Below are 71,223 nucleotides of genomic sequence, written 5' to 3'. Positions count from 1 at the left end.
TGGCACCAGTGCCAAGTTTTGCTGGTTTGATACTACCAAGTGCGTCCTGCAATCTGCCATCCAGAAGCGGGGCAGCTTAATTTTGCTTGCCAGGGAAACGGGCCGTGGGTTTTGTTTGGGGGCATATAGCTGAGAGTGGCCGGCTGGCTCCTGAAAATCCACGCTAGGCAGCATGGTTCCCAGATGCAATGTGGCACCAGTGCCAAGTCGGGCTGGTTTGATGGTGCAAAGTGGCTCCTGCAATCTGCCATCCAGAAGCGAGGCAGCTGATTTTTGTTTGCCAGAGGAAAATTCCGTGGATTGATTTTGGGGGCATATTGCTGGGAGTGGCCGGCTGGCTCCTTAAAATGCTCGATACGCATGATGGTTCCCAGGCCCAAGGTGTCACCACTACCAAGTCGGCCTGCGGTTTTAGTATCAAGTTCATCCTGCAATTTGCCATCCAGAAGAGGGGCAGTTGAGTTTTGTTTGCCAGAGAAACGGGCCGAGGTTTCTGTTTGGGGACATATGGCTGAGAGTGGCCGGCTGGCCCCTGAATATCCACGATACAGAGCATGGTTCCCAGATCCAAGGTGGCACCAGTGCCAAGTCGGGCTGGTTTGATAGTACCAAGTGTCTCCTGCAATCTGCCATCCAGAAGCAGGGCAGCTTACTTTTGTTTGCCAGAGAAATAGGCCTAGGTTTTTGTTTGGGGGCCTGTGGCTAGGAGTGGCCGGCTGGCTCCTTAGAATCCACGATACGCAGCATGGTTCCCAGACCCAAGGTGGCACCAGTGCCAAGTCGGGCTGGTTTGATTACACCAAGTGCCTCCTGCAATCTCCCATCCAGAAGCGGGGCAGCTGAGTTTTGTTTCCCTGTGAAACGGGCCGTTGTTTTTAATTGGGGTCTGTGGCCGAGAGTGTTCGGCTGGCTCCTGACAACCCACAATACGCAGGATGGTTCCCAGACCCAAGGTGGCACCAGTGCCAAGTCGGGCTGGTTTGATAGTACCAAGTGGCTCCTGCAATCTGCCATCCAGAAGCGGTGCAGTTGAGTTTTGTTTGCCAGAGAAAAGGGCCGTGGGTTGTGTTTGGGGGCATATGGCTGGGAGTGGCCGGCTGTCTCATTAAAAAGATCGATACGCAGGATGGTTCCCAGACCCAAGGGGGCACCAGTGCCAAGTCGGGCTGTTTTTATAGTACCAAGTGCGTCCTGCAATTTGCCATCCAGAAGAGGGGCAGTTGAGTTTTGTTTGCCAGAGAATAGCGCCGTTGTTTGTGTTTGGGGGCTTGTGGCTCGTAGTGGCTGACTGGCGCCTTAGAATCTGTGTTACGCAGCATGGTTCCCAGACCCAAGGTGGCACCAGTGCCAAGTTGGGCTGGTTTGATAGTACCAAGTGTCTCCTGCAATCTGCCATCCAGAAGCGGGGTAGCTTACTTTTGTTTGCCAGGGAAACGGGCCGAGGTTTGTGACTGGGGACCTATGGCTGGGAGTGACCGGCTGGCTCCTGGAAAGCTACAATAGGCAGGATGGTTACCAGACCCATGGTGGCACCAGTGCCAAGTTGGGCTGGTTTGATAGTACCAAGTGGCTCCTGCAATCTGCCATCAAAAAGTTGGCAGGCGAGTTTTGTTTTCCAGGGAAAAGCGACATTGTTTGTATTTGGGGGCCTGTGGCTGGGAGTGACCGGCTGGCTCCTTTGAACCCACGATACGCAGGATGGTTCCCAGACCCAAGGTGGCACCAGTGCCAAGTTTTGCTGGTTTGATACTACCAAGTGCGTCCTGCAATCTGCCATCCAGAAGCGGGGCAGCTTAATTTTGTTTGCCAGGGAAACAGGCCGTGGGTTTTGTTTGGGGGCATATAGCTGAGAGTGGCCGGCTGGCTCCTGAAAATCCACGCTAGGCAGCATGGTTCCCAGATGCAATGTGGCACCAGTGCCAAGTCGGGCTGGTTTGATGGTGCAAAGTGGCTCCTGCAATCTGCCATCCAGAAGCGAGGCAGCTGATTTTTGTTTGCCAGAGGAAAATTCCGTGGATTGTTTTTGGGGGCATATTGCTGGGAGTGGCCGGCTGGCTCCTTAAAATGCTCGATACGCATGATGGTTCCCAGGCCCAAGGTGTCACCACTACCAAGTCGGCCTGCGGTTTTAGTATCAAGTTCATCCTGCAATTTGCCATCCAGAAGAGGGGCAGTTGAGTTTTGTTTGCCAGAGAAACGGGCCGAGGTTTCTGTTTGGGGACATATGGCTGAGAGTGGCCGGCTGGCCCCTGAATATCCACGATACAGAGCATGGTTCCCAGATCCAAGGTGGCACCAGTGCCAAGTTGGGCTGGTTTGATAGTACCAAGTGTCTCCTGCAATCTGCCATCCAGAAGCAGGGCAGCTTACTTTTGTTTGCCAGAGAAATAGGCCTAGGTTTTTGTTTGGGGGCCTGTGGCAAGGAGTGGCCGGCTGGCTCCTTAGAATCCACGATACGCAGGATGGTTCCCAGACCCAAGGTGGCACCAGTGCCAAGTTGTGCTGGTTTGATAGTACCAAGTGGCTCCTGCAAACTCCATCAAAAAGTTGGCAGGCGTGTTTTGTTTTCCAGGGAACAGCGCCGTTGATTTTGTTTGGGGGCCTGTGGCTGGGAGTGGCCGGCTGGCTCCTTAGAATCCACGATACGCAGGATGGTTCCCAGACCCAAGGTGGCACCAGTGCCAAGTCGGGCTGGTTTGATTACACCAAGTGGCTCCTGCAATCTGCCATCCAGAAGTGAGGCAGCTAAGTTTTGTTTGCGAGAAAAAAGGGCCGTGGTTTTTGTTGGGGGCCTGTGGCTGGGAGTAGCCGGCTGGCTCCTTAAAATCCACGATAGGCAGGATGGTTCCCAGACCCAAGGTGGCACCAGTGCCAAGTCGGGCTGGTTTGATAGTACCAAGTGGCTCCTGCAATCTGCCATCCAGAAGCGGGGCAGCTGAGTTTTGTTTGCCAGAGAAAAAGGCTGTGGTTTGTGTTTGGGGGCCTGTGGCTGGCAGTGGCCGGCTGGCTCCTGAAAATCCACGATACGCAGCATGGTTCCCAGACCCAAGGTGGCACCAGTGCCAAGTGGGGCTCGTTTGACAGTGTCAAGTGCCTCCTGCAATCTCCCATCCAGAAGCGGGGCAGCTGAGTTTTTTTTGCCAGGGAAACGGACCTTTGTTTTTGATTGGGCTCTGTGGCCGAGAGTGGTTGGCTGTCTCCTGACAATCCACAATACGCAGGATGGTTCCCAGACCCAAGGTGGCACCAGTGCCAAGTCGGGCTGGTTTGATAGTACCAAGTGTCTCCTGCAATCTGCCATCCAGAAGCGGGGCAGCTGAGTTTTGTTTGCCAGAGAAAAGGGCCGTGGGTTGTGTTTGGGGGCATATGGCTGGGAGTGGCCACCTGGCTCCTTAAAATGCACGATACGCCGCATGGTAACCAGACGCAAGGTGGCACCAGTGCCAAGTCAGGCTGTTTTTGTAGTACCCAGTGGCTCCTGCAATTTGCCATCCAGAAGCGGGGCAGTTGAATTTTTTTTGCTAGAGAAAAGGGCTGTGGTTTGTGTTTGGGGGCCTATGGCTGAGAGTGGCCGGCTGGCCCCTGAAAATCAACGATAGGCAGGATGGTGCCCAGATCCAAGGTGGCACCAGTGCCAAGTAAGGCTGGTTGTATGGTTCAAAGTAACTCCTGCAATCTGCCATCCAGAAGCGGGACAGCTGAGTTTTTTTTGCCAGAGAAAAGGTCCATGGTTTCTTTTTGGGGCATACGGCTGGGAATTGCCGGCTGGCTCCTTAAAATGCTCGATACGCAGGATGGTTCCCAGAGCCAAGGTGGCACCACTGCCAAGTCGGGCTCTTTTTGTAGTACCAAGTGCGTCCTGCAATTTGCCATCCAGAAGAGGGGCAGTTGAGTTTTGTTTGCCAGAGAAAAGGGCCGTTGTTTGTGTTTGGGGGCCTGTGGCTGGGAGTGTTCGGCTGGTTCCTGAATATGTACGATACGCAGGATTGTTCCCAGATCCAAGGTGGCAGCAGTGCCATGTTGTGCTGGTGTGATAGTACCAAGTGGCTCCTGCAATCTGCCATCCAGAAGTGGGGCAGCTGATTTTTGTTTGCCAGAGAAAAGGTCCGTGGTTTGTTTTTGGGGGCATATGGCTGAGAGTGGCCGGCTGGCCCCTGAATATCCACGATACAGAGCATGGTTCCCAGATCCAAGGTGGCACCAGTGCCAAGTTGGGCTGGTTTGATAGTACCAAGTGTCTCCTGCAATCTGCCATCCAGAAGCAGGGCAGCTTACTTTTGTTTGCCAGAGAAATAGGCCTAGGTTTTTGTTTGGGGGCCTGTGGCTAGGAGTGGCCGGCTGGCTCCTTAGAATCCACGATACGCAGGATGGTTCCCAGACCCAAGGTGGCACCAGTGCCAAGTCGGGCTGGTTTGATAGTACCAAGTGGCTCCTGCAAACTCCATCAAAAAGTTGGCAGGCGTGTTTTGTTTTCCAGGGAACAGCGCCGTTGATTTTGTTTGGGGGCCTGTGGCTGGGAGTGGCCGGCTGGCTCCTTAGAATCCACGATACGCAGGATGGTTCCCAGACCCAAGGTGGCACCAGTGCCAAGTCGGGCTGGTTTGATTACACCAAGTGGCTCCTGCAATCTGCCATCCAGAAGTGAGGCAGCTAAGTTTTGTTTGCGAGAAAAAAGGGCCGTGGTTTTTGTTGGGGGCCTGTGGCTGGGAGTAGCCGGCTGGCTCCTTAAAATCCACGATAGGCAGGATGGTTCCCAGACCCAAGGTGGCACCAGTGCCAAGTCGGGCTGGTTTGATAGTACCAAGTGGCTCCTGCAATCTGCCATCCAGAAGCGGGGCAGCTGAGTTTTGTTTGCCAGAGAAAAAGGCTGTGGTTTGTGTTTGGGGGCCTGTGGCTGGCAGTGGCCGGCTGGCTCCTGAAAATCCACGATACGCAGCATGGTTCCCAGACCCAAGGTGGCACCAGTGCCAAGTGGGGCTCGTTTGACAGTGTCAAGTGCCTCCTGCAATCTCCCATCCAGAAGCGGGGCAGCTGAGTTTTTTTTGCCAGGGAAACGGACCTTTGTTTTTGATTGGGCTCTGTGGCCGAGAGTGGTTGGCTGTCTCCTGACAATCCACAATACGCAGGATGGTTCCCAGACCCAAGGTGGCACCAGTGCCAAGTCGGGCTGGTTTGATAGTACCAAGTGTCTCCTGCAATCTGCCATCCAGAAGCGGGGCAGCTGAGTTTTGTTTGCCAGAGAAAAGGGCCGTGGGTTGTGTTTGGGGGCATATGGCTGGGAGTGGCCACCTGGCTCCTTAAAATGCACGATACGCCGCATGGTAACCAGACGCAAGGTGGCACCAGTGCCAAGTCAGGCTGTTTTTGTAGTACCCAGTGGCTCCTGCAATTTGCCATCCAGAAGCGGGGCAGTTGAATTTTGTTTGCTAGAGAAAAGGGCTGTGGTTTGTGTTTGGGGGCCTATGGCTGAGAGTGGCCGGCTGGCCCCTGAAAATCAACGATAGGCAGGATGGTTCCCAGATCCAAGGTGGCACCAGTGCCAAGTAAGGCTGGTTGTATGGTTCAAAGTAACTCCTGCAATCTGCCATCCAGAAGCGGGACAGCTGAGTTTTTTTTGCCAGAGAAAAGGTCCATGGTTTCTTTTTGGGGCATACGGCTGGGAATTGCCGGCTGGCTCCTTAAAATGCTCGATACGCAGGATGGTTCCCAGAGCCAAGGTGGCACCACTGCCAAGTCGGGCTCTTTTTGTAGTACCAAGTGCGTCCTGCAATTTGCCATCCAGAAGAGGGGCAGTTGAGTTTTGTTTGCCAGAGAAAAGGGCCGTTGTTTGTGTTTGGGGGCCTGTGGCTGGGAGTGTTCGGCTGGTTCCTGAATATGTACGATACGCAGGATTGTTCCCAGATCCAAGGTGGCAGCAGTGCCATGTTGTGCTGGTGTGATAGTCCCAAGTGGCTCCTGCAATCTGCCATCCAGAAGTGGGGCAGCTGATTTTTGTTTGCCAGAGAAAAGGTCCGTGGTTTGTTTTTGGGGGCATATGGCTGAGAGTGGCCGGCTGGCCCCTGAAAATCCACGATACACAGGATGGTTCCCAGATCCAAGGTGGCACCTGTGCCAAGTCGGGCTGATTTGATAGTACTAAGTAGCTCCTGCAATCTGCCATGCAGAAGCGGGGCAGCTTACTTTTGTTTGCCAGGGAAACGGGCCGAGGTTTGTGTTTGGGGGCCTATGGCTGAGAGTGACCGGCTGGCTCCTGAAAAGCTACAATAGGCAGGATGGTGACCAGACCCATGGTGGCACCAGTGCCAAGTTGGGCTGGTTTGATAGTACCAAGTGGTTCCTGCAATCTGCCATCCAGAAGCAGGGCAGCTGAGTTTTGTTTGCCAGAGAAAAGGGCCTTGGTTTGTGTTTGGGGGCATATGGCTGGGTGTGGCCAGCTGGCTCCTTAAAATGCACGATATGCAACATGGCTCCCAGACCCAAGGTGGCACAAGTGCCAAGTTGGGCTGGTTTGATAGTACCAAGTGGCTCCTGCAATCTTCCATGATCACGTGGAGAAATACTTTCTGGTTTCAGCCTCATGCTCTTTCTTCTCTCCCTCAACTTCTCTATCACCTCTCATCTGGTTCACATGCGCTGTCTTCAAGGTCCACAGGCTACTTTTCACAGAATCTTCTGGCCTGATGAAGTAAGGATGATGAATAGAACAGAGCTGGGATCTATTTTCCAGTTTGGATAAAATGCATTCTGCACACAAATCCAAGGAGAACGGGCTGCCCCGATGCCCAGAAAATCTTTCACTCCTGCTAGTGTTCTACGTCAACCGCAACTTAGTCTGAAAGAAAAGCTTTTTCTCTGAGAGCATCTGAGAGGTTTGCATGAAGCACTGATATCTGACATATGCAATTTTGAATAGGAGAGGAAAAAGAAAATGGCAAGGAGTTTTTAATTTTAGTGGTTTCAATTTTAATTTCCGTGCACTTTTTCAAAACTTGTCAGCTCAAATGCCCATCAACATCTTTTAGTCATCTGTAAGTCAGTATTCATATAAAATGTGCTTCAAATCCAAAGAATTTCAAATTTGCACTCCAAGCTTCTATGCCTAGATTTATGATTTCCTACACATATTAGATGAAAGGAAGGCCTTTTTTACTGTGGGAGTGCTGGAACACTGGAACAGGTTGCCCAGAGAAGTTGTGGGTGTCCCATCCCTGAAAGTATTCAAGGTCACCTTGGACGGGGCTTGGAGCAGCAACAAAGGAGAAGCTTGATGGTAGAGAAACAAAGTTGGACTATAGAAGAAACTCGGATTGAAGTATAGGATCAAGTTTTCTCTCAGCTCTTGGGGTAAATTCAAAGTTGTACAAAATGACATTTATCTGTGCTATTCACTACTGTAACAGAAAGTTTCATGAAAACTGTACAGAAGATAGTAAATTTTAAAAGAGATAAGAATTACAGCATAAAATCCATGGGATAGGTTACAACATGAGACACTCTCTAAGAGAAAATCTCTGTGTTTCAGCACTTCATCGGGGTAAGATTTCATGAAGTGCCAAAGAAGGCGGCAAAATATCATTCGGGACATTATTTACTGGGATTCAGCCTGGCCATTAGTAGGAACTGCCTTTGAACATATCATGTAGATATACCACACACACTTTCCCTTCACTGAAAAATTACTGTTTACAACAAATAAGCAATTGACGATCAAAATTGATTGAAAGCATCTTAAACATGTCAAGTATTTCATTGTAGATGATCTGTGATCCAAATGCTTCTTCCACCTTCGAGAGGGACAGAAGAATTCTTCCATATCATGATGGTTTAAAATTGTATCAACCAATGTTTTCTGCTGAAAAGATATCATCTATTTTTTTCTATTTTTGGAAGAAAATATTCCTAGACATACAACAGGTGAGAACTAAGTAATTTTAAAGAAACAAATGAAATGAAAATATTCTGTAAATAGAATGAAATGAAAAGCTGTGTTTTAAATAGGAGCTAAATATTAAACAGAATTTTTGTACCAGGCATTTGAATTACTGCACCAGCTCTTTTGCCCATCAAGAGAGGCATTTAGCATTTCAGTCTTTTCCAAGGTGTTCATGATCTGCTATGCTGATCTCTGTGTGTGCCTAGGTGTGTGTGGAGGGGGGGGCATATGAAGGGGAGTGTGTATGTTTGCTTTACAATTGTTGTGGCAGATTCATGCCTCAGCTCCACATTTTGTTTTAAAAAGGTCACACCGAGTGGATATGAAGTTTACTATCAACAAGAGATCGATTCCCAAATCATCCATTTGACTCTCCCTTATAAATCATGTGCTTTGTTGCATATTTTATCAAATATACTTTCAAGCCAGATGGAGGAAGGAGGATGTGGGAATCCCTCCACCATCTTGCAACTTTTATGTAAGTAGGTTTTCAAGAAAATCATCATTTCTCTTTTAAATATGTCTGGAACAGGCATGATGGTAGTGTCAACCTGTTGGAGTTTTTGTTGCTGGAAGAAGTTGTACAAAAGGATTGGTTTTTACATTGACCAGTTACTGAATCAAGCGCAGGAATACATTGGAAATTTAGCTGGGGGTTCCTTTTCCCAGCAGACTACTTCTAGAACGAGCTTGTACACTGAAGCTGACTCTTTTGCTCTCTTTTTGTTTCTTTCCTATTTTCTTGGCTTCTTTGCCACTATCTAGACAATTTTGGAACTTTGTTCCCAACTAAAATGGTTTCAATAGTCTGATTGTGATCATACATTTTTACAAGGAATTTTTAAAATCTTTCCTCGAGTCCAGAAAGTCAAGGACTTAGATCTTTTTCTTCCCTTATCAATATTGCCATGAAATTGATAAATAAAGACCAACTCTTTATTTTTGTTTTTAACCCACGTAGATAATTCCCATCCATTAATCCATTTTGTGGACCAATAGCTGCCATTCTGATGGAAGCTGTCACTTCTTAACAATAGGCATTCTGTGACTATGTTGACAGCACTTTGGGTGAAGATCCTAACTGGTCTTAGATATACATAGGGAGAAATTTGCTCAGCCAGTGTCAGTCTTAAGCATGCGTATCAGAAGATCTTTCTAGAGCTGGGAATTTTCCCATGAAAGGGATTCAGTTAGGGAAGAGACACTTGTGCCAGAGTTTTACATTCTTCTTGAACACTGCTTAAGGAACTTAGATGCCATGTCCATTTGGATCTCTGTCTGCACAGAACTTTGTCATGCCAGTGCTTTGAAATGCATCTTGAAGAGAATTCACTAGCACAGAATGAAAGAGAGTGGAAGGGGTTGGTGGGGCTAACCAGGCCCAACCCCCCTGCCTAAACCAGGATACCTAGAGCCTCTTGCCCAGGATTCTATCTGGGTGTACTTTTAATGTCTTCAAAGATCCAGGCTCCACAATCTTTCTGGGCAGTCTGTGCCGTGGTTCAGTCACCCTGACAGTAAAGAAACATTTACTGATGTTCAAAGGCAATCTCCTGTATTTCAGTGTGTGCCCACTGCCTCTTGTCTTTTCCCTCAGCATCACTGAAAAGACACTGATTCCCTCCCCTTTGCACTATTGCTTCCATATGTATGTGTGATGCCATGTAGAGGTATGTCAAAAACCTCCCTGAAGCCCAGGCAGATAATATTCCCTTCATCTACCAGTCAAGTTGATTCATCAGAGGAGTTTAAAGTGATGTTCAGCATGAAATTCCCCTGAAAAATCATGCTAACTACATTATTTGGTCATCTGTCATGTGCCTGGCAAGGATTTCCAGGAAGAGCTGCTTCATCAACTTCCTGGGGATAAAAAAGAGGCTGGCTGGTTTGTACTATGGCGAGTCCTCTTAATTGCCTTTTTTGAAGATGGGTGTCATTTGCTAACATCCACTCTTTAGCCTCTCTTGTCGTCTACATCTTAGCAAAACGCTTTTCCACTATGTCTGGCTAGGAAAAACTGTGCCAGCACAGAAAACATCTCCCATCGTGTTCTAGAAGTTGCACGGATGTCTGCCAAGTGTTTGGCAGGAAGAAAAGAAAAGTTGTCCAAAACAGCTTCCAATCGAATGTTCCTGTGATTGGAAAAGTCAGGAGAGTGCAAAGGTACTGTTTTCTATCAGTTGGCAAGGTGCGCACACAATCCCAGTGTTGTACAGCTTGCTTCTTCACCTTCCCGAAGCTGCCGCTCTCGCCGGCTGCCGGAGCCCAAGAAGCGGCTTCTTCGCGCAAAGACGATTGTGCCGCTCACAGTGCTCTCCTTAGCGCGGCTTCTGCCGAAAGACGCCCGGCAGCGGCTCTTACCTCCGGAGAGCATCCTACCTTCGTCTTTCGCGTCTTTTGTAGTCTACATCTTAGCAAAACGCTTTTCCACTATGTCTGGCTAGGAAAAACTGTGCCAGCACAGAAAACATCTCCCATCGTGTTCTAGAAGTTGCACGGATGTCTGCCAAGTGTTTGGCAGGAAGAAAAGAAAAGTTGTCCAAAACAGCTTCCAATCGAATGTTCCTGTGATTGGAAAAGTCAGGAGAGTGCAAAGGTACTGTTTTCTATCAGTTGGCAAGGTGCGCACACAATCCCAGTGTTGTACAGCTTGCTTCTTCACCTTCCCGAAGCTGCCGCTCTCGCCGGCTGCCGGAGCCCAAGAAGCGGCTTCTTCGCGCAAAGACGATTGTGCCGCTCACAGTGCTCTCCTTAGCGCGGCTTCTGCCGAAAGACGCCCGGCAGCGGCTCTTACCTCCGGAGAGCATCCTACCTTCGTCTTTCTCGTCTTTTGTAGTCTACATCTTAGCAAAACGCTTTTCCACTATGTCTGGCTAGGAAAAACTGTGCCAGCACAGAAAACATCTCCCATCGTGTTCTAGAAGTTGCACGGATGTCTGCCAAGTGTTTGGCAGGAAGAAAAGAAAAGTTGTCCAAAACAGCTTCCAATCGAATGTTCCTGTGATTGGAAAAGTCAGGAGAGTGCAAAGGTACTGTTTTCTATCAGTTGGCAAGGTGCGCACACAATCCCAGTGTTGTACAGCTTGCTTCTTCACCTTCCCGAAGCTGCCGCTCTCGCCGGCTGCCGGAGCCCAAGAAGCGGCTTCTTCGCGCAAAGACGATTGTGCCGCTCACAGTGCTCTCCTTAGCGCGGCTTCTGCCGAAAGACGCCCGGCAGCGGCTCTTACCTCCGGAGAGCATCCTACCTTCGTCTTTCGCGTCTTTTGTAGTCTACATCTTAGCAAAACGCTTTTCCACTATGTCTGGCTAGGAAAAACTGTGCCAGCACAGAAAACATCTCCCATCGTGTTCTAGAAGTTGCACGGATGTCTGCCAAGTGTTTGGCAGGAAGAAAAGAAAAGTTGTCCAAAACAGCTTCCAATCGAATGTTCCTGTGATTGGAAAAGTCAGGAGAGTGCAAAGGTACTGTTTTCTATCAGTTGGCAAGGTGCGCACACAATCCCAGTGTTGTACAGCTTGCTTCTTCACCTTCCCGAAGCTGCCGCTCTCGCCGGCTGCCGGAGCCCAAGAAGCGGCTTCTTCGCGCAAAGACGATTGTGCCGCTCACAGTGCTCTCCTTAGCGCGGCTTCTGCCGAAAGACGCCCGGCAGCGGCTCTTACCTCCGGAGAGCATCCTACCTTCGTCTTTCGCGTCTTTTGTAGTCTACATCTTAGCAAAACGCTTTTCCACTATGTCTGGCTAGGAAAAACTGTGCCAGCACAGAAAACATCTCCCATCGTGTTCTAGAAGTTGCACGGATTCTGCCAAGTGTTTGGCAGGAAGAAAAGAAAAGTTGTCCAAAACAGCTTCCAATCGAATGTTCCTGTGATTGGAAAAGTCAGGAGAGTGCAAAGGTACTGTTTTCTATCAGTTGGCAAGGTGCGCACACAATCCCAGTGTTGTACAGCTTGCTTCTTCACCTTCCCGAAGCTGCCGCTCTCGCCGGCTGCCGGAGCCCAAGAAGCGGCTTCTTCGCGCAAAGACGATTGTGCCGCTCACAGTGCTCTCCTTAGCGCGGCTTCTGCCGAAAGACGCCCGGCAGCGGCTCTTACCTCCGGAGAGCATCCTACCTTCGTCTTTCGCGTCTTTTGTAGTCTACATCTTAGCAAAACGCTTTTCCACTATGTCTGGCTAGGAAAAACTGTGCCAGCACAGAAAACATCTCCCATCGTGTTCTAGAAGTTGCACGGATGTCTGCCAAGTGTTTGGCAGGAAGAAAAGAAAAGTTGTCCAAAACAGCTTCCAATCGAATGTTCCTGTGATTGGAAAAGTCAGGAGAGTGCAAAGGTACTGTTTTCTATCAGTTGGCAAGGTGCGCACACAATCCCAGTGTTGTACAGCTTGCTTCTTCACCTTCCCGAAGCTGCCGCTCTCGCCGGCTGCCGGAGCCCAAGAAGCGGCTTCTTCGCGCAAAGACGATTGTGCCGCTCACAGTGCTCTCCTTAGCGCGGCTTCTGCCGAAAGACGCCCGGCAGCGGCTCTTACCTCCGGAGAGCATCCTACCTTCGTCTTTCTCGTCTTTTGTAGTCTACATCTTAGCAAAACGCTTTTCCACTATGTCTGGCTAGGAAAAACTGTGCCAGCACAGAAAACATCTCCCATCGTGTTCTAGAAGTTGCACGGATGTCTGCCAAGTGTTTGGCAGGAAGAAAAGAAAAGTTGTCCAAAACAGCTTCCAATCGAATGTTCCTGTGATTGGAAAAGTCAGGAGAGTGCAAAGGTACTGTTTTCTATCAGTTGGCAAGGTGCGCACACAATCCCAGTGTTGTACAGCTTGCTTCTTCACCTTCCCGAAGCTGCCGCTCTCGCCGGCTGCCGGAGCCCAAGAAGCGGCTTCTTCGCGCAAAGACGATTGTGCCGCTCACAGTGCTCTCCTTAGCGCGGCTTCTGCCGAAAGACGCCCGGCAGCGGCTCTTACCTCCGGAGAGCATCCTACCTTCGTCTTTCTCGTCTTTTGTAGTCTACATCTTAGCAAAACGCTTTTCCACTATGTCTGGCTAGGAAAAACTGTGCCAGCACAGAAAACATCTCCCATCGTGTTCTAGAAGTTGCACGGATGTCTGCCAAGTGTTTGGCAGGAAGAAAAGAAAAGTTGTCCAAAACAGCTTCCAATCGAATGTTCCTGTGATTGGAAAAGTCAGGAGAGTGCAAAGGTACTGTTTTCTATCAGTTGGCAAGGTGCGCACACAATCCCAGTGTTGTACAGCTTGCTTCTTCACCTTCCCGAAGCTGCCGCTCTCGCCGGCTGCCGGAGCCCAAGAAGCGGCTTCTTCGCGCAAAGACGATTGTGCCGCTCACAGTGCTCTCCTTAGCGCGGCTTCTGCCGAAAGACGCCCGGCAGCGGCTCTTACCTCCGGAGAGCATCCTACCTTCGTCTTTCGCGTCTTTTGTAGTCTACATCTTAGCAAAACGCTTTTCCACTATGTCTGGCTAGGAAAAACTGTGCCAGCACAGAAAACATCTCCCATCGTGTTCTAGAAGTTGCACGGATGTCTGCCAAGTGTTTGGCAGGAAGAAAAGAAAAGTTGTCCAAAACAGCTTCCAATCGAATGTTCCTGTGATTGGAAAAGTCAGGAGAGTGCAAAGGTACTGTTTTCTATCAGTTGGCAAGGTGCGCACACAATCCCAGTGTTGTACAGCTTGCTTCTTCACCTTCCCGAAGCTGCCGCTCTCGCCGGCTGCCGGAGCCCAAGAAGCGGCTTCTTCGCGCAAAGACGATTGTGCCGCTCACAGTGCTCTCCTTAGCGCGGCTTCTGCCGAAAGACGCCCGGCAGCGGCTCTTACCTCCGGAGAGCATCCTACCTTCGTCTTTCGCGTCTTTTGTAGTCTACATCTTAGCAAAACGCTTTTCCACTATGTCTGGCTAGGAAAAACTGTGCCAGCACAGAAAACATCTCCCATCGTGTTCTAGAAGTTGCACGGATGTCTGCCAAGTGTTTGGCAGGAAGAAAAGAAAAGTTGTCCAAAAAAGCTTCCAATCGAATGTTCCTGTGATTGGAAAAGTCAGGAGAGTGCAAAGGTACTGTTTTCTATCAATTGGCAAGGTGCGCACACAATCCCAGTGTTGTACAGCTTGCTTCTTCACCTTCCCGAAGCTGCCGCTCTCGCCGGCTGCCGGAGCCCAAGAAGCGGCTTCTTCGCGCAAAGACGATTGTGCCGCTCACAGTGCTCTCCTTAGCGCGGCTTCTGCCGAAAGACGCCCGGCAGCGGCTCTTACCTCCTGAGAGTGGCAGCTTCGGGAAGGTGAAGAAGCAAGCTGTACAACACTGGGATTGTGTGCGCACCTTGCCAACTGATAGAAAACAGTACCTTTGCACTCTCCTGACTTTTCCAATCACAGGAACATTCGATTGGAAGCTGTTTTGGACAACTTTTCTTTTCTTCCTGCCAAACACTTGGCAGACATCCGTGCAACTTCTAGAACACGATGGGAGATGTTTTCTGTGCTGGCACGGGTTTTCCTAGCCAGACATAGTGGAAAAGCGTTTTGCTAAGATGTAGACTACAAAAGACGCGAAAGACGAAGGTAGGATGCTCTCCGGAGGTAAGAGCCGCTGCCGGGCGTCTTTCGGCAGAAGCCGCGCTAAGGAGAGCACTGTGAGCGGCACAATCGTCTTTGCGCGAAGAAGCCGCTTCTTGGGCTCCGGCAGCCGGCGAGAGCGGCAGCTTCGGGAAGGTGAAGAAGCAAGCTGTACAACACTGGGATTGTGTGCGCACCTTGCCAACTGATAGAAAACAGTACCTTTGCACTCTCCTGACTTTTCCAATCACAGGAACATTCGATTGGAAGCTGTTTTGGACAACTTTTCTTTTCTTCCTGCCAAACACTTGGCAGACATCCGTGCAACTTCTAGAACACGATGGGAGATGTTTTCTGTGCTGGCACAGTTTTTCCTAGCCAGACATAGTGGAAAAGCGTTTTGCTAAGATGTAGACTACAAAAGACGCGAAAGACGAAGGTAGGATGCTCTCCGGAGGTAAGAGCCGCTGCCGGGCGTCTTTCGGCAGAAGCCGCGCTAAGGAGAGCACTGTGAGCGGCACAATCGTCTTTGCGCGAAGAAGCCGCTTCTTGGGCTCCGGCAGCCGGCGAGAGCGGCAGCTTCGGGAAGGTGAAGAAGCAAGCTGTACAACACTGGGATTGTGTGCGCACCTTGCCAACTGATAGAAAACAGTACCTTTGCACTCTCCTGACTTTTCCAATCACAGGAACATTCGATTGGAAGCTGTTTTGGACAACTTTTCTTTTCTTCCTGCCAAACACTTGGCAGACATCCGTGCAACTTCTAGAACACGATGGGAGATGTTTTCTGTGCTGGCACAGTTTTTCCTAGCCAGACATAGTGGAAAAGCGTTTTGCTAAGATGTAGACTACAAAAGACGCGAAAGACGAAGGTAGGATGCTCTCCGGAGGTAAGAGCCGCTGCCGGGCGTCTTTCGGCAGAAGCCGCGCTAAGGAGAGCACTGTGAGCGGCACAATCGTCTTTGCGCGAAGAAGCCGCTTCTTGGGCTCCGGCAGCCGGCGAGAGCGGCAGCTTCGGGAAGGTGAAGAAGCAAGCTGTACAACACTGGGATTGTGTGCGCACCTTGCCAACTGATAGAAAACAGTACCTTTGCACTCTCCTGACTTTTCCAATCACAGGAACATTCGATTGGAAGCTGTTTTGGACAACTTTTCTTTTCTTCCTGCCAAACACTTGGCAGACATCCGTGCAACTTCTAGAACACGATGGGAGATGTTTTCTGTGCTGGCACAGTTTTTCCTAGCCAGACATAGTGGAAAAGCGTTTTGCTAAGATGTAGACTACAAAAGACGAGAAAGACGAAGGTAGGATGCTCTCCGGAGGTAAGAGCCGCTGCCGGGCGTCTTTCGGCAGAAGCCGCGCTAAGGAGAGCCCTGTGAGCGGCACAATCGTCTTTGCGCGAAGAAGCCGCTTCTTGGGCTCCGGCAGCCGGCGAGAGCGGCAGCTTCGGGAAGGTGAAGAAGCAAGCTGTACAACACTGGGATTGTGTGCGCACCTTGCCAACTGATAGAAAACAGTACCTTTGCACTCTCCTGACTTTTCCAATCACAGGAACATTCGATTGGAAGCTGTTTTGGACAACTTTTCTTTTCTTCCTGCCAAACACTTGGCAGACATCCGTGCAACTTCTAGAACACGATGGGAGATGTTTTCTGTGCTGGCACAGTTTTTCCTAGCCAGACATAGTGGAAAAGCGTTTTGCTAAGATGTAGACGACAAGAGAGGCTAAAGAGTGGATGTTAGCAAATGACACCCATCTTCAAAAAAGGCAATTAAGAGGACTCGCCATAGTACAAACCAGCCAGCCTCTTTTTTATCCCCAGGAAGTTGATGAAGCAGCTCTTCCTGGAAATCCTTGCCAGGCACATGACAGATGACCAAATAATGTAGTTAGCATGATTTTTCAGGGGAATTTCATGCTGAACATCACTTTAAACTCCTCTGATGAATCAACTTGACTGGTAGATGAAGGGAATATTATCTGCCTGGGCTTCAGGGAGGTTTTTGACATACCTCTACATGGCATCACACATACATATGGAAGCAATAGTGCAAAGGGGAGGGAATCAGTGTCTTTTCAGTGATGCTGAGGGAAAAGACAAGAGGCAGTGGGCACACACTGAAATACAGGAGATTGCCTTTGAACATCAGTAAATGTTTCTTTACTGTCAGGGTGACTGAACCACGGCACAGACTGCCCAGAAAGATTGTGGAGCCTGGATCTTTGAAGACATTAAAAGTACACCCAGATAGAATCCTGGGCAAGAGGCTCTAGGTATCCTGGTTTAGGCAGGGGGGTTGGGCCTGGTTAGCCCCACCAACCCCTTCCACTCTCTTTCATTCTGTGCTAGTGAATTCTCTTCAAGATGCATTTCAAAGCACTGGCATGACAAAGTTCTGTGCATACAGAGATCCAAATGGACATGGCATCTAAGTTCCTTAAGCAGTGTTCAAGAAGAATGTAAAACTCTGGCACAAGTGTCTCTTCCCTAACTGAATCCCTTTCATGGGAAAATTCCCAGCTCTAGAAAGATCTTCTGATACGCATGCTTAAGACTGACACTGGCTGAGCAAATTTCTCCCTATGTATATCTAAGACCAGTTAGGATCTTCACCCAAAGTGCTGTCAACATAGTCACAGAATGCCTATTGTTAAGAAGTGACAGCTTCCATCAGAATGGCAGCTATTGGTCCACAAAATGGATTAATGGATGGGAATTATCTACGTGGGTTAAAAACAAAAATAAAGAGTTGGTCTTTATTTATCAATTTCATGGCAATATTGATAAGGGAAGAAAAAGATCTAAGTCCTTGACTTTCTGGACTCGAGGAAAGATTTTAAAAATTCCTTGTAAAAATGTATGATCACAATCAGACTATTGAAACCATTTTAGTTGGGAACAAAGTTCCAAAATTGTCTAGATAGTGGCAAAGAAGCCAAGAAAATAGGAAAGAAACAAAAAGAGAGCAAAAGAGTCAGCTTCAGTGTACAAGCTCGTTCTAGAAGTAGTCTGCTGGGAAAAGGAACCCCCAGCTAAATTTCCAATGTATTCCTGCGCTTGATTCAGTAACTGGTCAATGTAAAAACCAATCCTTTTGTACAACTTCTTCCAGCAACAAAAACTCCAACAGGTTGACACTACCATCATGCCTGTTCCAGACATATTTAAAAGAGAAATGATGATTTTCTTGAAAACCTACTTACATAAAAGTTGCAAGATGGTGGAGGGATTCCCACATCCTCCTTCCTCCATCTGGCTTGAAAGTATATTTGATAAAATATGCAACAAAGCACATGATTTATAAGGGAGAGTCAAATGGATGATTTGGGAATCGATCTCTTGTTGATAGTAAACTTCATATCCACTCGGTGTGACCTTTTTAAAACAAAATGTGGAGCTGAGGCATGAATCTGCCACAACAATTGTAAAGCAAACATACACACTCCCCTTCATATGCCCCCCCCTCCACACACACCTAGGCACACACAGAGATCAGCATAGCAGATCATGAACACCTTGGAAAAGACTGAAATGCTAAATGCCTCTCTTGATGGGCAAAAGAGCTGGTGCAGTAATTCAAATGCCTGGTACAAAAATTCTGTTTAATATTTAGCTCCTATTTAAAACACAGCTTTTCATTTCATTCTATTTACAGAATATTTTCATTTCATTTGTTTCTTTAAAATTACTTAGTTCTCACCTGTTGTATGTCTAGGAATATTTTCTTCCAAAAATAGAAAAAAATAGATGATATCTTTTCAGCAGAAAACATTGGTTGATACAATTTTAAACCATCATGATATGGAAGAATTCTTCTGTCCCTCTCGAAGGTGGAAGAAGCATTTGGATCACAGATCATCTACAATGAAATACTTGACATGTTTAAGATGCTTTCAATCAATTTTGATCGTCAATTGCTTATTTGTTGTAAACAGTAATTTTTCAGTGAAGGGAAAGTGTGTGTGGTATATCTACATGATATGTTCAAAGGCAGTTCCTACTAATGGCCAGGCTGAATTCCAGTAAATAATGTCCCGAATGATATTTTGCCGCCTTCTTTGGCACTTCATGAAATCTTACCCCGATGAAGTGCTGAAACACAGAGATTTTCTCTTAGAGAGTGTCTCATGTTGTAACCTATCCCATGGATTTTATGCTGTAATTCTTATCTCTTTTAAAATTTACTATCTTCTGTACAGTTTTCATGAAACTTTCTGTTACAGTAGTGAATAGCACAGATAAATGTCATTTTGTACAACTTTGAATTTACCCCAAGAGCTGAGAGAAAACTTGATCCTATACTTCAATCCGAGTTTCTTCTATAGTCCAACTTTGTTTCTCTACCATCAAGCTTCTCCTTTGTTGCTGCTCCAAGCCCCGTCCAGGGTGACCTTGAATACTTTCAGGGATGGGACACCCACAACTTCTCTGGGCAACCTGTTCCAGTGTTCCAGCACTCCCACAGTAAAAAAGGCCTTCCTTTCATCTAATATGTGTAGGAAATCATAAATCTAGGCATAGAAGCTTGGAGTGCAAATTTGAAATTCTTTGGATTTGAAGCACATTTTATATGAATACTGACTTACAGATGACTAAAAGATGTTGATGGGCATTTGAGCTGACAAGTTTTGAAAAAGTGCACGGAAATTAAAATTGAAACCACTAAAATTAAAAACTCCTTGCCATTTTCTTTTTCCTCTCCTATTCAAAATTGCATATGTCAGATATCAGTGCTTCATGCAAACCTCTCAGATGCTCTCAGAGAAAAAGCTTTTCTTTCAGACTAAGTTGCGGTTGACGTAGAACACTAGCAGGAGTGAAAGATTTTCTGGGCATCGGGGCAGCCCGTTCTCCTTGGATTTGTGTGCAGAATGCATTTTATCCAAACTGGAAAATAGATCCCAGCTCTGTTCTATTCATCATCCTTACTTCATCAGGCCAGAAGATTCTGTGAAAAGTAGCCTGTGGACCTTGAAGACAGCGCATGTGAACCAGATGAGAGGTGATAGAGAAGTTGAGGGAGAGAAGAAAGAGCATGAGGCTGAAACCAGAAAGTATTTCTCCACGTGATCATGGAAGATTGCAGGAGCCACTTGGTACTATCAAACCAGCCCAACTTGGCACTTGTGCCACCTTGGGTCTGGGAGCCATGTTGCATATCGTGCATTTTAAGGAGCCAGCTGGCCACACCCAGCCATATGCCCCCAAACACAAACCAAGGCCCTTTTCTCTGGCAAACAAAACTCAGCTGCCCTGCTTCTGGATGGCAGATTGCAGGAACCACTTGGTACTATCAAACCAGCCCAACTTGGCACTGGTGCCACCATGGGTCTGGTCACCATCCTGCCTATTGTAGCTTTTCAGGAGCCAGCCGGTCACTCTCAGCCATAGGCCCCCAAACACAAACCTCGGCCCGTTTCCCTGGCAAACAAAAGTAAGCTGCCCCGCTTCTGCATGGCAGATTGCAGGAGCTACTTAGTACTATCAAATCAGCCCGACTTGGCACAGGTGCCACCTTGGATCTGGGAACCATCCTGTGTATCGTGGATTTTCAGGGGCCAGCCGGCCACTCTCAGCCATATGCCCCCAAAAACAAACCACGGACCTTTTCTCTGGCAAACAAAAATCAGCTGCCCCACTTCTGGATGGCAGATTGCAGGAGCCACTTGGGACTATCACACCAGCACAACATGGCACTGCTGCCACCTTGGATCTGGGAACAATCCTGCGTATCGTACATATTCAGGAACCAGCCGAACACTCCCAGCCACAGGCCCCCAAACACAAACAACGGCCCTTTTCTCTGGCAAACAAAACTCAACTGCCCCTCTTCTGGATGGCAAATTGCAGGACGCACTTGGTACTACAAAAAGAGCCCGACTTGGCAGTGGTGCCACCTTGGCTCTGGGAACCATCCTGTGTATCGAGCATTTTAAGGAGCCAGCCGGCAATTCCCAGCCGTATGCCCCAAAAAGAAACCATGGACCTTTTCTCTGGCAAAAAAAACTCAGCTGTCCCGCTTCTGGATGGCAGATTGCAGGAGTTACTTTGAACCATACAACCAGCCTTACTTGGCACTGGTGCCACCTTGGATCTGGGAACCATCCTGCCTATCGTTGATTTTCAGGGGCCAGCCGGCCACTCTCAGCCATAGGCCCCCAAACACAAACCACAGCCCTTTTCTCTAGCAAACAAAATTCAACTGCCCCGCTTCTGGATGGCAAATTGCAGGAGCCACTGGGTACTACAAAAACAGCCTGACTTGGCACTGGTGCCACCTTGCGCCTGGTTACCATGCGGCGTATCGTGCATTTTAAGGAGCCAGGTGGCCACTCCCAGCCATATGCCCCCAAACACAACCCACGGCCCTTTTCTCTGGCAAACAAAACTCAGCTGCCCCGCTTCTGGATGGCAGATTGCAGGAGACACTTGGTACTATCAAACCAGCCCGACTTGGCACTGGTGCCACCTTGGGTCTGGGAACCATCCTGCGTATTGTGGATTGTCAGGAGACAGCCGACCACTCTCGGCCACAGAGCCCAATCAAAAACAAAGGTCCGTTTCCCTGGCAAAAAAAACTCAGCTGCCCCGCTTCTGGATGGGAGATTGCAGGAGGCACTTGACACTGTCAAACGAGCCCCACTTGGCACTGGTGCCACCTTGGGTCTGGGAACCATGCTGCGTATCGTGGATTTTCAGGAGCCAGCCGGCCACTGCCAGCCACAGGCCCCCAAACACAAACCACAGCCTTTTTCTCTGGCAAACAAAACTCAGCTGCCCCGCTTCTGGATGGCAGATTGCAGGAGCCACTTGGTACTATCAAACCAGCCCGACTTGGCACTGGTGCCACCTTGGGTCTGGGAACCATCCTGCCTATCGTGGATTTTAAGGAGCCAGCCGGCTACTCCCAGCCACAGGCCCCCAACAAAAACCACGGCCCTTTTTTCTCGCAAACAAAACTTAGCTGCCTCACTTCTGGATGGCAGATTGCAGGAGCCACTTGGTGTAATCAAACCAGCCCGACTTGGCACTGGTGCCACCTTGGGTCTGGGAACCATCCTGCGTATCGTGGATTCTAAGGAGCCACCCGGCCACTCTGAGCCACAGGCCCCCAAACAACATCAACGGCGCTGTTCCCTGGAAAACAAAACACGCCTGCCAACTTTTTGATGGAGTTTGCAGGAGCCACTTGGTACTATCAAACCAGCCCGACTTGGCACTGGTGCCACCTTGGGTCTGGGAAACATCCTGCGTATCGTGGATTCTTAGGAGCCAGCCGGCCACTCCTAGCCACAGGCCCCCAAACAAAAACCTAGGCCTATTTCTCTGGCAAACAAAAGTAAGCTGCCCTGCTTCTGGATGGCAGATTGCAGGAGACACTTGGTACTATCAAACCAGCCCAACTTGGCACTGGTGCCACCTTGGGTCTGGGAACCATCCTGCGTATCGTGGATTCTAAGGAGCCAGCTGGCCACTCCCAGCCACAGGCCCCCAAACACAAACAACGGCGCTTTTCCCTGGAAAACAAAACTCGCCTGCCAACATTTTGATGGCAGATTGCAGGAGCCACTTGGTACTATCAAATCAGCCCAACTTGGCACTGGTGCCACCATGGGTCTGGTCACCATCCTGCCTATCGTAGCTTTTCAGGAGCCAGCCGGTCACTCCCAGCCATAGGCCCCCAGACACAAACCTCGGCCCGTTTCCCTGGCAAACAAAAGTAAGCTGCCCCGCTTCTGGATGGCAGATTACAGTACGCACTTGGTACTATCAAACCAGCCCAACTTGGAAATGGTGCCACCTCTGGTCTGGGAACCATCCTGCGTATCGTGGATTCTAAGGAGCCAGCGGGCCACTCCCAGCCACAGGCCCCCAAATACAAACAACGGCGCTTTTCCCTGGAAAACAAAACTCGCCTGCCAAATTTTTGATGGCAGATTGCAGGAGCCACTTGGTACTATCAAATCAGCCCAACTTGGCACTGGTGCCACCATGGATCTGGTCACCATCCTGCCTATCGTAGCTTTTCAGGTGCCAGCCGGTCACTCCCAGCCATAGGAACCCAGACATAAACCTCGGCCCGTTTCCCTGGCAAACAAAAGTAAGCTGCCCCGCTTCTGGATGGCAGATTGCAGGAGCCACTTTGCACCATCAAACTGGCCCGACTTGTCACTGGTGCCACCTCAGGTCTGGGAACCCTCCTGCGTATCGTGGATTCCAATTAGCAAGACGGCCACTCCCAGCCACAGGCCCCCAAACACAAACAACGGCGCTTTTCCCTGGAAAACAAAACTCGCCTGCCAAATTTTGATGGCAGATTGCAGGAGCCACTTGGTACTATCAAACCAGCCCAACTTGGCACTGCTGACACCATGGGTCTGGTCACCATCCTGCCTATCGTAGCTTTTCAGGAGCCAGCCGGTCACTCCCAGCCATAGGCCCCCAGACACAAAGCTCGGCCCGTTTCCCTGGCAAACAAAAGTAAGCTGCCCCGCTTCTGGATGGCAGATTTCAGGATCCACTTGTTATTATCAAACCAGCCCGACTTGGTACTGGTGCCACCTCTGGTCTGGGAACCATCCTGCGTATCTTGGATTCTAAGGAGCCAGCCGGCCACTCCCAGCCACAGGCCCCCAAAAAAAAACATCGGCGCTTTTCCCTGGAAAACAAAACTCGCCTGCCAACATTTTGATTGCAGATTGCAGGAACCACTTGGTACTATCAAACCAGCCCAACTTGGCACTGGTGCCACCTTGGGTCTGGGAACCATCCGGCGTATCGTGTGTTTAAAGGAGCCAGCCGGCCACTCCAGCCACAGGCCCGCAGACACAAACAACGGCGCTTTTCCCTGGAAAACAAAGCTTGCCTGCTGACTTTTGATGGCAGATTGCAGGAGCCACTTTGTACTTTGAAATCAGCCGAACATGGCTCTGGTGCCACCATGGGTCTGGTCACCATCCTGCCTATCGTAGCTTTTCAGGAGCCAGCCGGTCACTCCCAGCCATAGGCCCCCAGACACAAAGCTCGGCCTGTTTCCCTGGCAAACAAAAGTAAGCTACCCCGCTTCTGGATGGCAGATTGCAGGACGCACTTGGTACTATCAAACCAGCCCAACTTATCACTGGTGCCACCTCAGGTCAGGGAACCATCCTGCGTATTGTGGATTCTAAGGAGCCAGCCGGCCACTCCCAGCCACAGGCCCCCAAACACAAACAACGGCGCTTTTCCCTGGAAAACAAAACTCGCCTGCCAACTTTTGATGGCAGATTGCAGGAGCCACTTGGTACTATCAAACCAGCCCAACTTGGCACTGGTGCCACCATGGGTCTGGTCACCATCCTGCCTATCGTAGCTTTTCAGGAGCCAGCCGGTCACTCCCTGCCATAGGCCCCCAGACACAAACCTCGGCCCGTTACCCTGGCAAACAAAAGTAAGCTGCCCCGCTTCTGGATGGCAGATTGCAGGACGCACTTGGTACTATCAAACCAGCCCGACTTGGCACTGGTGCTACCTCAGGTCTGGGAACCATCCTGCGTATCGTGGATTCTAAGGAGCCAGCCGGCCACTCCCAGCCACAGGCCCCCAAACACAAACATCGGCGCTTTTCCCTGGAAAACAAAACTCGCCTGCCAACTTTTTGATGGCAGATTGCCGGAGCCACTTGGTACTATCAAACCAGCCCAACTTGGCACTGGTGCCACCATGGGTCTGGTCACCATCCTGCCTATCGTAGCTTTTCAGGAGCCAGCCGGTCACTCCCAGCCATAGACCCCAGACACAAACCTCGGCCCGTTTCCCTGGCAAAAAAAAGTAAGCTGCCCCGCTTCTGGATGGCAGATTGCAGGAGCCACTTTGCACCATCAAACTAGCCCGACTTGGCACTGGTGCCACCTCAGGTCTGGGAACCATCCTGCGTATCGTGGATTCTAAGGAGCCAGCCGGACACTCCCAGCCACAGGCCCTCAAACACAAACAGCGGCGCTTTTCCCTGGAAAACAAAACTCGCCTGCCAAATTTTGATGGCAGATTGCCGGAGCAACTTGGTACTATCAAACCAGCCCAACTTGGCACTGGTGCCACCATGGGTCTGGTCACCATCCTGCCTATCGTAGATTTTCAGGACCTAGCCGGTCACTCCCAGCCATAGGCCCCCAGACACAAACCTCGGCCCGTTTCCGTGGCAAACAAAACTAAGCGGCGCCGCTTGTGGATGGCAGATTGCAGGACGCACTTGGTACTATCAAACCAGCCCGACTTGGCACTGGTGCCACCTCTGGTCTGGGAACCATCCTGCGTATCGTGGATTCCAATTAGCAAGCTGGCCACTCCCAGCCACAGGCCCCCAAACACAAACAACGGCGCTTTTCCCTGGAAAACAAAACTCGCCTGCCAACATTTTGATGGCAGATTGCAGGAGCCACTTGGTACTATCAAATCAGCCGAACATGGCACTGGTGCCACCATGGGTCTTGGAACCATCCTGCCTATCGTAGCTGTTCAGGCGCCAGCCGGTCACTCCCAGCCATAGGCCCCCAGAGAAAAACCTCGGCCCTTTTCCCTGGAAAACAAAAGTAAGCTGCCCCGCTTCTGGATGGCAGATTGCAGGAATAACTTGGTACTATCAAACCAGCCCAACTTGGCACTGGTGCCACCTTGGGTCTGGGAACCATCCGGCGTATCGTGGATTCTAAGGAGCCAGCCGGTCACTCCCAGCCACAGGCCCCCAAACACAAACAACGGCGCTTTTCCCTGGAAAACAAAACTCGCCTGCCAACATTTTGATGGCAGATTGCAGGAGCCACTTGCTACTATCAAATCAGCCCAACTTGGCACTGGTGCCACCATGGGTCTGGTCACCATCCTGCCTATCGTAGCTTTTCAGGAGCCAGCCGGTCACTCCCAGCCATAGGCCCCCAGACACAAAGCTCGGCCCGTTTCCCTGGCAAACAAAAGTAAGCTGCCCCGCTTCTGGATGGCAGATTGCAGGACGCGCTTGGTAGTATCAAACCAGCCCGACTTGGCACTGGTGCCAACTCTGGTCTGGGAACCATCCTGCGTATCGTTGATTCTAATTAGCCAGCCGGCCACTCCCAGCCACAGGCCCCCAAACACAAACAAGGGCGCTTTTCCCGGGAAAACAAAACTCGCCTGCCAAATTTTTGATGGCAGATTGCAGGAGCCACTTGGTACTATCAAACCAGCCCAACTTGGCACTGGTGCCACCATGGGTCTGGTCACCATCCTGCCTATCGTAGCTTTTCAGGAGCCAGCAGGTCACCCCCAGCCACAGGCCCCGAGACAAAAACCTCGGCCCGTTTCCCTGGCAAAAAAAAGTAAGCTACCCCGCTTCTGGATGGCAGATTGCAGGACGCACTTGGTAGTATCAAACCAGCCCGACTTGTCACTGGGGTCACCTCTGGTCTGGGAACCATCCTGCGTATCGTGGATTCTAATTAGCCAGCCGGCCACTCCCAGCCACAGGCCCCCAAACACAAACAACGGCGCTTTTCCCTGGAAAACAAAACTCGCCTGCCAAATTTTTGATGGCAGATTGCAGGAGCCACTTGGTACTATCAAACCAGCCCAACTTGGCACTGGTGCCACCATGGGTCTGGTCACCATCCTGCCTATCGTAGCTTTTCAGGAGCCAGCCGGTCACCCCCAGCCTTATACCCCGAGACAAAAACCTCGGCCCGTTTCCCTGGCAAAAAAAAGTAAGCTACCCCGCTTCTGGATGGCAGATTGCAGGACGCACTTGGTAGTATCAAACCAGCCCAACTTGGCACTGGTGCCACCTTGGGTCTGGGAACCATCCTGCGTATCGTGGATTCTAAGGAGCCAGCCGGCCACTCCCTGCCACAGGCACCCAAACACAAACAACGGCGCTTTTCCCTGGAAAACAAAACTCGCCTGCCAACTTTTTCATGGCGGATTGCAGGAGCCACTTGGTACTATCAAACCAGCCCAACTTGGCACTGGTGCCACCATGGATGTGGTCACCATCCTGCCTATCGTAGCTTTTCAGTACCTAGCAGGTCACTCCCAGCCATAGGCGCCCAGACACAAAGCTCGGCCCGTTTCCCTGGCAAACAAAATTAAGCTGCCCCGCTTCTGGATGGCAGATTGCATGAAACACTTGGTACTATAAAACCAGCCCGACTTGGCACTGGTGCCACCTCTGGTCTGGGAACCATCCTGCGTATCGTGGATTCTAAGGAGCCAGCCGGTCACTCCCAGCCACAGGCCCCCAAACACAAACAACAGCGCTTTTCCCTGGAAAACAAAACTCGCCTGCCAACATTTTGATGGCAGATTGCAGGAGCCACTTGGTACTATCAAACCAGCCCAACTTGGCACTGGTGCCACCATGGGTCTGGTCACCATCCTGCCTATCGTAGCTGTTCAGGCGCCACCCGGTCACTCCCAGCCATAGGCCCCCAGAGAAAAACCTCGGCCCGTTTCCCTGGCAAAGAAAAGTAAGCTACCCCGCTTCTGGATGGCAGATTGCAGGAGCCACTTTGCACCATCAAACTGGCCCGACTTGTCACTGGTGCCACCTCAAGTCTGGGAACCATCCTGCGTATCGTGGATTCTAAGGAGCCAGCCGGTCACTCCCACCCACAGGCCCCCAGTCACAAACAACGGCGCTTTTCCCTGGAAAACAAAACTCGCCTGCCGACTATTTGATGGCAGATTGCAGGAGCCACTTGGTACTATCAAATCAGCCCAACTTGGCTCTGGTGCCACCATGGGTCTGGTCACCATCCTGCCTATCGTAGCTTTTCAGGAGCCAGCCGGTCACTCCCAGCCATAGGCCCCCAGACACAAACCTCGGCCAGTTTCCCTGGAAAACAAAAGTAAGCTGCCCCGCTTCTGGATGGCAGATTGCAGGAGCCACTTTTCACCATCCAACTAGCCCGACTTGGCACTGGTGCCACCTCAGGTCTGGGAACCATGCTGCGTATCGTGGATTCTAATTAGCCATCCGGCCACTCCCACCCACAGGCCCCTAAACACAAACAACGGCGCATTTCCCTGGAAAACAAAACTCGCCTGCCAATTTTTGATGGCAGATTGCAGGAGCCACTTGGTACTATCAAACCAGCCCAACTTGGCACTGGTGCCACCATGGGTCTGGTCACCATCCTGCCTATCGTAGCTTTTCAGGAGCCAGCCGGTCACTCCCAGCCATAGGCGCCCAGACCCAAAGCTCGGCCCGTTTCCCTGGCAAGCAAAAGTAAGCTGTCCCGCTTCTGGATGGCAGAATGCAGGACGCACTTGGTAGTATCAAACCAGCCCGACTTGGCACTGGCGCCGCCTCACGTCTGGGAACCATCCTGCGTATCGTGGATTCTGAGCAACCAGCCGGCCACTCCCAGCCACAGGCCCCCAAACACAAACAACGGCGCTTTTCCCTGGAAAACAAAACTCGCCTGCCAAGTTTTTGATGGCAGATTGCAGGAGCCACTTGGTACTATCAAACCAGCCCAACTTGGCACTGGTGCCACCTTGGGTCTGGTCACCATCCTGCCTATCATAGCTTTTCAGGAGCCAGCCGGTCACTCCCAGCCATAGGCCCCCAGACACAAACCTCGGCCCGTTTCCCTGGCAAACAAAAGCAAGCTGCCCCGCTTCTGGATGGCAGATTGCAGGAGCCACTTTGCACCATCAAACTAGCCCGACTTGGCACTGGTGCCACCTCAGGTCTGGGAACCATGCTGCGTATCGTGGATTCTAATTAGCCATCCGGCCACTCCCACCCACAGGCCCCCAAACAAAAACAACGGCGCTTTTCCCTGGAAAACAAAACTCGCCTGCCAAATTTTGATGGCAGACTGCCGGAGCCACTTGGTACTATCAAACCAGCCCACCTTGACACTGGTGCCGCCATGGGTCTGGTCACCATCCTGCCTATCGTAGCTTTTCAGGAGCCAGCCGGTCACTCCCAGCCATAAACCCCCAGACACAAACCTCGGCCCGTTTCCCTGGCAAACAAAAGTAAGCTGCCCCGCTTCTGGATGGCAGATTGCAGGAGCCACTTTTCACCATCAAACCAGCCCGACTTGGCACTGGTGCCACCTCTGGTCTGGGAACCATCCTGCGTATCATGGATTCTAAGGAGCCAGCCGGCCACTCCCAGCCACAGGCCCCCAAACACAAACAACGGCGCTTTTCCCTGGATAACAAACTCGCCTGCCAAGTTTTTGATGGCAGATTGCAGGAGCCACTTGGTACTATCAAACCAGCCCAACTTGGCACTGGTGCCACCATGGGTCTGGTCACCATCCTGCCTATCGTAGCTTTTCAGGAGCCAGCCGGTCACTCCCAGCCATAGGCCCCGAGACACAAAGCTCGGCCCGTTTCCCTGGCAAACAAAAGTAAGCTACCCCGCTTCTGGATGGCAGATTGCAGGACGCACTTGGTACTATCAAACCAGCCCAACTTGGCACTGGTGCCAGCTCAGGTCTGGGAACCATCCTGCGTATCGTGGATTCTAAGGAGCCAGCCGGCCACTCCCAGCCATAGGCCCCCAAACAAAACAACGGCACTTTTCCCTGGAAAACAAAACTTGCCTGCCAAATTTTTGATGGCAGATTGCAGGAGCCACTTGGTACTATCAAACCAGCCCAACTTGGCACTGGTTCCACCATGGGTCTGGTCACCATCCTGCCTATCGTAGCTTTTCAGGAGCCAGCCGGTCACTCCCAGCCGTAGGCCCACAGACACAAAGCTCGGCCCGTTTCCCTGACAAACAAAAGTAAGCTGTCCCGCTTCTGGATGGCAGATTGCAGGACGCACTTGGTACTATCAAACCAGCCCGACTTGGCACTGGTGCCACCTCTGGTCTGGGAACCATCCTGCGTATGGTAGATTCTAAGCAGCCAGCCGGCCACTCCCAGCCACAGGCCCCCAAACACAAACAACGGCGCTTTTCCCTTGAAAACAAAACTCGTCTGCCAACTTTTGGATGGCAGATTGCCGGAGCCACTTGGTACTATCAAACCAACCCAACTTGGCACTGGTGCCACCATGGGTCTCGTCACCATCCTGCCTATCGTAGCTTTTCAGGAGCCAGCCGGCCACTCCCTGCCACAGGCCCCCAAACACAAACAACGGCGCTTTTCCCTGGAAAACAAAATTCGCCTGCCAACTTTTTGATGGCAGATTGCAGGAGCCACTTGGTACAATCAAATCAGCCCAACTTGCCACTGGTGCCACCATGGGTCTGGTCACCATCCTGCCTATCGTAGCTTTTCAGGAGCCAGCCGGTCACTCCCAGCCATAGGCCCCCAGACACAAACCTCGGCCCGTTTCCCTGGCCAACAAAAGTAAGCTGCCCCGCTTCTGGATGGCAGATTGCAGGAACCACTTGGTACTATCCAACCAGCCCAACTTGGCACTGGTGCCACCTTTGGTCTGGGAACCATGCTGAGTATCGTGGATTCTAAGGAGCCAGCCGGCCACTCCCAGCCACAGGCCCCCAAACACAAACAACGGCGCTTTTCCCTGGAAAACAAAACTCGCCTGCCAACTTTTTGATGGCAGATTGCAGGAGCCACTTGGTACTATCAAACCAGCCCAACTTGGCACTGGTGCCACCATGGGTCTGGTCACCATCCTGCCTATCGTAGCTTTTCAGGAGCCAGCCGGTCACTGCCTGCCATAAACCCCCAGACACAAACCTCGGCCCGTTTCCCTGGCAAACAAAAGTAAGCTGCCCCGCTTCTGGATGGCAGATTGCAGGAGCCACTTTTCACCATCAAACCAGCCCGACTTGGCACTGGTGCCACCTCTGGTCTGGGAACCATCCTGCGTATCATGGATTCTAAGGAGCCAGCCGGCCACTCCCAGCCACAGGCCCCCAAACAAAAACAACGGCGCTTTTCCCTGGATAACAAACTCGCCTGCCAAGTTTTTGATGGCAGATTGCAGGAGCCACTTGGTACTATCAAACCAGCCCAACTTGGCACTGGTGCCACCATGGGTCTGGTCACCATCCTGCCTATCGTAGCTTTTCAGGAGCCAGCCGGTCACTCCCAGCCATAGGCCCCGAGACACAAAGCTCGGCCCGTTTCCCTGGCAAACAAAAGTAAGCTACCCCGCTTCTGGATGGCAGATTGCAGGACGCACTTGGTACTATCAAACCAGCCCAACTTGGCACTGGTGCCAGCTCAGGTCTGGGAACCATCCTGCGTATCGTGGATTCTAAGGAGCCAGCCGGCCACTCCCAGCCATAGGCCCCCAAACAAAACAACGGCACTTTTCTCTGGAAAACAAAACTTGCCTGCCAAATTTTTGATGGCAGATTGCAGGAGCCACTTGGTACTATCAAACCAGCCCAACTTGGCACTGGTGCCACCATGGGTCTGGTCACCATCCTGCCTATCGTAGCTTTTCAGGAGCCAGCCGGTCACTCCCAGCCGTAGGCCCACAGACACAAAGCTCGGCCCGTTTCCCTGACAAACAAAAGTAAGCTGTCCCGCTTCTGGATGGCAGATTGCAGGACGCACTTGGTACTATCAAACCAGCCCGACTTGGCACTGGTGCCACCTCTGGTCTGGGAACCATCCTGCGTATGGTAGATTCTAAGCAGCCAGCCGGCCACTCCCAGCCACAGGCCCCCAAACACAAACAACGGCGCTTTTCCCTTGAAAACAAAACTCGTCTGCCAACTTTTGGATGGCAGATTGCCGGAGCCACTTGGTACTATCAAACCAACCCAACTTGGCACTGGTGCCACCATGGGTCTCGTCACCATCCTGCCTATCGTAGCTTTTCAGGAGCCAGCCGGCCACTCCCTGCCACAGGCCCCCAAACACAAACAACGGCGCTTTTCCCTGGAAAACAAAATTCGCCTGCCAACATTTTGATGGCAGATTGCAGGAGCCACTTGGTACAATCAAATCAGCCCAACTTGCCACTGGTGCCACCATGGGTCTGGTCACCATCCTGCCTATCGTAGCTTTTCAGGAGCCAGCCGGTCACTCCCAGCCATAGGCCCCCAGACACAAACCTCGGCCCGTTTCCCTGGCCAACAAAAGTAAGCTGCCCCGCTTCTGGATGGCAGATTGCAGGAACCACTTGGTACTATCCAACCAGCCCAACTTGGCACTGGTGCCACCTTTGGTCTGGGAACCATGCTGAGTATCGTGGATTCTAAGGAGCCAGCCGGCCACTCCCAGCCACAGGCCCCCAAACACAAACAACGGCGCTTTTCCCTGGAAAACAAAACTCGCCTGCCAACTTCTTGATGGCAGATTGCAGGAGCCACTTGGTACTATCAAACCAGCCCAACTTGGCACTGGTGCCGTCATGGGTCTGGTCACCATCCTGCCTATCGTAGCTTTTCACGAGCCAGCCGGTCACTTCCAGGCTTAGGCCCCCAGACACAATCCTCGGACCGTTTCCCTGGCAAACAAAAGTAAGCTGCCCCGCTTCTGGATGGCAGATTGCAGGAACCACTTGGTACTATCAAACCAGCCCAACTTGGCACTGGTGCCACCATGGGTCTGGGAACCATCCTGTGTATCGTGGATTCTAATTAGCCATCCGTCCACTCCAGGCGAGAGGGCCCCAGGCACAAACAACGGCGCTTTTCCCTGGATAACAAACTCGCCTGCCAACTTTTTGATGGCAGATTGCAGGAGCCACTTGGTACTATCAAACCAGCCCAACTTGGCACTGGTGCCACCATGGGTCTGGTCACCATCCTGCCTATCGTAGCTTTTCAGGAGCCAGCCGGTCACTCCCAGCCATAGGCCCCCAGACACAAACCTCGGCCCGTTTCCCTGGCAAACAAAAGTAAGCTACCCCACTTCTGGATGGCAGATTGCAGGACGCACTTGGTACTATTAAACCAGCCCAACTTGGCACTGGTGCCACGTCAAGTCTAGGAACCATCCTGCGTATCGTGGATTCTAAGGAGCCAGCCGGCCACTCCCAGCCATAGGCCCCCAAACAAAAACAACGGCGCTTTTCCCTGGTAAAGAAAACTTCCCTGCCAACTTTTTGATGGCAGATTGCAGGAGCCACTTGGTACTATCAAACCAGCCCAACTTGGCACTGGTGCCACCATGGGTCTGGTCACCATCCTGCCTATCGTAGCTTTTCAGGAGCCAGCCGGTCACTCCCAGCCATAGGCCCCCAGACACAAAGCTCGGCCCGTTTCCCTGGCAAACAAAAGTAAGCTGCCCCGCTTCTGGATGGCAGATTGCAGGAGCCACTTGGTACTATCAAACCAGCCCGACTTGGCACTGGTGCCACCTCTGGTCTGGGAACCATCCTGCGTATCGTGGATTCTAAGGAGCCAGCCGGCCACTCCCAGCCACAGGCCCCCAAACACAAACAGCGGCGCTTTTCCCTGGAAAACAAAACTCGCCTGCCAACTTTTTGATGGCAGATTGCAGGAGCCACTTGGTACTATCAAACCAGCCCAACTTGGCACTGGTGCCGCCATGGGTCTGGTCACCATCCTGCCTATCGTAGCTTTTCACGAGCCAGCCGGTCACTCCCAGCCATAGGCCCCCAGACACAAACCTCGGCCCGTTTCCCTGGCAAACAAAAGTAAGCTGCCCCGCTTCTGGATGGCAGATTGTAGGACGCACTTGTTACTATCAAACCCGCCCGACTTGGCACTGGTGCCACCACTGGTCTGGGAACCATCCTGCGTATCGTGGATTCTAAAGAGCCAGCCGGCCACTCCCACCACAGGCACCCAAACACAAACAACGGCGCTTTTCCCTGGAAAACAAAACTCGCCTGCCAACTTTTTGATGGCAGATTGCAGGAGCCACTTGGTACTATCAAACCAGCCCAACTTGGCACTGCTGCCACCATGGGTCTGGTCACCATCCTGCCTATCGTAGCTTTTCAGGAGCCAGCCGGTCACTCCCAGCCATAGGCCCCCAGACAAAAACCTCGGCCCGTTTCCCTGGCAAACAAAAGTAAGCTGCCCCGCTTCTGGATGGCAGATTGCAGGATCCACTTGGTACTATCAAACCAGCCGGACTTGGCACTGGTGCCACGACAAGTCTGGGAACCATCCTGCGTATCGTGGATTCTAAGGAGCCAGCCGGCCACTCACAGCCACAGGCCCCCAAACACAAACAACGGCGCTTTTCCCTGGAAAACAAAACTCGCCTACCAACGTTTTGATGGCAGATTGCAGGAGCCACTTGGTACTATCAAATCAGCCCAACTTGGCACTCGTGCCACCATGGGTCTGGTCACCATCCTGCCTATCGTAACTTTTCAGGAGCCAGCCGGTCACTCCCAGCCCTAGGCCCCCATACACAAATCTCGGCCCGTTTCCCTGGCAAAGAAAATTAAGCTGCCCCGCTTCTGGATGGCAGATTGCAGGAGCCACTTGGTACTATCAAACCAGCCCGACTTGGCACTGGTGCCACCTCTGGTCTGGGAACCATCCTGCGTATCGTGGATTCTAAGGAGCCAGTCGGCCACTCCCAGCCACAGGCCCCCAAACACAAACAACGGCCCGTTTCCGTGGCAAACAAAAGTAAGCTGCCCCGCTTCTGGATGGCAGATTGCAGGAGCCACTTGGTACTATCAAACCAGCCCGACTTGGCACTGGTGCCACCTCTGGTCTGGGAACCATCCTGCGTATCGTGGTTTCTAAGGAGCCAGCCGGCCACTCCCAACCACAGGCCCCCAAACACAAACAACGGCGCTTTTCCCTGGAAAACAAAACTCGCCTGCCAACTTTTTGATGGCAGATTGCAGGAGCCACTTGGTACTATCAAACCAGCCCAACTTGGCACTGGTGCCACCATGGGTCTGGTCACCATCCTGCCTATCGTAGCTTTTCAGGAGCCAGCCGGTCACTCCCAGCCATAGGCCCCCAGACACAAAGCTCGGCCCGTTTCCCTGGCAAACAAAAGTAAGCTGCCCCGCTTCTGGATGGCAGATTGCAGGAGCCACTTGGTACTATCAAACCAGCCCGACTTGGCACTGGTGCCACCTATGGTCTGGGAACCATCCTGCGTATCGTGGATTCTAAGGAGCCAGCCGGCCACTCCCAGCCACAGGCCCCCAAACAAAAACAACGGCGCTTTTCCCTGGAAAACAAAACTCGCCTGCCAACTTTTTGATGGCAGATTGCAGGAGCCACTTGGTACTATCAAACCAGCCCAACTTGGCACTGGTGCCGCCATGGGTCTGGTCACCATCCTGCCTATCGTAGCTTTTCACGAGCCAGCCGGTCACTCCCAGCCATAGGCCCCCAGACAAAAACCTCGGCCCGTTTCCCTGGCAAACAAAAGTAAGCTGCCCCGCTTCTGGATGGCAGATTGTAGGACGCACTTGTTACTATCAAACCCGCCCGACTTGGCACTGGTGCCACCACTGGTCTGGGAACCATCCTGCGTATCGTGGATTCTAAAGAGCCAGCCGGCCACTCCCACCACAGGCACCCAAACACAAACAACGGCGCTTTTCCCTGGAAAACAAAACTCGCCTGCCAACTTTTTGATGGCAGATTGCAGGAGCCACTTGGTACTATCAAACCAGCCCAACTTGGCACTGCTGCCACCATGGGTCTGGTCACCATCCTGCCTATCGTAGCTTTTCAGGAGCCAGCCGGTCACTCCCAGCCATAGGCCCCCAGACAAAAACCTCGGCCCGTTTCCCTGGCAAACAAAAGTAAGCTGCCCCGCTTCTGGATGGCAGATTGCAGGAGCCACTTGGTACTATCAAACCAGCCGGACTTGGCACTGGTGCCACGACAAGTCTGGGAACCATCCTGCGTATCGTGGATTCTAAGGAGCCAGCCGGCCACTCACAGCCACAGGCCCCCAAACACAAACAACGGCGCTTTTCCCTGGAAAACAAAACTCGCCTACCAACGTTTTGATGGCAGATTGCAGAAGCCACTTGGTACTATCAAATCAGCCCAACTTGGCACTGGTGCCACCATGGGTCTGGTCACCATCCTGCCTATCGTAACTTTTCAGGAGCCAGCCGGTCACTCCCAGCCATAGGCCCCCAGACACAAATCTCGGCCTGTTTCCCTGGCAAAGAAAATTAAGCTGCCCCGCTTCTGGATGGCAGATTGCAGGAGCCACTTGGTACTATCAAACCAGCCCGACTTGGCACTGGTGCCACCTCTGGTCTGGGAACCATCATGCGTATCGTGGATTCTAAGGAGCCAGTCGGCCACTCCCAGCCACAGGCCCCCAAACACAAACAACGGCCCGTTTCCGTGGCAAACAAAAGTAAGCTGCCCCGCTTCTGGATGGCAGATTGCAGGAGCCACTTGGTACTATCAAACCAGCCCGACTTGGCACTGGTGCCACCTCTGGTCTGGGAACCATCCTGCGTATCGTGGTTTCTAAGGAGCCAGCCGGCCACTCCCAACCACAGGCCCCCAAACACAAACAACGGCGCTTTTCCCTGGAAAACAAAACTCGCCTGCCAACTTTTTGATGGCAGATTGCAGGAGCCACTTGGTACTATCAAACCAGCCCAACTTGGCACTGGTGCCACCATGGGTCTGGTCACCATCCTGCCTATCGTAGCTTTTCAGGAGCCAGCCGGTCACTGCCTGCCATAGGCCCCGAGACACAAACCTCGGCCCGTTTCCCTGGCAAACAAAAGTAAGCTGCCCCGCTTCTGGATGGCAGATTGCAGGAGCCACTTGGTACTATCAAACCAGCCCGATTTGGCACTGGTGCCACCTCTGGTCTGGGAACCATCCTGCGTATCGTGGATTTTATGGAGCCAGCCGGTCAGTCCCAGCCATAGGCCCCCAAACACAAACAACGATCCGTTTCCCTGGCAAACAAAAGTAAGCTGCCCCGCTTCTGGATGGCAGATTGCAGGAACCACTTGGTAGTATCAAACCAGCCCAACTTGGCACTGGTGGCACCTCTTGTCTGGGAACCATGCTGCGTATCGTGGTTTCTAAGGAGCCAGCCGGCCACTCCCAACCATAGACCCCCAGACACAAACCTCGGCCCGTTTCCCTGGAAAACAAAAGTAAGCTACCCCGATTCTGGATGGCAGATTGCAGGAGCCACTTGGTACTATCAAATCAGCCCAACTTGGCACTGGTGCCACCATGGGTCTGGTAAACATCCTGCCTATCGTAGCTTTTCAGGAGCCAGCCGGCCACTCTCAGCCATATGCCCCCAAAAACAAACCACGGCCCTTTTCTCTGGCAAACAAAACTCAACTGCCCCTCTTCTGGATGGCAAATTTTAGGACGCACTTTGTACTACGAAAACCGCCCGACGTGGCACTGGTGCCACCTTGTGTCAGGGAACCATCCTGCATATCGAGCTTTTTAAGGAGCCAGCCGGCCACGCCCAGCCATAAACCCCCAAAAACAAACCACGGACCATTTCTCTTGGAAACAAAAATCCGCTGCCCCGCGTCTGTATGGCAGATTGCAGGAGCCACTTTGCACCATCAAACCAGCCCGACTTGGCACTGGTGCCACCTTGGGTCTGGGAACAATCCTGCATATCGTGGATTCTAAGGAGCCAGCCGGCCACTCCCTGCCACAGGCCCCCAAACACAAACAACGGCGCTTTTCCCTGGAAAACAAAACTCGCCTGCCAACTTTTTGATGGCAGATTGCAGGAGCCACTTGGTACTATCAAACCAGCCCAACTTGGCACTGGTGCCACCTCTGGTCTGGGAACCATCCTGCCTATCGTAGCTTTTCAGGAGCCAGCCGGTCACTCCCAGCCATAGACACCCAGACACAAACCTCGGCCCGTTTCCCTGGAAAACAAAAGTAAGTTACCCCGATTCTGGATGGCAGATTGCAGGAGCCACTTGGTACTATCAAATCAGCCCAACTTGGCACTGGTGCCACCATGGGTCTGGTAAACATCCTGCCTATCGTAGCTTTTCAGGAGCCAGCCGGTCACTCCCTGCCATAGGCCCCCGGACACAAACCTCGGCCCGTTTCCCTGGCAAACAAAAGTAAGCTGCCCCGCTTTTGGATGGCAGATTGCAGGATGCACTTGGTACTACGAAACCAGCCCGACTTGGCCCTGGTGCCACCTTGGCTCTGGGAACCATGCTGCGTAACGTAGATTCTACGAGGACAGGCGGCCACTCCCAGCCACAGGCCTCTAAACAAAAACAACGGCGCTTTTCCCTGGAAAACAAAACTCGCCTGCCAACTTCTTGATGGCAGATTGCAGGAGCCACTTGGTACTATCAAACCAGCCCAACTTGGCACTGGTGCCACCATGGGTCTGGTCACCATCCTGCCTATCGTAGCTTTTCAGGAGCCAGCCGCTCACTCCCAGCCATAGGCCCCCAGACAAATACCTCGGCACGTTTCCCTGGCAAACAAAAGTAGGCTGCCCCGCTTCTGGATGGCAAATTGCAGGACGCACTTGGTACTACGAAAACAGCCCGACTTGGCACTGATGCCACCTTGGGTCAGGGAACAATCCTGTGTATAGAGCTTTTTAAGGAGCCAGCCGGCCACGTCCAGTCATATACCCCCAAAAAAAAAACCACGGAACTTTTCTCCAGCAAACAAAAATCCGCTGCCCCGCGTCTGGATGGCAGATTGCAGGAGCTATTTAGTAATATCAAACCAGCCCGACTTGGCACTGGTGGCACCATGAGTCTGGTAACCATCCTGCCTATCGTAGCTTTTCAGTAGTCAGCCGGTCACTCCCAGCCATAGGCCCCCAGACAAATACCTCGGCCCGTTTCCCTGGGAAACAAAAGTAAGCTGTCCCGCTTCTGGATGGCAGATTGCAGGAGCCACTTGGTACTATCAAACCAGCCCAACTTTTTCCCAGACCCAAGGTGGCACCAGTGCCAAGTCCGGCTGGTTTGATGGTGCAACGTGGCTCCTGCAATCTGCCATCCAAAAGCGGGGCAGCTTACTTTTGTTTGCCAGGGAAACGGGCCGAGGTTTGTGTCTGGGGGTCTATGGCTGGGAGTGACCGGCTGGCTCCTGAAAAGCTACGATAGGCAGCATGGTTCCCAGACCAGAGGTGGCACCAGTGCCAAGTTGGGCTGGTTTGATAGTACCAAGTGGCTCCTGCAATCTGCCATCAAAAAGTTGGCAGGCGAGTTTTGTTTTCCAGGGAAAAGCGCCGTAGTTTTTGTTTGGGGGCCTGTGGCTCAGAGTGGCCGGGTGGCTGCTTAGAATCCACGATACGCAGGATGGTTCCCAGACCCAAGGTGGCACCAGTGCCAAGTCGGGCTGGTTTGATGGTGCAAAGTGGCTCGTGCAATATGCCATACAGACGCGGGGCAGCGGATTTTTGTTTCCAAGAGAAATGGTCCGTGGTTTGTTTTTGGGGGGTTTATGGCTGGGCGTGGCCGGCTGGCTCCTTAAAAAGCTCGATATGCAGGATGGTTCCCTGACACAAGGTGGCACCAGTGCCACGTCGGGCGGTTTTCGTAGTACAAAGTGCGTCCTAAAATTTGCCATCCAGAAGAGGGGCAGTTGAGTTTTGTTTGCCAGAGAAAAAAGCCGTGGTTTGTTTTTGGGGGCATATGGCTGAGAGTGGCCGGCTGGCTCCTGAAAAGCTACGATAGGCAGGATGTTTACCAGACCCATGGTGGCACCAGTGCCAAGTTGGGTTGATTTGATAGTACCAAGTGGCTCCTGCAATCTGCCATCCAGAATCGGGGTAGCTTACTTTTGTTTTCCAGGGAAACGGGCCGAGGTTTGTGTCTGGGGGTCTATGGTTGGGAGTGGCCGGCTGGCTCCTTAGAAACCACGATACGCAGCATGGTTCCCAGACAAGAGGTGCCACCAGTGCCAAGTTGGGCTGGTTTGATACTACCAAGTGGTTCCTGCAATCTGCCATCCAGAAGCGGGGCAGCTTACTTTTGTTTGCCAGGGAAACGGATCGTTGTTTGTGTTTGGGGGCCTATGGCTGGGACTGACCGGCTGGCTCCATAAAATCCACGATACGCAGGATGGTTCCCAGACCAGAGGTGGCACCAGTGCCAAGTCGGGCTGGTTTGATAGTACCAAGTGGCTCCTGCAATCTGCCATCCAGAAGCGGGGCAGCTTACTTTTGTTTGCCAGGGAAACGGGCCGAGGTTTGTGTCTCGGGGCCTATGGCAGGCAGTGACCGGCTGGCTCCTGAAAAGCTACGATAGGCAGGATGGTGACCAGACCCATGGTGGCACCAGTGCCAAGTTGGGCTGGTTTGATAGTACCAAGTGGCTCCTGCAATCTGCCATCAAAAAGTTGGCAGGCGAGTTTTGTTTTCCAGGGAAAAGCGCCGTTGTTTTTGTTTGGGGGCCTGTGGTGGGAGTGGCCGGCTGGCTCCTTAGAAACCACGATACGCAGGATGGTTCCCAGACCAGAGGTGGCACCAGTGCCAAGTCGGGCTGGTTTGATAGTACCAAGTGGCTCCTGCAATCTGCCATCCAGAAGCGGGGCAGCTTACTTTTGTTTGCCACGGAAACGGGCCGTTGTTTGTCTTTGGGGGCCTGTGGCTGGGAGTGGCCGACTGGCTCCTTAGAATCCACGATACGCAGGATGGTTCCCAGACCAGAGGTGGCACCAGTGCCAAGTCGGGCTGGTTTGATAGTACCAAGTGGCTCCTGCAATCTGCCATCCAGAAGCGGGGCAGCTTAATTTTCTTTGCCAGGGAAACGGGCCGAGCTTTGTGTCTGGGGGCCTATGGCTGGGAGTGACCGGCTGGCTCCTGAAAAGTTACGATAGGCAGGATGGTGACCAGACCCATGGTGGCACCAGTGCCAAGTTGGGCTGATTTGATAGTACCAAGTGGCTCCTGCAATCTGCCATCAAAACGTTGGTAGGCGAGTTTTGTTTTCCAGGGAAAAGCGCCGTTGTTTGTGTTTGGGGGCCTGTGGCTGTGAGTGGCCGGCTGGCTCCTTAGAATCCACGATACGCAGGATGGTTCCCAGACTTGTCGTGGCACCAGTGCCAAGTCCGGCTGGTTTGATAGTACCAAGTGGATCCTGCAATCTGCCATCCAGAAGCGGGGCAGCTTACTTTTGTTTGCCAGGGAAACGGGCCGAGGTTTTTGTCTGGGGGCCTATGGCTGGGAGTGACCGGCTGGCTCCTGAAAAGCTACGATAGGCAGGATGGTGACCAGACCCATGGTGGCAGCAGTGCCAAGTTGGGCTGGTTTGATAGTACCAAGTGGCTCCTGCAATCTGCCTTCAAGAAGTTGGCAGGCGAGTTTTGTTTTCCAGGGAAAAGCGCCGTTGTTTGTGTTTGGGTGCCTGTGGTGGGAGTGGCCGGCTGGCTCTTTAGAATCCACGATACGCAGGATGGTTCCCAGACCAGTGGTGGCACCAGTGCCAAGTCGGGCGGGTTTGATAGTAACAAGTGCGTCCTACAATCTGCCATCCAGAAGCGGGGCAGCTTACTTTTGTTTGCCAGGGAAACGGGCCGAGGTTTTTGTCTGGGGGCCTATGGCTGGGAGTGACCGGCTGGCTCCTGAAAAGCTACGATAGGCAGGATGGTGACCAGACCCATGGCGGCACCAGTGCCAAGTTGGGCTGGTTTGATAGTACCAAGTGGCTCCTGCAATCTGCCATCAAAAAGTTGGCAGGCGAGTTTTGTTTTCCAGGGAAAAGCGCCGTTGTTTGTGTTTGGGGGCCTGTGGCTGGGAGTGGCCGGCTGGCTCCTTAGAATCCACGATACGCAGGATGGTTCCCAGACCAGAGGTGGCACCAGTGCCAAGTCGGGCTGGTTTGATAGTACCAAGTGGCTCCTGCAATCTGCCATCCAGAAGCGGGGCAGCTTACTTTTGTTTGCCAGGGAAACGGGCCGAGCTTTGTGTCTGGGGGCCTATGGCTGGGAGTGACCGGCTGGCTCCTGAAAAGCTACGATAGGCAGGATGGTGACCAGACCCATGGTGGCACCAGTGCCAAGTTGGGCTGGTTTGATAGTACCAAGTGGCTCCTGCAATCTGCCATCAAAAAGTTGGCAGGCGAGTTTTGTTTTCCAGGGAAAAGCGCCGTTGTTTGTGTTTGGGTGCCTGTGGTGGGAGTGGCCGGCTGGCTCCTTAGAAACCACGATACGCAGGATGGTTCCCAGACCAGAGGTGGCACCAGTGCCAAGTCGGGCTGGTTTGATAGTACCAAGTGGCTCCTGCAATCTGCCATCCAGAAGCGGGGCAGCTTACTTTTGTTTGCCACGGAAACGGGCCGTTGTTTGTGTTTGGGGGCCTGTGGCTGGGAGTGGCCGACTGGCTCCTTAGAATCCACGATACGCAGGATGGTTCCCAGACCAGAGGTGGCACCAGTGCCAAGTCGGGCTGGTTTGATAGTACCAAGTGGCTCCTGCAATCTGCCATCCAGAAGCGGGGCAGCTTAATTTTCTTTGCCAGGGAAACGGGCCGAGATTTGTGTCTGGGGGCCTAAGGCTGGGAGTGACCGGCTGGCTCCTGAAAAGCTACGATAGGCAGGATGGTGACCAGACCCATGGTGGCACCAGTGCCAAGTACGGCTGGTTTGATAGTACCAAGTGGCTCCTGCAATCTGCCATCAAAATTTGGCAGGGAAGTTTTGTTTTCCAGGGAAAAGCGCCGTTGTTTGTGTTTGGGGGCCTGTGGCTGTGAGTGGCCGGCTGGCTCCTTAGAATCCACGATACGCAGGATGGTTCCCAGACTTGTCGTGGCACCAGTGCCAAGTCCGGCTGGTTTGATAGTACCAAGTGGATCCTGCAATCTGCCATCCAGAAGCGGGGCAGCTTACTTTTGTTTGCCAGGGAAACGGGCCGAGGTTTTTGTCTGGGGGCCTATGGCTGGGAGTGACCGGCTGGCTCCTGAAAAGCTACGATAGGCAGGATGGTGACCAGACCCATGGTGGCAGCAGTGCCAAGTTGGGCTGGTTTGATAGTACCAAGTGGCTCCTGCAATCTGCCATCAAAAAGTTGGCAGGCGAGTTTTGTTTTCCAGGGAAAAGCGCCGTTGTTTGTGTTTGGGTGCCTGTGGTGGGAGTGGCCGGCTGGCTCCTTAGAAACCACGATACGCAGGATGGTTCCCAGACCAGTGGTGGCACCAGTGCCAAGTCGGGCGGGTTTGATAGTAACAAGTGCGTCCTACAATCTGCCATCCAGAAGCGGGGCAGCTTACTTTTGTTTTCCAGGGAAACGGGCCGAGGTTTTTGTTTGGGGGCCTATGGCTGGGAGTGACCGGCTGGCTCGTGAAAAGCTACGATAGGCAGGATGGTGACCAGACCCATGGCGGCACCAGTGCCAAGTTGGGCTGGTTTGATAGTACCAAGTGGCTCCTGCAATCTGCCATCAAAAAGTTGGCAGGCGAGTTTTGTTTTCCAGGGAAAAGCGCCGTTGTTTGTGTTTGGGGGCCTGTGGCTGGGAGTGGCCGGCTGGCTCCTTAGAATCCACGATACGCAGGATGGTTCCCAGACCAGAGGTGGCACCAGTGCCAAGTCGGGCTGGTTTGATAGTACCAAGTGGCTCCTGCAATCTGCCATCCAGAAGCGGGGCAGCTTACTTTTGTTTGCCAGGGAAACGGGCCGAGCTTTGTGTCTGGGGGCCTATGGCTGGGAGTGACCGGCTGGCTCCTGAAAAGCTACGATAGGCAGGATGGTGACCAGACCCATGGTGGCACCAGTGCCAAGTTGGGCTGGTTTGATAGTACCAAGTGGCTCCTGCAATCTGCCATCAAAAAGTTGGCAGGGAAGTTTTCTTTACCAGGGAAAAGCGCCGTTGTTTTTGTTTGGGGGCCTATGGCTGGGAGTGGCCGGCTGGCTCCTTAGAATCCACGATACGCAGGATGGTTCCTAGACTTGACGTGGCACCAGTGCCAAGTTGGGCTGGTTTGATAGTACCAAGTGCGTCCTGCAATCTGCCATCCAGAAGTGGGGTAGCTTACTTTTGTTTGCCAGGGAAACGGGCCGAGGTTTGTGTCTCGGGGCATATGGCTGGGAGTGACCGGCTGGCTCCTGAAAAGCTACGATAGGCATGATGGTGACCAGACCCATGGTGGCACCAGTGCCAAGTTGGGCTGGTTTGATAGTACCAAGTGGCTCCTGCAATCTGCCATCAAAAAGTTGGCAGGCGAGTTTGTTATCCAGGGAAAAGCGCCGTTGTTTGTGCCTGGGGCCCTATCGCCTGGAGTGGACGGATGGCTAATTAGAATCCACGATACACAGGATGGTTCCCAGACCCATGGTGGCACCAGTGCCAAGTTGGGCTGGTTTGATAGTACCAAGTGGTTCCTGCAATCTGCCATCCAGAAGCGGGGCAGCTTACTTTTGTTTGCCAGGGAAACGGTCCGAGGATTGTGTCTGGGGGCCTAAGCCTGGAAGTGACCGGCTGGCTCGTGAAAAGCTACGATAGGCAGGATGGTGACCAGACCCATGACGGCACCAGTGCCAAGTTGGGCTGGTTTGATAGTACCAAGTGGCTCCTGCAATCTGCCATCAAGAAGTTGGCAGGCGAGTTTTGTTTTCCAGGGAAAAGCGCCGTTGTTTGTGTTTGGGGGCCTGTGGCTGGGAGTGGCCGGCTGGCTCCTTAGAATCCACGATACTCAGCATGGTTCCCAGACCAAAGGTGGCACCAGTGGCAAGTTGGGCTGATTTGATTGTACCAAGTGGCTCCTGCAATCTGCCATCAAAAAGTTGGCAGGCGAATTTTGTTTTCCAGGGAAAAGCGCCGTTGTTTGTGTTTGGGGGCCTGTGGCAGGGAGTGGCCGGCTGGCTCCTGAAAAGCTACGATAGGCAGGATGGTGACGAGACCCATGGTGGCACCAGTGCCAAGTTGGGTTGGTTTGATAGTACCAAGTGGCTCCGGCAATCTGCCATCAAAAAGTTGGCAGACGAGTTTTGTTTTCAAGGGAAAAGCGCCGTTGTTTGTGTTTGGGGGCCTGTGGCTGGGAGTGGCCGGCTGGCTGCTTAGAATCTACCATACGCAGGATGGTTCCCAGACCAGAGGTGGCACCAGTGCCAAGTCGGGCTGGTTTGATAGTACCAAGTGCGTCCTGCAATCTGCCATCCAGAAGCGGGACAGCTTACTTTTGTTTGTCACGGAAACGGGCCGAGCTTTGTGTCTGTGGGCCTACGGCTGGGAGTGACCGGCTGGCTCCTGAAAAGCTACGATAGGCAGGATGGTGACCAGACCCATGGTGGAACCAGTGCCAAGTTGGGCTGGTTTGATAGTACCAAGTGGCTCCTGCAATCTGCCATCAAAAATTTGGCAGGCAAGTTTTGTTTTCCAGGGAAAAGTGCCGTTGTTTTGTTTGGGGGCCTATGGCTGGGAGTGGCCGGCTGGCTCCTTAGAATCCACGATACGCAGGATGGTTCCCAGACCTGAGGTGGCACCAGTGCCAAGTCGGGCTGGTTTGATGGTGAAAAGTGGCTCCTGCAATCTGCCATCCAGAAGCGGGGCAGCTTACTTTTGTTTGCCAGGGAAACGGGCCGAGGTTTGTGTCTGGGGGTTTATGGCTGGGAGTGACCGGCTGGCTCCTGAAAAGCTACGATAGGCAGGATGGTGACCAGACCCATGGTGGCACCAGTGTCAAGGTGGGCTGGTTTGATAGTACCAAGTGGCTCCGGCAGTCTGCCATCAAAATTTGGCAGGCGAGTTTTGTTTTCCAGGGAAAAGCGCCGTTGTTTTTGTTTGGGGGCCTGTGGGTGGGAGTGGCCGGATGGCTAATTAGAATCCACGATACGCAGCATGGTTCCCAGACCTGAGGTGGCACCAGTGCCAAGTCGGGCTAGTTTGATGGTGCAAAGTGGCTCCTGCAATCTGCCATCCAGAAGCGGGGCAGCTTGCTTTTGTTTGCCAGGGAAACGGGCCGAGGTTTGTGTCTGGGGGCCTATGGCTGGGAGTGACCGGCTGGCTCCTGAAAAGCTATGATAGGCAGGATGGTGACCAGACCCAAGGTGGCACCAGTGCCAAGTTGGGCTGGTTTGATAGTACCAAGTGGCTCCTGCAATCTGCCATCAAAAAGTTGGCAGGCGAGTTTTGTTTTCCAGGGAAAAGCGCCGTTGTTTGTGTTTGGGGGCCTGTGGCTGGGAGTGGCCGGCTGGTTGCTTAGAATCCACGATACGCAGGATGGTTCCCAGACGTGAGGCGGCGCCAGTGCCAAGTCGGGCTGGTTTGATACTACCAAGTGCGTCCTGCATTCTGCCATCCAGAAGCGGGACAGCTTACTTTTGCTTGCCAGGGAAACGGGCCGAGCTTTGGGTCTGGGCGCCTATGGCTGGGAGTGACCGGCTGGCTCCTGAAAAGCTACGATAGGCAGGATGGTGACCAGACCCATGGTGGCACCAGTGCCAAGTCGGGCTGGTTTGATAGTACCAAGTGGCTCCTGCAATCTGCCATCAAAAATTGGCAGGCGAGTTTTGTTTTCCAGGGAAAAGCGCCGTTGTTTGTGTTTAGGGGCCTGTGGGTGGGAGTGGCCGGATGGCTAATTAGAATCCACGATACGCAGCATGGTTCCCAGACCTGAGGTGGCACCAGTGCCAAGTCGGGCTAGTTGGATGGTGCAAAGTGGCTCCTGCAATCTGCCATCCAGAAGCGGGGCAGCTTACTTTTGTTTTCCAGGGAAACTGGCCGAGGTTTGTGTCTGGGGGCCTATGGCTGGGAGTGACCGGCTGGCTCCTGAAAAGCTACGATAGGCAGGATGGTGACCAGACCCATGGTGGCACCAGAGCCAAGTTGGGCTGATTTGATAGTACCAAGTGGCTCCTGCAATCTGCCATCAAATAGTCGGCAGGCGAGTTTTGTTTTCCAGGGAAATGCGCCGTTGTTTGTGACTGGGGGCCTGTGGGTGGGAGTGGCCGGCTGGCTCCTTAGAATCCACGATACGCAGGATGGTTCCCAGACTTGAGGTGGCACCAGTGACAAGTCGGGACAGTTTGATGGTGCAAAGTGGCTCCTGCAATCTGCCATCCAGAAGCGGGGTAGCTTACTTTTCTTTGCCAGGGAAACGGGCCGAGGTTTTTCTCTGGGGGCCTATGGCTGGGAGTGACCGGGTGGCGCCTGAACAGCTACGATAGGCAGGATGGTGACCAGACCCATGGTGGCACCAGTGCCAAGTTGGGCTGGTTTGATAGTACCAAGTGGCTCCTGCAATCTGCCATCAAAATGTTGGCAGGCGAGTTTTGTTTTCCAGGGAAAAGCGCTGTTGTTTGTGTTTGGGGGCCTGTGGCTGGGAGTGACCGGATGGCTCCTTAGAATCCACGATACGCAGGATGGTTCCCAGACCAGAGGTGGCACCAGTGCCAAGTCGGGCTGGTTTTATAGTACCAAGTGGTTCATGCAATCTGCCATCCAGAAGCGGGGCAGCTTAATTTTGTTTGCCAGGGAAACGGGCCGAGCTTTGTGTCTGGGCGCCTATGGCTGGGAGTGACCTGCTAGGTACTGAAAAGCTACGATAGGCAGGATGGTGACCACATCCATGGTGGCACCAGTGCCAAGTTGGGCTGGTTTGATAGTACCAAGTGGCTCCTGCAATCCGCCATCAAAAAGTTGGCAGGCGAGTTTTGTTTTCCAGGGAAAAGCGCCGTTGTTTGTGTTTGGGTGCCTGTGGCAGGGAGTGGCCGGCTGGCTCCTTAGAATCCACGATACGCAGGATGGTTCCCAGACCCAAGGTGGCACCAGTGCCAAGTTGGGCTGGTTTGATACTACCAAGTGCGTCCTGCAATCTGCCATCCAGAAGCGGGGTAGCTTACTTTTTTTTGCCAGGGAAACGGGCCGAGGTTTTTGTCTCGGGGTATAAGTCTGGGGGTGACCGGCTGGCTCCTGAAAAGCTACGATAGGCAGGATGGTGACCAGACCCATGGTGGCACCAGTGCCAAGTTGGGCTGGTTTGATAGTACCAAGTGGCTCCTGCAATCTGCCATCAAAAATTTGGCAGGCGAGTTTTGTTTTCCAGGGAAAAGCGCCGTTGTTTGTGTTTGGGGGCCTGTGGCTGGGAGTGGCCGGCTGGCTAATTAGAATCCACGATACGCAGGATGGTTCCCAGACCAGAGGTGACCCCAGTGACAAGTCGGGCTGGTTTGATACTACCAAGTGCGTCCTGCAATCGGCCATCCAGAAGCGGGGTAGCTTACTATTGTTTGCCAGGGAAACGGGCCGAGGTGTTTGTCTCGGCGCCTGTGGCTGGGGGTGACCGGCTGGCTCCTGAAAAGCTACGATAGGCAGGATGGTGACCAGACCCATGGTGGCACCAGTGCCAAGTTGGGCTGGTTTGATAGTATCAAGTGGCTCCTGCAATCCGCCATCAAAAAGTTGGCAGGCGAGTTTTGTTTTCCAGGGAAAAGCGCCGTTGTTTGTGTTTGAGTGCCTGTGGCAGGGAGTGGCCGGCTGGCTGCTTAGAATCCACGTTACGCAGGATGGTTCCCAGACCCAAGGTGGCACCAGTGCCAAGTTTGGCTGGTTTGATACTACGAAGTGCGTCCTGCAATCTGCCATCCAGAAGCGGGGTAGCTTACTTTTTTTTGCCAGGGAAACGGGCCGAGGTTTTTGTCTCGGGGCCTGTGGCTGGGGGTGACCGGCTGGCTCCTGAAAAGCTACGATAGGCAGGATGGTAACCAGACCCATGGTGGCACCAGTGCCGAGTTGGGCTGATTTGATAGTACCAAGTGGCTCCTGCAATCTGCCATCAAAAATTTGGCAGGCGAGTTTTGTTTTCCAGGGAAAAGCGCCCTTGTTTGTGTTTGGGGGCCTGTGGCTGGGAGTGCCCGGCTGGCTAATTAGAATCAACGATACGCAGGATGGTTCCCAGACCAGAGTTGGCACCAGTGACAAGTCGGGCTGGTTTGATACTACCAAGCGCGTCCTGCAATCTGCCATCCAGAAGCGGGGCAGCTTACTTTTGTTTGCCAGGGAAACGGGCCGAGCTTTGTGTCTGGGGGCCTATGGCTGGGAGTGACCGGCTGGCTCCTGAAAAGCTACGATAGGCAGGATGGTGACCAGACCCATGGTGGCACCAGTGCCAAATTGGGCTGATTTGATAGTAGCAAGTGGCTCCTGCAATCTGCCATCAAAATGTTGGCAGGCGAGTTTTGTTTTCCAGGGAAAAGCGCCGTTGTTTGTGTTTGGGGGCCTGTGGCTGGGAGTGACCGGCTGGCTCCTTAGAATCCACGATACGCCGGATGGTTCCCAGACCCAAGGTGGCACCAGTGCCAAGTTGGGCTGGTTTGATAGTACCAAGTTATTCCTGCAATCTGCCATCCAGAAGCGGGGCAGCTTACTTTTGTTTTCCAGGGAAAAGGGCCGAGGTTTTTCTCTGGGGGCCTATGGCTGGGAGTGACCGGCTGGCGCCTGAACAGCTACGATAGGCAGGATGGTTCCAAGACCCATGGTGGCACCAGTGCCATGTTCGGCTGATTTGATAGTACCAAGTGGCTCCTGCAATCTGCCATCAAAATGTTGGCAGGCGAGTTTTGTTTTCCAGGGAAAAGCGCCGTTGTTTGTGTTTGGGGGCCTGTGGCTGGGAGTGGCCAGCTTGCTAATTGGAATCCACGATACGCAGGATGGTTCCCAGACCAGAGGTGGCACCAGTGCCAAGTCGGGCTGGTTTGATAGTACCAAGTGCGTCCTGCAATCTGCCATCCACAAGCGGCGCCGCTTAGTTTTGTTTGCCACGGAAACGGGCCGAGGTTTGTGTCTGGGGGCCTATGGCTGGGAGTGACCGGCTAGGTCCTGAAAATCTACGATAGGCAGGATGGTGACCAGACCCATGGTGGCACCAGTGCCAAGTTGGGCTGGTTTGATAGTACCAAGTTGCTCCGGCAATCTGCCATCAAAATTTGGCAGGCGAGTTTTGTTTTCCAGGGAAAAGCGCCGCTGTTTGTGTTTGAGGGCCTGTGGCTGGGAGTGTCCGGCTGGCTCCTTAGAATCCACGATACGCAGGATGGTTCCCAGACCTGAGGTGGCACCAGTGCCAAGTCGGGCTAGTTTGATGGTGCAAAGTGGCTCCTGCAATCTGCCATCCAGAAGCGGGGCAGCTTACTTTTTTTTGCCAGGGAAACGGGCCGAGGTTTGTGTCTGGGGTCTATGGCTGGGAGTGACCGGCTGGCTCCTGAAAAGCTACGATAGGCAGGATGGTGACCAGACCCATGGTGGCACCAGTGCCAAGTTGGGCTGGTTTGATAGTACCAAGTGGCTCCGGCAATCTGCCATCAAAAAGTTGGCAGGCGAGTTTTGTTTTCCAGGGAAAAGCGCCGTTGTTTGTGTTTGGGGGCCTGTGGCTGGGAGTGGCCGGCTGGCTCCTTAGAATCCACGATACGCAGGATGGTTCCCAGACCTGAGGTGGCACCAGTGCCAAGTCGGGCTGGTTTGATAGTACCAAGTGCGTCCTGCAATCTGCCATCCAGAAGCGGGGCAGCTTACTTTTGTTTGCCAGGGAAACGGGCCGAGGTTTTTGTCTGGGGGCCTATGGCAGGGAGTGACCGGCTGGCTCCTGAAAAGCTACGATAGGCAGGATGGTGACCAGACCCATGGTGGCACCAGTGCCAAGTTGGGCTGGTTTGATAGTACCAAGTGGCTCCTGCAATCTGCCATCAAAATATTGGCAGGCGAGTTTTGTTTTCCAGGGAAAAGCGCCGTTGTTTGTGTTTGGGGGCCTGTGGCTGGGAGTGGCCGGCTGGCTCCTTAGAATCCACAATACGCAGGATGGTTCCCTGACCTGAGGTGGCACCAGTGATAAGTTGGGCTGGTTTGATAGTACCAAGTGCGTCCTGCAATCTGCCATCCAGAAGCGGGGTAGCTTACTTTTGTTTGCCAGGGAAACGGGCCGAGCTTTGTGTCTGGGGGCCTATGGCTGGGAGTGACCGGCTGGCTCGTGAAAAGCTACGATAGGCAGGATGGTGACCAGACCCATGGTGGCACCAGAGCCATGTTCGGCTGATTTCAAAGTACAAAGTGGCTCCTGCAATCTGCCATCAAAAGTCAGCAGGCAAGCTTTGTTTTCCAGGGAAAAGCGCCGTTGTTTGTGTCTGCGGGCCTGTGGCTGGAGTGGCCGGCTGGCTCCTTTAAACACACGATACGCCGGATGGTTCCCAGACCCAAGGTGGCACCAGTGCCAAGTTGGGCTGGTTTGATAGTACCAAGTGGTTCCTGCAATCTGCAATCAAAATGTTGGCAGGCGAGTTTTGTTTTCCAGGGAAAAGCGCCGATGTTTTTTTTTGGGGGCCTGTGGCTGGGAGTGGCCGGCTGGCTCCTTAGAATCCAAGATACGCAGGATGGTTCCCAGACCAGAGGTGGCACCAGTACCAAGTCGGGCTGGTTTGATAATAACAAGTGGATCCTGAAATCTGCCATCCAGAAGCGGGGCAGCTTACTTTTGTTTGCCAGGGAAACGGGCAGAGCTTTGTGTCTGGGGGCCTATGGCTGGGAGTGACCGGCTGGCTCCTGAAAAGCTACGATAGGCAGGAAGGTGACCAGACCCATGGTGTCAGCAGTGCCAAGTTGGGCTGGTTTGATAGTACCAAGTGGCTCCTGCAATCTGCCATCAAAAAGTTGGCAGGCGAGTTTTGTTTTCCAGGGAAAAGCGCCGTTGTTTGTGTTTGGGGGCCTGTGGCTGGGAGTGGCCGTCTTGCTAATTGGAATCCACGATACGCAGGAGGGTTCCCAGACCTGAGGTGGCACCAGTGACAAGTCGGGCCAGTTTGATGGTGCAAAGTGGCTCCTGCAATCTGCCATCCAGAAGCGGGGCAGCTTACTTTTGTTTGCCAGGGAAACGGGCCGAGGTTTGTGTCTGGGTTCCTATGGCTGGGAGTGACCGGCTGGCACCTGAAAAGCTACGATAGGCAGGATGGTGACCAGATCCATGGTGGCACCAGTGCCAAGTTGGGCTGATTTGATAGTACCAAGTGGCTCCTGCAATCTGCCATCAAAAATTTGGCAGGCGAGTTTTGTTTTCCAGGGAAAAGCGCCGTTGTTTGTATTTGGGGGCCTGTGGCTGGGAGTGGCCCGCTGGCTCCTTAGAATCCACGATACGCAGGATGGTTCCCAGACCCAAGGTGGCACCATTTCCAAGTTGGGCTGGTTTGATAGTACCAAGTGCGTACTGCAATCTGCCATCCAGAAGCGGGGCAGCTTACTTTTGTTTGCCAGGGAAACGGGCCGAGGTTTTTGTCTGGGGGCCTATGGCTGGGAGTGACCGGCTGGCTCCTGAAAAGCTACGATAGGCAGGATGGTGACCAGACCCATGGTGGCACCAGTGCCAAGTTGGGCTGATTTGATAGTACCAAGTGGCTCCTGCAATCTGCCATCAAAAAGTTGGCAGGCGAGTTTTGTTTTCCAGGGAAAAGCGCCGTTGTTTGTGTTTGGGGGCCTGTGGCTGGGAGTGGCCAGCTGGCTCCTTAGAATCCACGATACGCAGGATGGTTCCCAGACCCAACGTGGCACCAGTGCCAAGTTGGGCTGGTTTGATAGTACCAAGTGTCTCCTGCAATCTGCCATCCAGAAGCAGGGCAGCTTACTTTTGTTTGCCAGAGAAATAGGCCTAGGTTTTTGTTTGGGGGCCTGTGGCTAGGAGTGGCCGGCTGGCTCCTAAGAATCCACGATACGCAGGATGTTTCCCAGACCCAAGGTGGCACCAGTGCCAAGTCGGGCTGGTTTGATAGTACCAAGTGGCTCCTGCAAACTCCATCAAAAAGTTGGCAGGCGAGTTTTGTTTTCCAGGGAACAGCGCCGTTGATTTTGTTGGGGGGCCTGTGGCTCAGAGTGGCCGGGTGGCTCCTTAGAATCCACGATACGCAGGATGGTTCCCAGACCCAAGGTGGCACCAGTGCCAAGTCGGGCTGGTTTGATTACACCAAGTGGCTCCTGCAATCTGCCATCCAGAAGTGAGGCAGCTAAGTTTTGTTTGCGAGAAAAAAGGGCCGTGGTTTTTGTTGGGGGCCTGTGGCTGGGAGTAGCCGGCTGGCTCCTTAAAATCCACGATAGGCAGGATGGTTCCCAGACCCAAGGTGGCACCAGTGCCAAGTCGGGCTGGTTTGATAGTACCAAGTGGCTCCTGCAATCTGCCATCCAGAAGCGGGGCAGCTGAGTTTTGTTTGCCAGAGAAAAAGGCTGTGGTTTGTGTTTGGGGGCCTGTGGCTGGCAGTGGCCGGCTGGCTCCTGAAAATCCACGATACGCAGCATGGTTCCCAGACCCAAGGTGGCACCAGTGCCAAGTGGGGCTCGTTTGACAGTGTCAAGTGCCTCCTGCAATCTCCCATCCAGAAGCGGGGCAGCTGAGTTTTTTTTGCCAGGGAAACGGACCTTTGTTTTTGATTGGGCTCTGTGGCCGAGAGTGGTCGGCTGTCTCCTGACAATCCACAATACGCAGGATGGTTCCCAGACCCAAGGTGGCACCAGTGCCAAGTCGGGCTGGTTTGATAGTACCAAGTGTCTCCTGCAATCTGCCATCCAGAAGCGGGGCAGCTGAGTTTTGTTTGCCAGAGAAAAGGGCCGTGGGTTTTGTTTGGGGGCATATGGCTGGGAGTGGCCACCTGGCTCCTTAAAATGCACGATACGCCGCATGGTAACCAGGCGCAAGGTGGCACCAGTGCCAAGTCAGGCTGTTTTTGTAGTACCCAGTGGCTCCTGCAATTTGCCATCCAGAAGCGGGGCAGTTGAATTTTGTTTGCTAGAGAAAAGGGCTGTGGTTTGTGTTTGGGGGCCTATGGCTGAGAGTGGCCGGCTGGCCCCTGAAAATCAACGATAGGCAGGATGGTTCCCAGATCCAAGGTGGCACCAGTGCCAAGTAAGGCTGGTTGTATGGTTCAAAGTAACTCCTGCAATCTGCCATCCAGAAGCGGGACAGCTGAGTTTTTTTTGCCAGAGAAAAGGTCCATGGTTTCTTTTTGGGGCATACGGCTGGGAATTGCCGGCTGGCTCCTTAAAATGCTCGATACGCAGGATGGTTCCCAGAGCCAAGGTGGCACCACTGCCAAGTCGGGCTCTTTTTGTAGTACCAAGTGCGTCCTGCAATTTGCCATCCAGAAGAGGGGCAGTTGAGTTTTGTTTGCCAGAGAAAAGGGCCGTTGTTTGTGTTTGGGGGCCTGTGGCTGGGAGTGTTCGGCTGGTTCCTGAATATGTACGATACGCAGGATTGTTCCCAGATCCAAGGTGGCAGCAGTGCCATGTTGTGCTGGTGTGATAGTCCCAAGTGGCTCCTGCAATCTGCCATCCAGAAGTGGGGCAGCTGATTTTTGTTTGCCAGAGAAAAGGTCCGTGGTTTGTTTTTGGGGGCATATGGCTGAGAGTGGCCGGCTGGCCCCTGAAAATCCACGATACACAGGATGGTTCCCAGATCCAAGGTGGCACCTGTGCCAAGTCGGGCTGATTTGATAGTACTAAGTAGCTCCTGCAATCTGCCATGCAGAAGCGGGGCAGCTTACTTTTGTTTGCCAGGGAAACGGGCCGAGGTTTGTGTTTGGGGGCCTATGGCTGAGAGTGACCGGCTGGCTCCTGAAAAGCTACAATAGGCAGGATGGTGACCAGACCCATGGTGGCACCAGTGCCAAGTTGGGCTGGTTTGATAGTACCAAGTGGTTCCTGCAATCTGCCATCCAGAAGCAGGGCAGCTGAGTTTTGTTTGCCAGAGAAAAGGGCCTTGGTTTGTGTTTGGGGGCATATGGCTGGGTGTGGCCAGCTGGCTCCTTAAAATGCACGATATGCAACATGGCTCCCAGACCCAAGGTGGCACAAGTGCCAAGTTGGGCTGGTTTGATAGTACCAAGTGGCTCCTGCAATCTTCCATGATCACGTGGAGAAATACTTTCTGGTTTCAGCCTCATGCTCTTTCTTCTCTCCCTCAACTTCTCTATCACCTCTCATCTGGTTCACATGCGCTGTCTTCAAGGTCCACAGGCTACTTTTCACAGAATCTTCTGGCCTGATGAAGTAAGGATGATGAATAGAACAGAGCTGGGATCTATTTTCCAGTTTGGATAAAATGCATTCTGCACACAAATCCAAGGAGAACGGGCTGCCCCGATGCCCAGAAAATCTTTCACTCCTGCTAGTGTTCTACGTCAACCGCAACTTAGTCTGAAAGAAAAGCTTTTTCTCTGAGAGCATCTGAGAGGTTTGCATGAAGCACTGATATCTGACATATGCAATTTTGAATAGGAGAGGAAAAAGAAAATGGCAAGGAGTTTTTAATTTTAGTGGTTTCAATTTTAATTTCCGTGCACTTTTTCAAAACTTGTCAGCTCAAATGCCCATCAACATCTTTTAGTCATCTGTAAGTCAGTATTCATATAAAATGTGCTTCAAATCCAAAGAATTTCAAATTTGCACTCCAAGCTTCTATGCCTAGATTTATGATTTCCTACACATATTAGATGAAAGGAAGGCCTTTTTTACTGTGGGAGTGCTGGAACACTGGAACAGGTTGCCCAGAGAAGTTGTGGGTGTCCCATCCCTGAAAGTATTCAAGGTCACCCTGGACGGGGCTTGGAGCAGCAACAAAGGAGAAGCTTGATGGTAGAGAAACAAAGTTGGACTATAGAAGAAACTCGGATTGAAGTATAGGATCAAGTTTTCTCTCAGCTCTTGGGGTAAATTCAAAGTTGTACAAAATGACATTTATCTGTGCTATTCACTACTGTAACAGAAAGTTTCATGAAAACTGTACAGAAGATAGTAAATTTTAAAAGAGATAAGAATTACAGCATAAAATCCATGGGATAGGTTACAACATGAGACACTCTCTAAGAGAAAATCTCTGTGTTTCAGCACTTCATCGGGGTAAGATTTCATGAAGTGCCAAAGAAGGCGGCAAAATATCATTCGGGACATTATTTACTGGAATTCAGCCTGGCCATTAGTAGGAACTGCCTTTGAACATATCATGTAGATATACCACACACACTTTCCCTTCACTGAAAAATTACTGTTTACAACAAATAAGCAATTGACAATCAAAATTGATTGAAAGCATCTTAAACATGTCAAGTATTTCATTGTAGATGATCTGTGATCCAAATGCTTCTTCCACCTTCGAGAGGGACAGAAGAATTCTTCCATATCATGATGGTTTAAAATTGTATCAACCAATGTTTTCTGCTGAAAAGATATCATCTATTTTTTTCTATTTTTGGAAGAAAATATTCCTAGACATACAACAGGTGAGAACTAAGTAATTTTAAAGAAACAAATGAAATGAAAATATTCTGTAAATAGAATGAAATGAAAAGCTGTGTTTTAAATAGGAGCTAAATATTAAACAGAATTTTTGTACCAGGCATTTGAATTACTGCACCAGCTCTTTTGCCCATCAAGAGAGGCATTTAGCATTTCAGTCTTTTCCAAGGTGTTCATGATCTGCTATGCTGATCTCTGTGTGTGCCTAGGTGTGTGTGGAGGGGGGGGCATATGAAGGGGAGTGTGTATGTTTGCTTTACAATTGTTGTGGCAGATTCATGCCTCAGCTCCACATTTTGTTTTAAAAAGGTCACACCGAGTGGATATGAAGTTTACTATCAACAAGAGATCGATTCCCAAATCATCCATTTGACTCTCCCTTATAAATCATGTGCTTTGTTGCATATTTTATCAAATATACTTTCAAGCCAGATGGAGGAAGGAGGATGTGGGAATCCCTCCACCATCTTGCAACTTTTATGTAAGTAGGTTTTCAAGAAAATCATCATTTCTCTTTTAAATATGTCTGGAACAGGCATGATGGTAGTGTCAACCTGTTGGAGTTTTTGTTGCTGGAAGAAGTTGTACAAAAGGATTGGTTTTTACATTGACCAGTTACTGAATCAAGCGCAGGAATACATTGGAAATTTAGCTGGGGGTTCCTTTTCCCAGCAGACTACTTCTAGAACGAGCTTGTACACTGAAGCTGACTCTTTTGCTCTCTTTTTGTTTCTTTCCTATTTTCTTGGCTTCTTTGCCACTATCTAGACAATTTTGGAACTTTGTTCCCAACTAAAATGGTTTCAATAGTCTGATTGTGATCATACATTTTTACAAGGAATTTTTAAAATCTTTCCTCGAGTCCAGAAAGTCAAGGACTTAGATCTTTTTCTTCCCTTATCAATATTGCCATGAAATTGATAAATAAAGACCAACTCTTTATTTTTGTTTTTAACCCACGTAGATAATTCCCATCCATTAATCCATTTTGTGGACCAATAGCTGCCATTCTGATGGAAGCTGTCACTTCTTAACAATAGGCATTCTGTGACTATGTTGACAGCACTTTGGGTGAAGATCCTAACTGGTCTTAGATATACATAGGGAGAAATTTGCTCAGCCAGTGTCAGTCTTAAGCATGCGTATCAGAAGATCTTTCTAGAGCTGGGAATTTTCCCATGAAAGGGATTCAGTTAGGGAAGAGACACTTGTGCCAGAGTTTTACATTCTTCTTGAACACTGCTTAAGGAACTTAGATGCCATGTCCATTTGGATCTCTGTCTGCACAGAACTTTGTCATGCCAGTGCTTTGAAATGCATCTTGAAGAGAATTCACTAGCACAGAATGAAAGAGAGTGGAAGGGGTTGGTGGGGCTAACCAGGCCCAACCCCCCTGCCTAAACCAGGATACCTAGAGCCTCTTGCCCAGGATTCTATCTGGGTGTACTTTTAATGTCTTCAAAGATCCAGGCTCCACAATCTTTCTGGGCAGTCTGTGCCGTGGTTCAGTCACCCTGACAGTAAAGAAACATTTACTGATGTTCAAAGGCAATCTCCTGTATTTCAGTGTGTGCCCACTGCCTCTTGTCTTTTCCCTCAGCATCACTGAAAAGACACTGATTCCCTCCCCTTTGCACTATTGCTTCCATATGTATGTGTGATGCCATGTAGAGGTATGTCAAAAACCTCCCTGAAGCCCAGGCAGATAATATTCCCTTCATCTACCAGTCAAGTTGATTCATCAGAGGAGTTTAAAGTGATGTTCAGCATGAAATTCCCCTGAAAAATCATGCTAACTACATTATTTGGTCATCTGTCATGTGCCTGGCAAGGATTTCCAGGAAGAGCTGCTTCATCAACTTCCTGGGGATAAAAAAGAGGCTGGCTGGTTTGTACTATGGCGAGTCCTCTTAATTGCCTTTTTTGAAGATGGGTGTCATTTGCTAACATCCACTCTTTAGCCTCTCTTGTCGTCTACATCTTAGCAAAACGCTTTTCCACTATGTCTGGCTAGGAAAAACTGTGCCAGCACAGAAAACATCTCCCATCGTGTTCTAGAAGTTGCACGGATGTCTGCCAAGTGTTTGGCAGGAAGAAAAGAAAAGTTGTCCAAAACAGCTTCCAATCGAATGTTCCTGTGATTGGAAAAGTCAGGAGAGTGCAAAGGTACTGTTTTCTATCAGTTGGCAAGGTGCGCACACAATCCCAGTGTTGTACAGCTTGCTTCTTCACCTTCCCGAAGCTGCCGCTCTCGCCGGCTGCCGGAGCCCAAGAAGCGGCTTCTTCGCGCAAAGACGATTGTGCCGCTCACAGGGCTCTCCTTAGCGCGGCTTCTGCCGAAAGACGCCCGGCAGCGGCTCTTACCTCCGGAGAGCATCCTACCTTCGTCTTTAGCTCCTCTTCTCATCTACACCTCGGCAAAAAGCTTTTCCACTATGTCTGGCTAGGAAAAACTGTGCCAGCACAGAAAACATCTCCCATCGTGTTCTAGAAGTTGCACGGATGTCTGCCAAGTGTTTGGCAGGAAGAAAAGAAAAGTTGTCCAAAACAGCTTCCAATCGAATGTTCCTGTGATTGGAAAAGTCAGGAGAGTGCAAAGGTACTGTTTTCTATCAGTTGGCAAGGTGCGCACACAATCCCAGTGTTGTACAGCTTGCTTCTTCACCTTCCCGAAGCTGCCGCTCTCGCCGGCTGCCGGAGCCCAAGAAGCGGCTTCTTCGCGCAAAGACGATTGTGCCGCTCACAGGGCTCTCCTTAGCGCGGCTTCTGCCGAAAGACGCCCGGCAGCGGCTCTTACCTCCGGAGAGCATCCTACCTTCGTCTTTCGCGTCTTTTGTAGTCTACATCTTAGCAAAACGCTTTTCCACTATGTCTGGCTAGGAAAAACTGTGCCAGCACAGAAAACATCTCCCATCGTGTTCTAGAAGTTGCACGGATGTCTGCCAAGTGTTTGGCAGGAAGAAAAGAAAAGTTGTCCAAAACAGCTTCCAATCGAATGTTCCTGTGATTGGAAAAGTCAGGAGAGTGCAAAGGTACTGTTTTCTATCAGTTGGCAAGGTGCGCACACAATCCCAGTGTTGTACAGCTTGCTTCTTCACCTTCCCGAAGCTGCCGCTCTCGCCGGCTGCCGGAGCCCAAGAAGCGGCTTCTTCGCGCAAAGACGATTGTGCCGCTCACAGGGCTCTCCTTAGCGCGGCTTCTGCCGAAAGACGCCCGGCAGCGGCTCTTACCTCCGGAGAGCATCCTACCTTCGTCTTTCGCGTCTTTTGTAGTCTACATCTTAGCAAAACGCTTTTCCACTATGTCTGGCTAGGAAAAACTGTGCCAGCACAGAAAACATCTCCCATCGTGTTCTAGAAGTTGCACGGATGTCTGCCAAGTGTTTGGCAGGAAGAAAAGAAAAGTTGTCCAAAACAGCTTCCAATCGAATGTTCCTGTGATTGGAAAAGTCAGGAGAGTGCAAAGGTACTATTTTCTATCAGTTGGCAAGGTGCGCACACAATCCCAGTGTTGTACAGCTTGCTTCTTCACCTTCCCGAAGCTGCCGCTCTCGCCGGCTGCCGGAGCCCAAGAAGCGGCTTCTTCGCGCAAAGACGATTGTGCCGCTCACAGTGCTCTCCTTAGCGCGGCTTCTGCCGAAAGACGCCCGGCAGCGGCTCTTACCTCCGGAGAGCATCCTACCTTCGTCTTTCGCGTCTTTTGTAGTCTACATCTTAGCAAAACGCTTTTCCACTATGTCTGGCTAGGAAAAACTGTGCCAGCACAGAAAACATCTCCCATCGTGTTCTAGAAGTTGCACGGATGTCTGCCAAGTGTTTGGCAGGAAGAAAAGAAAAGTTGTCCAAAACAGCTTCCAATCGAATGTTCCTGTGATTGGAAAAGTCAGGAGAGTGCAAAGGTACTGTTTTCTATCAGTTGGCAAGGTGCGCACACAATCCCAGTGTTGTACAGCTTGCTTCTTCACCTTCCCGAAGCTGCCGCTCTCGCCGGCTGCCGGAGCCCAAGAAGCGGCTTCTTCGCGCAAAGACGATTGTGCCGCTCACAGTGCTCTCCTTAGCGCGGCTTCTGCCGAAAGACGCCCGGCAGCGGCTCTTACCTCCGGAGAGCATCCTACCTTCGTCTTTCGCGTCTTTTGTAGTCTACATCTTAGCAAAACGCTTTTCCACTATGTCTGGCTAGGAAAAACTGTGCCAGCACAGAAAACATCTCCCATCGTGTTCTAGAAGTTGCACGGATGTCTGCCAAGTGTTTGGCAGGAAGAAAAGAAAAGTTGTCCAAAACAGCTTCCAATCGAATGTTCCTGTGATTGGAAAAGTCAGGAGAGTGCAAAGGTACTGTTTTCTATCAGTTGGCAAGGTGCGCACACAATCCCAGTGTTGTACAGCTTGCTTCTTCACCTTCCCGAAGCTGCCGCTCTCGCCGGCTGCCGGAGCCCAAGAAGCGGCTTCTTCGCGCAAAGACGATTGTGCCGCTCACAGTGCTCTCCTTAGCGCGGCTTCTGCCGAAAGACGCCCGGCAGCGGCTCTTACCTCCGGAGAGCATCCTACCTTCGTCTTTCGCGTCTTTTGTAGTCTACATCTTAGCAAAACGCTTTTCCACTATGTCTGGCTAGTAAAAACTGTGCCAGCACAGAAAACATCTCCCATCGTGTTCTAGAAGTTGCACGGATGTCTGCCAAGTGTTTGGCAGGAAGAAAAGAAAAGTTGTCCAAAACAGCTTCCAATCGAATGTTCCTGTGATTGGAAAAGTCAGGAGAGTGCAAAGGTACTGTTTTCTATCAGTTGGCAAGGTGCGCACACAATCCCAGTGTTGTACAGCTTGCTTCTTCACCTTCCCGAAGCTGCCGCTCTCGCCGGCTGCCGGAGCCCAAGAAGCGGCTTCTTCGCGCAAAGACGATTGTGCCGCTCACAGGGCTCTCCTTAGCGCGGCTTCTGCCGAAAGACGCCCGGCAGCGGCTCTTACCTCCGGAGAGCATCCTACCTTCGTCTTTCGCGTCTTTTGTAGTCTACATCTTAGCAAAACGCTTTTCCACTATGTCTGGCTAGGAAAAACTGTGCCAGCACAGAAAACATCTCCCATCGTGTTCTAGAAGTTGCACGGATGTCTGCCAAGTGTTTGGCAGGAAGAAAAGAAAAGTTGTCCAAAACAGCTTCCAATCGAATGTTCCTGTGATTGGAAAAGTCAGGAGAGTGCAAAGGTACTGTTTTCTATCAGTTGGCAAGGTGCGCACACAATCCCAGTGTTGTACAGCTTGCTTCTTCACCTTCCCGAAGCTGCCGCTCTCGCCGGCTGCCGGAGCCCAAGAAGCGGCTTCTTCGCGCAAAGACGATTGTGCCGCTCACAGTGCTCTCCTTAGCGCGGCTTCTGCCGAAAGACGCCCGGCAGCGGCTCTTACCTCCGGAGAGCATCCTACCTTCGTCTTTCGCGTCTTTTGTAGTCTACATCTTAGCAAAACGCTTTTCCACTATGTCTGGCTAGGAAAAACTGTGCCAGCACAGAAAACATCTCCCATCGTGTTCTAGAAGTTGCACGGATGTCTGCCAAGTGTTTGGCAGGAAGAAAAGAAAAGTTGTCCAAAACAGCTTCCAATCGAATGTTCCTGTGATTGGAAAAGTCAGGAGAGTGCAAAGGTACTGTTTTCTATCAGTTGGCAAGGTGCGCACACAATCCCAGTGTTGTACAGCTTGCTTCTTCACCTTCCCGAAGCTGCCGCTCTCGCCGGCTGCCGGAGCCCAAGAAGCGGCTTCTTCGCGCAAAGACGATTGTGCCGCTCACAGTGCTCTCCTTAGCGCGGCTTCTGCCGAAAGACGCCCGGCAGCGGCTCTTACCTCCGGAGAGCATCCTACCTTCGTCTTTCGCGTCTTTTGTAGTCTACATCTTAGCAAAACGCTTTTCCACTATGTCTGGCTAGGAAAAACTGTGCCAGCACAGAAAACATCTCCCATCGTGTTCTAGAAGTTGCACGGATGTCTGCCAAGTGTTTGGCAGGAAGAAAAGAAAAGTTGTCCAAAACAGCTTCCAATCGAATGTTCCTGTGATTGGAAAAGTCAGGAGAGTGCAAAGGTACTGTTTTCTATCAGTTGGCAAGGTGCGCACACAATCCCAGTGTTGTACAGCTTGCTTCTTCACCTTCCCGAAGCTGCCGCTCTCGCCGGCTGCCGGAGCCCAAGAAGCGGCTTCTTCGCGCAAAGACGATTGTGCCGCTCACAGTGCTCTCCTTAGCGCGGCTTCTGCCGAAAGACGCCCGGCAGCGGCTCTTACCTCCGGAGAGCATCCTACCTTCGTCTTTCGCGTCTTTTGTAGTCTACATCTTAGCAAAACGCTTTTCCACTATGTCTGGCTAGGAAAAACTGTGCCAGCACAGAAAACATCTCCCATCGTGTTCTAGAAGTTGCACGGATGTCTGCCAAGTGTTTGGCAGGAAGAAAAGAAAAGTTGTCCAAAACAGCTTCCAATCGAATGTTCCTGTGATTGGAAAAGTCAGGAGAGTGCAAAGGTACTGTTTTCTATCAGTTGGCAAGGTGCGCACACAATCCCAGTGTTGTACAGCTTGCTTCTTCACCTTCCCGAAGCTGCCGCTCTCGCCGGCTGCCGGAGCCCAAGAAGCGGCTTCTTCGCGCAAAGACGATTGTGCCGCTCACAGTGCTCTCCTTAGCGCGGCTTCTGCCGAAAGACGCCCGGCAGCGGCTCTTACCTCCGGAGAGCATCCTACCTTCGTCTTTCGCGTCTTTTGTAGTCTACATCTTAGCAAAACGCTTTTCCACTATGTCTGGCTAGGAAAAACTGTGCCAGCACAGAAAACATCTCCCATCGTGTTCTAGAAGTTGCACGGATGTCTGCCAAGTGTTTGGCAGGAAGAAAAGAAAAGTTGTCCAAAACAGCTTCCAATCGAATGTTCCTGTGATTGGAAAAGTCAGGAGAGTGCAAAGGTACTGTTTTCTATCAGTTGGCAAGGTGCGCACACAATCCCAGTGTTGTACAGCTTGCTTCTTCACCTTCCCGAAGCTGCCGCTCTCGCCGGCTGCCGGAGCCCAAGAAGCGGCTTCTTCGCGCAAAGACGATTGTGCCGCTCACAGGGCTCTCCTTAGCGCGGCTTCTGCCGAAAGACGCCCGGCAGCGGCTCTTACCTCCGGAGAGCATCCTACCTTCGTCTTTCGCGTCTTTTGTAGTCTACATCTTAGCAAAACGCTTTTCCACTATGTCTGGCTAGGAAAAACTGTGCCAGCACAGAAAACATCTCCCATCGTGTTCTAGAAGTTGCACGGATGTCTGCCAAGTGTTTGGCAGGAAGAAAAGAAAAGTTGTCCAAAACAGCTTCCAATCGAATGTTCCTGTGATTGGAAAAGTCAGGAGAGTGCAAAGGTACTGTTTTCTATCAGTTGGCAAGGTGCGCACACAATCCCAGTGTTGTACAGCTTGCTTCTTCACCTTCCCGAAGCTGCCGCTCTCGCCGGCTGCCGGAGCCCAAGAAGCGGCTTCTTCGCGCAAAGACGATTGTGCCGCTCACAGTGCTCTCCTTAGCGCGGCTTCTGCCGAAAGACGCCCGGCAGCGGCTCTTACCTCCGGAGAGCATCCTACCTTCGTCTTTCGCGTCTTTTGTAGTCTACATCTTAGCAAAACGCTTTTCCACTATGTCTGGCTAGTAAAAACTGTGCCAGCACAGAAAACATCTCCCATCGTGTTCTAGAAGTTGCACGGATGTCTGCCAAGTGTTTGGCAGGAAGAAAAGAAAAGTTGTCCAAAACAGCTTCCAATCGAATGTTCCTGTGATTGGAAAAGTCAGGAGAGTGCAAAGGTACTGTTTTCTATCAGTTGGCAAGGTGCGCACACAATCCCAGTGTTGTACAGCTTGCTTCTTCACCTTCCCGAAGCTGCCGCTCTCGCCGGCTGCCGGAGCCCAAGAAGCGGCTTCTTCGCGCAAAGACGATTGTGCCGCTCACAGGGCTCTCCTTAGCGCGGCTTCTGCCGAAAGACGCCCGGCAGCGGCTCTTACCTCCGGAGAGCATCCTACCTTCGTCTTTCGCGTCTTTTGTAGTCTACATCTTAGCAAAACGCTTTTCCACTATGTCTGGCTAGGAAAAACTGTGCCAGCACAGAAAACATCTCCCATCGTGTTCTAGAAGTTGCACGGATGTCTGCCAAGTGTTTGGCAGGAAGAAAAGAAAAGTTGTCCAAAACAGCTTCCAATCGAATGTTCCTGTGATTGGAAAAGTCAGGAGAGTGCAAAGGTACTGTTTTCTATCAGTTGGCAAGGTGCGCACACAATCCCAGTGTTGTACAGCTTGCTTCTTCACCTTCCCGAAGCTGCCGCTCTCGCCGGCTGCCGGAGCCCAAGAAGCGGCTTCTTCGCGCAAAGACGATTGTGCCGCTCACAGTGCTCTCCTTAGCGCGGCTTCTGCCGAAAGACGCCCGGCAGCGGCTCTTACCTCCTGAGAGTGGCAGCTTCGGGAAGGTGAAGAAGCAAGCTGTACAACACTGGGATTGTGTGCGCACCTTGCCAACTGATAGAAAACAGTACCTTTGCACTCTCCTGACTTTTCCAATCACAGGAACATTCGATTGGAAGCTGTTTTGGACAACTTTTCTTTTCTTCCTGCCAAACACTTGGCAGACATCCGTGCAACTTCTAGAACACGATGGGAGATGTTTTCTGTGCTGGCACAGTTTTTCCTAGCCAGACATAGTGGAAAAGCGTTTTGCTAAGATGTAGACTACAAAAGACGCGAAAGACGAAGGTAGGATGCTCTCCGGAGGTAAGAGCCGCTGCCGGGCGTCTTTCGGCAGAAGCCGCGCTAAGGAGAGCACTGTGAGCGGCACAATCGTCTTTGCGCGAAGAAGCCGCTTCTTGGGCTCCGGCAGCCGGCGAGAGCGGCAGCTTCGGGAAGGTGAAGAAGCAAGCTGTACAACACTGGGATTGTGTGCGCACCTTGCCAACTGATAGAAAACAGTACCTTTGCACTCTCCTGACGTTTCCAATCACAGGAACATTCGATTGGAAGCTGTTTTGGACAACTTTTCTTTTCTTCCTGCCAAACACTTGGCAGACATCCGTGCAACTTCTAGAACACGATGGGAGATGTTTTCTGTGCTGGCACAGTTTTTACTAGCCAGACATAGTGGAAAAGCGTTTTGCTAAGATGTAGACTACAAAAGACGCGAAAGACGAAGGTAGGATGCTCTCCGGAGGTAAGAGCCGCTGCCGGGCGTCTTTCGGCAGAAGCCGCGCTAAGGAGAGCCCTGTGAGCGGCACAATCGTCTTTGCGCGAAGAAGCCGCTTCTTGGGCTCCGGCAGCCGGCGAGAGCGGCAGCTTCGGGAAGGTGAAGAAGCAAGCTGTACAACACTGGGATTGTGTGCGCACCTTGCCAACTGATAGAAAACAGTACCTTTGCACTCTCCTGACTTTTCCAATCACAGGAACATTCGATTGGAAGCTGTTTTGGACAACTTTTCTTTTCTTCCTGCCAAACACTTGGCAGACATCCGTGCAACTTCTAGAACACGATGGGAGATGTTTTCTGTGCTGGCACAGTTTTTCCTAGCCAGACATAGTGGAAAAGCGTTTTGCTAAGATGTAGACTACAAAAGACGCGAAAGACGAAGGTAGGATGCTCTCCGGAGGTAAGAGCCGCTGCCGGGCGTCTTTCGGCAGAAGCCGCGCTAAGGAGAGCACTGTGAGCGGCACAATCGTCTTTGCGCGAAGAAGCCGCTTCTTGGGCTCCGGCAGCCGGCGAGAGCGGCAGCTTCGGGAAGGTGAAGAAGCAAGCTGTACAACACTGGGATTGTGTGCGCACCTTGCCAACTGATAGAAAACAGTACCTTTGCACTCTCCTGACTTTTCCAATCACAGGAACATTCGATTGGAAGCTGTTTTGGACAACTTTTCTTTTCTTCCTGCCAAACACTTGGCAGACATCCGTGCAACTTCTAGAACACGATGGGAGATGTTTTCTGTGCTGGCACAGTTTTTCCTAGCCAGACATAGTGGAAAAGCTTTTTGCCGAGGTGTAGATGAGAAGAGGAGCTAAAGACGAAGGTAGGATGCTCTCCGGAGGTAAGAGCCGCTGCCGGGCGTCTTTCGGCAGAAGCCGCGCTAAGGAGAGCCCTGTGAGCGGCACAATCGTCTTTGCGCGAAGAAGCCGCTTCTTGGGCTCCGGCAGCCGGCGAGAGCGGCAGCTTCGGGAAGGTGAAGAAGCAAGCTGTACAACACTGGGATTGTGTGCGCACCTTGCCAACTGATAGAAAACAGTACCTTTGCACTCTCCTGACTTTTCCAATCACAGGAACATTCGATTGGAAGCTGTTTTGGACAACTTTTCTTTTCTTCCTGCCAAACACTTGGCAGACATCCGTGCAACTTCTAGAACACGATGGGAGATGTTTTCTGTGCTGGCACAGTTTTTCCTAGCCAGACATAGTGGAAAAGCGTTTTGCTAAGATGTAGACGACAAGAGAGGCTAAAGAGTGGATGTTAGCAAATGACACCCATCTTCAAAAAAGGCAATTAAGAGGACTCGCCATAGTACAAACCAGCCAGCCTCTTTTTTATCCCCAGGAAGTTGATGAAGCAGCTCTTCCTGGAAATCCTTGCCAGGCACACGACAGATGACCAAATAATGTAGTTAGCATGATTTTTCAGGGGAATTTCATGCTGAACATCACTTTAAACTCCTCTGATGAATCAACTTGACTGGTAGATGAAGGGAATATTATCTGCCTGGGCTTCAGGGAGGTTTTTGACATACCTCTACATGGCATCACACATACATATGGAAGCAATAGTGCAAAGGGGAGGGAATCAGTGTCTTTTCAGTGATGCTGAGGGAAAAGACAAGAGGCAGTGGGCACACACTGAAATACAGGAGATTGCCTTTGAACATCAGTAAATGTTTCTTTACTGTCAGGGTGACTGAACCACGGCACAGACTGCCCAGAAAGATTGTGGAGCCTGGATCTTTGAAGACATTAAAAGTACACCCAGATAGAATCCTGGGCAAGAGGCTCTAGGTATCCTGGTTTAGGCAGGGGGGTTGGGCCTGGTTAGCCCCACCAACCCCTTCCACTCTCTTTCATTCTGTGCTAGTGAATTCTCTTCAAGATGCATTTCAAAGCACTGGCATGACAAAGTTCTGTGCAGACAGAGATCCAAATGGACATGGCATCTAAGTTCCTTAAGCAGTGTTCAAGAAGAATGTAAAACTCTGGCACAAGTGTCTCTTCCCTAACTGAATCCCTTTCATGGGAAAATTCCCAGCTCTAGAAAGATCTTCTGATACGCATGCTTAAGACTGACACTGGCTGAGCAAATTTCTCCCTATGTATATCTAAGACCAGTTAGGATCTTCACCCAAAGTGCTGTCAACATAGTCACAGAATGCCTATTGTTAAGAAGTGACAGCTTCCATCAGAATGGCAGCTATTGGTCCACAAAATGGATTAATGGATGGGAATTATCTACGTGGGTTAAAAACAAAAATAAAGAGTTGGTCTTTATTTATCAATTTCATGGCAATATTGATAAGGGAAGAAAAAGATCTAAGTCCTTGACTTTCTGGACTCGAGGAAAGATTTTAAAAATTCCTTGTAAAAATGTATGATCACAATCAGACTATTGAAACCATTTTAGTTGGGAACAAAGTTCCAAAATTGTCTAGATAGTGGCAAAGAAGCCAAGAAAATAGGAAAGAAACAAAAAGAGAGCAAAAGAGTCAGCTTCAGTGTACAAGCTCGTTCTAGAAGTAGTCTGCTGGGAAAAGGAACCCCCAGCTAAATTTCCAATGTATTCCTGCGCTTGATTCAGTAACTGGTCAACGTAAAAACCAATCCTTTTGTACAACTTCTTCCAGCAACAAAAACTCCAACAGGTTGACACTACCATCATGCCTGTTCCAGACATATTTAAAAGAGAAATGATGATTTTCTTGAAAACCTACTTACATAAAAGTTGCAAGATGGTGGAGGGATTCCCACATCCTCCTTCCTCCATCTGGCTTGAAAGTATATTTGATAAAATATGCAACAAAGCACATGATTTATAAGGGAGAGTCAAATGGATGATTTGGGAATCGATCTCTTGTTGATAGTAAACTTCATATCCACTCGGTGTGACCTTTTTAAAACAAAATGTGGAGCTGAGGCATGAATCTGCCACAACAATTGTAAAGCAAACATACACACTCCCCTTCATATGCCCCCCCCTCCACACACACCTAGGCACACACAGAGATCAGCATAGCAGATCATGAACACCTTGGAAAAGACTGAAATGCTAAATGCCTCTCTTGATGGGCAAAAGAGCTGGTGCAGTAATTCAAATGCCTGGTACAAAAATTCTGTTTAATATTTAGCTCCTATTTAAAACACAGCTTTTCATTTCATTCTATTTACAGAATATTTTCATTTCATTTGTTTCTTTAAAATTACTTAGTTCTCACCTGTTGTATGTCTAGGAATATTTTCTTCCAAAAATAGAAAAAAATAGATGATATCTTTTCAGCAGAAAACATTGGTTGATACAATTTTAAACCATCATGATATGGAAGAATTCTTCTGTCCCTCTCGAAGGTGGAAGAAGCATTTGGATCACAGATCATCTACAATGAAATACTTGACATGTTTAAGATGCTTTCAATCAATTTTGATTGTCAATTGCTTATTTGTTGTAAACAGTAATTTTTCAGTGAAGGGAAAGTGTGTGTGGTATATCTACATGATATGTTCAAAGGCAGTTCCTACTAATGGCCAGGCTGAATTCCAGTAAATAATGTCCCGAATGATATTTTGCCGCCTTCTTTGGCACTTCATGAAATCTTACCCCGATGAAGTGCTGAAACACAGAGATTTTCTCTTAGAGAGTGTCTCATGTTGTAACCTATCCCATGGATTTTATGCTGTAATTCTTATCTCTTTTAAAATTTACTATCTTCTGTACAGTTTTCATGAAACTTTCTGTTACAGTAGTGAATAGCACAGATAAATGTCATTTTGTACAACTTTGAATTTACCCCAAGAGCTGAGAGAAAACTTGATCCTATACTTCAATCCGAGTTTCTTCTATAGTCCAACTTTGTTTCTCTACCATCAAGCTTCTCCTTTGTTGCTGCTCCAAGCCCCGTCCAGGGTGACCTTGAATACTTTCAGGGATGGGACACCCACAACTTCTCTGGGCAACCTGTTCCAGTGTTCCAGCACTCCCACAGTAAAAAAGGCCTTCCTTTCATCTAATATGTGTAGGAAATCATAAATCTAGGCATAGAAGCTTGGAGTGCAAATTTGAAATTCTTTGGATTTGAAGCACATTTTATATGAATACTGACTTACAGATGACTAAAAGATGTTGATGGGCATTTGAGCTGACAAGTTTTGAAAAAGTGCACGGAAATTAAAATTGAAACCACTAAAATTAAAAACTCCTTGCCATTTTCTTTTTCCTCTCCTATTCAAAATTGCATATGTCAGATATCAGTGCTTCATGCAAACCTCTCAGATGCTCTCAGAGAAAAAGCTTTTCTTTCAGACTAAGTTGCGGTTGACGTAGAACACTAGCAGGAGTGAAAGATTTTCTGGGCATCGGGGCAGCCCGTTCTCCTTGGATTTGTGTGCAGAATGCATTTTATCCAAACTGGAAAATAGATCCCAGCTCTGTTCTATTCATCATCCTTACTTCATCAGGCCAGAAGATTCTGTGAAAAGTAGCCTGTGGACCTTGAAGACAGCGCATGTGAACCAGATGAGAGGTGATAGAGAAGTTGAGGGAGAGAAGAAAGAGCATGAGGCTGAAACCAGAAAGTATTTCTCCACGTGATCATGGAAGATTGCAGGAGCCACTTGGTACTATCAAACCAGCCCAACTTGGCACTTGTGCCACCTTGGGTCTGGGAGCCATGTTGCATATCGTGCATTTTAAGGAGCCAGCTGGCCACACCCAGCCATATGCCCCCAAACACAAACCAAGGCCCTTTTCTCTGGCAAACAAAACTCAGCTGCCCTGCTTCTGGATGGCAGATTGCAGGAACCACTTGGTACTATCAAACCAGCCCAACTTGGCACTGGTGCCACCATGGGTCTGGTCACCATCCTGCCTATTGTAGCTTTTCAGGAGCCAGCCGGTCACTCTCAGCCATAGGCCCCCAAACACAAACCTCGGCCCGTTTCCCTGGCAAACAAAAGTAAGCTGCCCCGCTTCTGCATGGCAGATTGCAGGAGCTACTTAGTACTATCAAATCAGCCCGACTTGGCACAGGTGCCACCTTGGATCTGGGAACCATCCTGTGTATCGTGGATTTTCAGGGGCCAGCCGGCCACTCTCAGCCATATGCCCCCAAAAACAAACCACGGACCTTTCCTCTGGCAAACAAAAATCAGCTGCCCCACTTCTGGATGGCAGATTGCAGGAGCCACTTGGGACTATCACACCAGCACAACATGGCACTGCTGCCACCTTGGATCTGGGAACAATCCTGCGTATCGTACATATTCAGGAACCAGCCGAACACTCCCAGCCACAGGCCCCCAAACACAAACAACGGCCCTTTTCTCTGGCAAACAAAACTCAACTGCCCCTCTTCTGGATGGCAAATTGCAGGACGCACTTGGTACTACAAAAAGAGCCCGACTTGGCAGTGGTGCCACCTTGGCTCTGGGAACCATCCTGCGTATCGAGCATTTTAAGGAGCCAGCCGGCAATTCCCAGCCGTATGCCCCAAAAAGAAACCATGGACCTTTTCTCTGGCAAAAAAAACTCAGCTGTCCCGCTTCTGGATGGCAGATTGCAGGAGTTACTTTGAACCATACAACCAGCCTTACTTGGCACTGGTGCCACCTTGGATCTGGGAACCATCCTGCCTATCGTTGATTTTCAGGGGCCAGCCGGCCACTCTCAGCCATAGGCCCCCAAACACAAACCACAGCCCTTTTCTCTAGCAAACAAAATTCAACTGCCCCGCTTCTGGATGGCAAATTGCAGGAGCCACTGGGTACTACAAAAACAGCCTGACTTGGCACTGGTGCCACCTTGCGCCTGGTTACCATGCGGCGTATCGTGCATTTTAAGGAGCCAGGTGGCCACTCCCAGCCATATGCCCCCAAACACAACCCACGGCCCTTTTCTCTGGCAAACAAAACTCAGCTGCCCCGCTTCTGGATGGCAGATTGCAGGAGACACTTGGTACTATCAAACCAGCCCGACTTGGCACTGGTGCCACCTTGGGTCTGGGAACCATCCTGCGTATTGTGGATTGTCAGGAGACAGCCGACCACTCTCGGCCACAGAGCCCAATCAAAAACAAAGGTCCGTTTCCCTGGCAAAAAAAACTCAGCTGCCCCGCTTCTGGATGGGAGATTGCAGGAGGCACTTGACACTGTCAAACGAGCCCCACTTGGCACTGGTGCCACCTTGGGTCTGGGAACCATGCTGCGTATCGTGGATTTTCAGGAGCCAGCCGGCCACTGCCAGCCACAGGCCCCCAAACACAAACCACAGCCTTTTTCTCTGGCAAACAAAACTCAGCTGCCCCGCTTCTGGATGGCAGATTGCAGGAGCCACTTGGTACTATCAAACCAGCCCGACTTGGCACTGGTGCCACCTTCGGTCTGGGAACCATCCTGCCTATCGTGGATTTTAAGGAGCCAGCCGGCTACTCCCAGCCACAGGCCCCCAACAAAAACCACGGCCCTTTTTTCTCGC

This window comes from Melospiza melodia, chromosome 1 (assembly GCF_035770615.1).
Source record: "Melospiza melodia melodia isolate bMelMel2 chromosome 1, bMelMel2.pri, whole genome shotgun sequence".
NCBI classification, from domain to species: Eukaryota; Metazoa; Chordata; class Aves; order Passeriformes; family Passerellidae; genus Melospiza; species Melospiza melodia.
The sequence above is the reverse complement of the archived record's forward strand: the minus strand, read 5'-3'. Positions refer to the sequence as shown.